Source organism: Daktulosphaira vitifoliae, unplaced genomic scaffold (assembly GCF_025091365.1).
Source record: "Daktulosphaira vitifoliae isolate Bord-2020 unplaced genomic scaffold, ASM2509136v1 Scaffold_2, whole genome shotgun sequence".
Classification (NCBI taxonomy): domain Eukaryota; kingdom Metazoa; phylum Arthropoda; class Insecta; order Hemiptera; family Phylloxeridae; genus Daktulosphaira; species Daktulosphaira vitifoliae.
This window is the reverse complement of record NW_026099573.1, coordinates 31,080,810-31,152,898: the sequence shown is the minus strand read 5'-3', so window position 1 is coordinate 31,152,898 and position 72,089 is coordinate 31,080,810. Positions and strand designations below refer to the sequence as shown.

Genomic DNA, 72,089 nt, shown 5'->3' with positions numbered 1-72,089 from the left:
AATTTTAAACATACTGGACAAGCACAAATCCAATTTTCTATCTCATTGTTTATACCTGGATAGTAAAATAATTGTTTTGCTCTAACTTTTGTTTTACTTATACCAAAATTTGGTTCATGAAGCTTTTTAATTATATATTGTCTTGTAACCTTAGGAATAACTAGTCGACTACCATAATAAATTAATCCATTCTCCAAGTATATTTAATTTCTCAATTTCCAATAATGTTTGAGTTCACCCTCACACTTAACCTTAAGCCAACCTTTTTTACAAAATTCCATAATTTGTTTTAACACCTCATCATTTCCAGTATTTCTCTTAAACTCATCCTCCTTATCATNATATTTCTCTTAAACTTGTCATAACACAGTAAAAAAGATAAAGGTAAAAGCGTAAATGTGCAACTATGTGTACGAAGATGAATATGAGGAGGTGGTGCCTGCTGTCTAGGTATTCACGTGCGTGTTGTCGTACAGCAGTCACCGTGCTCGGCTGACACTCCGGGTTAGCTGTGGGTGTCGAAAGGCTGTTGTTATAGGAAGGGAGAATAAGAGTAACACCTAGGTATGAGGTGCAGACGAAGTGCAAGACACAAATACCAGGTGTACGCAAAAGGAGCCCAAAGTATGAGGTGCAGACGAAGTGCAAGACACAAATACTTGGGGTATAGGAGAGGACAATGAAGTACGAGGTGCAGACGAAGTGCAAGACACAAGTACTTCAAAGAGAGAACGGGGTAGCCGAGTATAAGGTGCAGACGAAGTGCAAGACACAAATACTGGGCGTACCAGATAAGGAGTATAACAAAGTACGAGGTGCAGACGAAGTGCAAGACACAAGTACTTTAGTTATTAGGAGAGGATAATGAAGTACGAGGTGCAGACGAAGTGCAAGACACAAGTACTTCAAAGAGAGAACGGGGTAGCCGAGTATAAGGTGCAGACGAAGTGCAAGACACAAATACTGGGCGTACCAGATAAGGAGTATAACAAAGTACGAGGTGCAGACGAAGTGCAAGACACAAGTACTTTAGTTATTAGGAGAGGATAATGAAGTACGAGGTGCAGACGAAGTGCAAGACACAAGTACTTCAGAGAGAGAACGGGGTAGCCGAGTATAAGGTGCAGACGAAGTGCAAGACACAAATACTAGGCGTACCAGGTGAGGAAAGATAACAGAGTACGAGGTGCAGACGAAGTGCAAGACACAAGTACTCTGAAATGTCGAGGAAAAGAGTATATAGGTTAGAAAAGGAATAAACAAAAACTTTACTTTAAACAGTAAGCCGGACAGCGACAACCGAGTACTGAGACTGATGAATGACACAAGGCACTAGAGTCGACTGACCACAATGGTCAGGTCTATTGGGTTTTTATAATAATTACAACTATTGCCGATTTGGCAATAAATATTATTTGTTAATTCATCAGTCTCGGGCAGCGGATGTGCTGTCTGTATTTTATTAAAATAATTCTCACGATTATGAAAACGTGACACCATCACAAACTCATCCTCCTTATCATTTGAAAAATTAATTTGTATTTCACTAATTGCATGAACTACATCATTTACTATCGTTTCACCGGTTACATTTCTTTTAATATAATTCCTGCTTAACAAACCAGCTACATACATTTCTCTACCTGGGAGATATTTCACCTCAATATCATACAACATACATTTCATTCGTAATCTCCTTATTCGATTATTGGGAATTTTGTTCAGTTCTTTTAACATATTTGAAACAAGAGGTAGGTGATCAGTAAACACAGTCACTTTTCTTCCATAAATCAATGAAAGAAACTTAGTACATGCAAAAGAAATAGCAAGCATTTCTTTTTCTATTTGAGCATATGTTTTCTCAATTACACTCAGACATTTTGCCGCTTGTTTTGGAAAATACAACAGCCCAAAGCCCCCTCAGACGCATCACATTGTATTTCTAGGCTTGATTGTTATTAAAATTAGCTAATATTGTCACATTACATAGACTCTCCTTCAAATGACAAAATGCCCTTTCACATTCAACACTCAAATTCCACAAAACATTCTTTTTTAGAAGCTCTTTAAAAGGTTTTAATCGTTCCGATAAATTAGGTAAAAATGCTCTTAAATAATTTATCATTCCTAAGAATGATTGGAGTTGTTTTTTATTTATAGGAGTTGTTAACTCTTGTATAGACTGAATTTTATCACAATCAGGTTTTACTCCCTTTTTATTAAAAATAAATCCTAAAAATTTAACTTCATTAGTTATATATTGTAATTTTTTTGAATTAAACTTAATATTATATTTTCGAGCTCTTTCCAATACTCTACAAATAATTTTATCATGTTCCTCTCTAGAACTAGCACACACTAATAAATCATCAAAATATATTAATACTCCTGGAATATCACCAAAATATTTCATCATTAGTTTTTGAAAAATCTCTGGTGCCATTGACAAACCAAATGGTAAACGCTTAAAACTATATGATCCAAAAGGACTACTAAAAGTACACAACTTAANTAAGAACTACTAAAAGTACACAACTTAACAGATTCAGAATCTAATTCACAATGATAAAAACCCTCTTTTAAATCAAACAGACTATAAATACTTTTATTACTAAGGACAGATCTCATATCATCCAATAGGGGTATTTGATACATTTCCCTTACCACATATTTATTAATTTCTCTTGGATCTAAACATAATCTGAGAGATTTATCAGGCTTTTCAATAATTACTAAATTACTTTGCCACTCACTTGGTTCACTGCTTTCTTGAATAATATCTAGTTTAATCATTCTATCTAGTTGCTCTTTTAACTTAACCATTAATTTATTTGGAACTTTCCTAGGTGGATTACATTTGGGTATAACACTATCAACTAATTTAATATTTATTTTATCAGGAAATTTCTCTATACCTTCAAAAACATCCTTATTTTTAGAAATAAAATTTTCCTTTATATTATCCCTAATAATAGTTTCAATCTCATTCACATCTTTTAGCTTCGATGCGAAGCGGAGAAGGTATTAATTTTACTATGATGTGTTTTTTTGGGCACATTGAAAAGATACGGAGAAAAGTAGAAAGAGTGTTTATGCCAGATGAATATGAAAAAATGGTTTCAGAAACAAATAAAAAATTTAAAGTTGTTCATGTTGATCAAAGTATGATTTTTGATTTTACTAGTTATTTATCTCTATTAGCTAAAAAAATTGTAACCAATAAAGAGAAAATAAAATTTACTATTATGACTTACCGATATGTCGAATATACAATTAAAGGTATTTTTTGTAGTACATCTGGAAATTCTACTGTTAAAGAAAAATACACTTTAAATAAGACTGGTGAAGAACTAACTATAAATGAAAATGGACTATTAAGATTGTACAATGAACCTATTAAACTGAAACTGTCAAAATTCAATGATGTTACTCAGTTAGCAAACAAATATGTGCCTCAAGAATACCTATGGTTTTATATTGGACTTAGTGCTGCTGAAGAAGTGAATATCAATAATAATGATGGTTCTGATTATGAAAATTGAACACAATACCCAGTTAATCATATTTTGTAAGTTTTTATACCTACCTAACTAAATCAAATTTCATAAATGTTATTCATTTTTATATTTTACATTTTGAAATTAATTGTATATTTTTTATTTTCGTTTTTATTAGCCTAATATTCAACAATACTGTATACTTATTATACTATAATTAACTTATTAATATTAATACAAAGTATTACCTATTAATATTATGTTTTATTAAGTTTTTATTATTACTAAGAGTTGAAATATTATGTTTTAGCTTCGATGCGAAGCGGAGAAGGTATTAATTTTACTATGATGTGTTTTTTTTTTTTTTTTTTTTTTTTTNCGCAAATGGCTACCATATTGAAAAATATACTATTTTTGTATGATAATTATGGGTTTTGTATTTTATTTTAATAGAAGTTGATGTTGCTTTTGCAATTATCCATCAATTTTTTAAAATTAAACACTATCTACAGATTTGCATCGAATCGTTTCTTATGATAGTGATTTTAATCACTATCAGATTAAATCTATACTGGACCCTACTATGCAATGTCTCCACTATGCCGCGACCCCACTGTGCTATCGTTTTTTTTTTGTTTTTGGTTTGTCATATTGTTACTAAGAAAAGTAATATACTATTTTAAAAATGTTATAATATGTAATTCATTTTATTTTTTATTGTTAAATTTTTTAAAATATTATGTTTTTTTATGTATTTAGGAAAACAAAAAGTTATTATGTTATTTATTTTGATGTTTAAGATTAATGTTACAAGGTGATTTATATTTTTTTTTATTTTTTGTTAAAATGGTAATATAAATATTATAAAAAAAGTCTATGTTATTATTTAATACTCTTCTTAAAGTAATTAAAAAAGTTATAGGTACTTAATAAATTATAACTCTAGTAAAATATGTAATACAATATTTCAAAAAATAATAAATTGATAAATATAATATGGACAGTAATAATATAGAATATAAGTACATTAGTTGATGGTTAAACTTGGAAAACGATAATTATTATTTAGTTTTTGGAAAACCTTATAGCGTACCTTATTAAATACATGTTTACAAGCAAAAACCAGGTAAGTCCATATATTTTATACTTGAATACTAATTTTATCAAATTTAATTTGTTTACTTTATTGAATAGTATTATAATTATTTATAAAACTGTCAATAAAGCATATTTACTATAGTTTATAAGAAATTTAGTAAATTAGTTTATAGTATAATACAAAACACAATAAATTTTGGGAAAGTTTTTTACAACTAATGAGCAAAAAACCAGGTAAGTCCATATGTTACATACTTTCAAGCTATTTTAGAAGATCAAAAATTTATTTAAAATGAAATTTGACTTCACTCAACTATTTACAAGTCATTCAAGATACTTAAGTCGTATTAACAAATAAAAATATAAAATTTTAAAGTTTTGGTGAAATAAAACATGTCCCCTGAACAATTTTAAAAGGTGGACTTGTCTTGTTGTTGCACGGAGCCCTTCAATTGTTACTGATGGAGCTGTGAATATTAGTAAAGCTGTTGGCTTATTTTTTGAAAATCCAATTAACAAACATCACATACCATGCTTCGCACACAAACTAAATTTGGTAACTCAAAATGCCATTTCTAGTGTCACTGATTTAAGTATACTTATTAATAAAGTTAAATCTATTATTACATGGTTTAAACACTCAGCAGTAGCTGCTAGTGATGAACTAAGATAAGTTTCCAATAGTAAACTTATTCAAGAAGTTCCAACTAGATGGAATAGTGTTGCAGTGGTAACACTGCTATTATAATGTTCGTAGTGTGATTATAATATAAGCTGTTGTCGTTTTATAAAAATGATTACAAAGTGCTCTCTTGTATTTAAAATATATATAATTTCTATTTAATTTTAAATTAGTTTTTAATTATACATTGATATTAAAGACTAAAATAAAACATGGCGCAGTTGGTTCAAAAAAAAGAACATAACTAAATAAAAAATTTAAATATAAAGTTTTGTGGATTAAAGTGGATGCAAAATGGAATTCAACAAACCGGAACCGTTGAAATTAACTGGAAATTTGATTGAAAATTTCAAGATATTTAAATAGGAATTCCAAATATATTATAATGCAACTGAATGTTCCTCGAAAAAAGAAGAAACTCAGGCAGCGATTCTGTTGAACTTAATTGGAACAGACTGAATAAAAGTGTATAATACACTTAAAATTAAATCTGAAACAGGAAGTGAAATATTAAAAGCATTGGAAAATTATTGCATCCCAAGAAAAAAAGAAATCATGGAGCATTATAAATTTTTTTCGCGTAAGCAAGGAGCGTAAGAGCCATTTGACAATTTTTATACAGATTTAAGAAAATTGATCAAAACATGTGGTTTGGAGACTTGTGAAGATAAATTGTTACGAACACAAATTGTGTTAGGAATACTCAACAAAGACGTCCAGGCTAGTTTGTTGAGAGAGGACCTGTCACTCGATAAAGTAGTCAATCACTGCCGGGCAGCGGAACAGATGGAAATCAATAGAAAAACAATATAAGAAGAAAGCACCAGGTCATTATTCAACATTGAAACAAATCAAAAGGAGTGTCATGGAACAGTTTCATATGGTCAGTCAGCACAGGAATCAAATTCAAAATCAGGTTTTAAAAATAATAGTATGTTGTCTAAAAAAATTAGTAATANGTTTTAAAAATAATTTATAAAAAAAATAAAAAATTATTTATAGTAAAAAACAAGTAAATAGTTTTGTAAATAGTAAATAGTGGAGACATTGCATAGTAGGGTCCAGTATAGATTTAATCTGACAGTGATTAAAATCACTATCATAAGAAACGATTCGATGCAAATCTGTAGATAGTGTTTAATTTTAAAAAATTGATGGATAATTGCAAAAGCAACATCAACTTCTATTAAAATAAAATACAAAACCCATAATTATCATACAAAAATAGTATATTTTTCAATATGGTACCCATTTGCGTATAGAAGATAGATCGTCGGGACAAATTTTTTTTTTTCATTTTGTAGTACATAAAATAAGCTTTAATTTTATATATGTTTAAAGGACGCAGTATTTCCGGAACATTTTCAAAAATTAAGTTGAAAAAGTTATTTTTTGTAAAAAAGTTACTATTTTAAATCCTCCCAGTGAGCAGAATAAGTGTTAGATTTTCAAAAAAAATTATATCAAATGAAAGGGAAATATCTAAGGTTTCAATACAAAAAAATATTATTTTTATTTGTTCATTTTTGAAAAAGTTATGGCAGTTTTAAGTACAAAAAACATCCCGATAAAATGTAATTTTTATCGCAAACATTACATTTTTTTTTAAATTTTCGACAGCCATTTGCACATAGAAGATAAGATGTCGGGACAAATTTTTTTTTTCATTTGATAGTATATAACATGGGTAGCCACTAACCTTTACTCAGAGAGCCACAAATTTATGAAGCTGTTTTAAGGCGAGCCACATTGTTTGGAGATGAATTTATGGTTAATAACTTAAAGACACTTTTTAATTTTAAAAGAAGAAACATTTATTGTACTCTACTTATTTATAACATTCAATGTTAACTTAATGTTCAATTGCTTTTACGAGTGTTCATTTTAGCTGTGAGTTGTTTGAAGTTTGGTTTATAATTGGTAAGCGCAGTTCGCACGAGTTCACTCAAGTGTTCATCAGTTAGTTCAGATCGATATTTAGATTTAATGAACTTAAGTGTTGAGTACAGTGATTCACACACATATGTAGTGCCAAATATTGAGATTAGTCTCTTTGCACACAATTTTGTTAGAGGGTATTTTTCTTCTGGAACTTTCTTCCAAAAATCTATAGCTGAAATGCCACTTCGTTTTAGTCCTTTCAGCCCTTCATCCTCTTGTAATTCTAGTATCTCCAACTCTACAGCTGCTGTATCATTTGTAATTGGTGATGAAACAGGACAGCCGTCGTCCACATCATCAACACCAAATGGGTTTTCCAAGAATGAAAATGAAGGCTTGAGCATTCTCAAATCATTAAATCTGCCATTGATTTCTTCAGCAAGACCAGATAATTTACATAAATAATCTTCAGTTTCAACTTGAACATCAGGATTGCTTTCAATAATTTTCTTCAAACATTTGAAGTGAGCAAATGTCTTAGTCTCAAGATCTTTCCGAAAGAGCCTTAACTTGCTATGAAAGCTAAATACACTCTGCGCTAAGTCAGAAATAAGTTTTTCTCTTCCTTGTAGTGATATGTTTAGGGTTTGTAAATGCTGAACCACATCTGTAAAAAAAGCCAAATCTAACAACCACTGGGGGTCATCAAGTTCTGGGAAAGATTTTTCTTTTTCTCGCATAAACTGTTTTATTGGATCAAGTAATTGAAAAAATCGGTCAAGAACATTGCTTACTGATAGCCATCTAACTAAACAGTACCATGATACATCATCAGGAAGCTCGTCATTGTCCAAGCCCTCTAAGAAGGATTTGAACTGTCGGTGTGTCTTAGCACTTGATCGAATGTAGTTAACAATTTTTAAAACTACCTGCATAATCTGGGGATATTGAAAATACTTTGCAGCTAAATGTTCCCTGTGAATAATGCAATGTACAGGTAGGAAATCAGGGTATGATGTATCCTCATTTAAAAGCCCAATAAGCCCTTGTTTCTTACCTGCCATAGCTGGTCCACGTCGGTAGCAATGCTAACAATACTACCTTTAGGCACAGAGTTCTTCAATAAAACACCATCCAGGGCTTCTTTAATATCACAACCACGAGTAGTAACATTCAATGTAACCAGGTCTAACAGTTCTTCCTCAACCTCCAAGTCTTTTGTCACGTACCTTACAAATATGGCTAACTGGGATTTATCTTTGACATCTGTAGATTCGTCCAAAGCGAGACTAATTGCTGAGCACTCACTTAAATTTTGTTGTAAATTGCCAAGAATATCGCCACTAATAACAGAAATTCGCCTCTCTATTGTATGTCTAGCAGCAGGCATTTGGTCTATCAATTTCTGCAATTTTTTATTTTCAGGGTCTAAAATAGAAACAACTTGTGACATATTCTTTTTAATAAACTCTCCCTCTGTGTAAGGCTTCTTTGCTTTTGCAATATTAAAAGCCAAAACTAAGCCAGCCTCAGTTGTCAAATCTGCTTCTTTTGTAAACATTGACATAACCCTGCTCTGACAATCAAGTTTTTCCTTTAAGGATTTTAATTTAGTTTTCCTTAACTGAGAACCAATAGGNAGTTATGACAATCAAGTTTTTCCTTTAAGGATTTTAATTTAGTTTTCCTTAACTGAGAACCAATAGGAAAATCTTTACAGAAACCACCGTGGTTAGTATCATGATGGCGTTTTAAATTACTGGCTTTGAACTGTGACAAAGTGGTTTGACACAAGAGACACATTGGCTTACAGTTTCTTTCAACAAAAACGAATTCTTCCTCCTAGTCTGTATTAAAAACTCGATTCTCCTCTTCATATTTACGCTTCTTAGACAGCATTGTAATGTAACTATTTCAACACTAGCACTTACACAACTGAACTCAAAACAGCAACACAGCACAAACAAAAATAATGTTACTAGCTACAGCGTATGTAAGCAGCGGTAGTGCGACTGGCTACTGAGTACTGACTGACACTGATTGTCGTGACTCGTGATGCCACTACGTCAGAATGTACTCGTACACCGTTGCCATATCGACACATAGTTTGGTGTGTATGCAGTGTTGCCAAGTCTACAAAAAAGACTTGTCAAAACAAATGTTGAGTTTTGTAAAGCTTAAAAGACTTTCAACCTGTACATTGCATTATTATATTGTTTTAAATCAGTAATATTTTTACTCTGAACTCAGGTTCGAGAGCCGCACCAGATTAACTCAAGAGCCGCATGTGGCTCGCGAGCCTCGTTGTGGCCACCCCTGGTATATAACATAATCTTTGATTTGATATATGTTTAAAGGACGCAGTATTTCCGGAACATTTTCAAAAGTTCAGTTCAAAAAGATCTATGTTTTTTACAATATTTTAAGTTTTGAACGCCCCCTATATAAGGGGAAATTGTCCAATTTTAATAAAAAGTATGTCAAATGAAAGATGTACTTATAATGTATTTAGAAAAAAAAATTTGTGCTGATATATACATTTTTCAAAAAGTTATAGCATTTTTAAGTTGAAAATTTAAAATCGAAAATCGAAAATTTTAACACAAAAATAGTGTTTTTTTAACTACGGCAGCCGTTTAAATGTAGAAAAAAAAGTGTCGGGACAAATTTTTTTTTTTCATTTTGTAGTACATAAAATAAGCTTTAATTTGATATATGTTTAAAGGACGCAGTATTTCCGGAACATTTTCAAAAATTAAGTTGAAAAAGTTATTTTTTGTAAAAAAGTTACTATTTTAAATCCTCCCAGTGAGCAGAATAAGTGTTAGATTTTCAAAAAAAATTATATCAAATGAAAGGGAAATATCTAAGGTTTCAATACAAAAAAATATTATTTTTATTTGTTCATTTTTGAAAAAGTTATGGCAGTTTTAAGTACAAAAAACATCCCGATAAAATGTAATTTTTATCGCAAACATTACATTTTTTTTTAAATTTTCGACAGCCATTTGCACATAGAAGATAAGATGTCGGGACAAATTTTTTTTTTTCATTTGATAGTATATAACATAACCTTTGATTTGATATATGTTTAAAGGACGCAGTATTTCCGGAACATTTTCAAAAGTTCAGTTGAAAAAGATCTATGTTTTTTACAATATTTTAAGTTTTGAACGCCCCCTATATAAGGGGAAATTGTCCAATTTTAATAAAAAGTATGTCAAATGAAAGATGTACTTATAATGTATTTAGAAAAAAAAATTTGTGCTGATATATACATTTTTCACACTGGGATAATATTTAAACCACTTTTTATCTCATATTTTACAGAACATGTTTTACTTGGTCGACTACCATCTCTTTTCCTTTGACGAATAACAGGTTTGACCCTAATTAATCCACCCAAATATGTATCTTGTTTGTTCTTATCACTTATATTATTAAATGTTACAAGTAAATTTAATTTTTGGTCATCCAATACATTAGTAAAACATTTTTGACGACAGTGACAGTCGGGGCCTGTAGTTCTAGGAGGAACAATAATTGTTTTGTCACGCAGAGAATTATATCCAATACCTTCAGACCTACAATTTTTTATAATATTACGTTTNACCTACAATTTTTTATAATATTCGTTTCCAACATGATTTATTTTGTATTCTTTTCTTACCAATACGAATGGATGTAGGTTGATCATCTTCACTGGATTCTGATATAATATTGATTAATCCTAAGGGTGTCGTTGAAAGTGGCTCAAAATGATCATCTGGATCAGAATCTAAACACAGTATGCCACCGAGATCGTCATTTTCAAAAACTGTATAATCTGGATCTTGAATGTCATCATCAAAATTAAATTCAAATGATGACTCAGAGTTAGATTCATCATATTCAAGTTGTTTTGTTATATTATCACAGTTCATTTTAAAATATAATAAAACTAAATAACACTGCCTGTTACAGCAACTAAATAAAAGTAAAAACTATACATTAACATTAATATTTACAATCAGTCTTAATATTTACAACTATAAATGGAAACTAAATTCAAAATATTATCAGTAACATATTTTTACGAATATCTACAAATATATACTATCAATACTAATTTACAGTATAGCCAACAGTTCTGCGCAAAAACCAGACAAGTCCGGACTTACCTGGTTGTTGCTCATAATATCTTATACAAGACAAGTTACTTAATAACTCCGTAAATAATCATTGGACATGTCTCGTTGTTGCACACAATTATAAAGAAAAAGAATCTACATATGATAACATCAAAAAGTGACTTTTGAAAAAAAGTGGACTTGTCTCGTTTTTGCACGGAGCCCTTCAATTGCAGTTATGTTTTCTAAAGAAATGACCCATTGTTTACATATCTCATGTAACGTAAAGATAGCAATATAGTATTTATTTTCATCTTTTAATGATAATATTTTATATTATAAGCCCAATCAATATGTAAAACCAACAGAGTGCAAACCAAATGGATAAACAACCCAGGATTTATCATGGCAAGCCAGAAAATCATTGCACAACACCTCCTACTACCTGCGGTAGTTAAACCACCAAAACGACCAAACAACAGGCCAAACCCAAGCACTGCTCCTTCTGAGCTTCCTGGCCCCATTCATATATACTATATCTCGCATGTTAAACCTAATGAGACAAACCCATGAGATGCCTCTCTTTTAGCTAACATGTTCTTCAGAGAGACAGTACCGAGATAGATCTTCTCGCCGTCTATATTAGCTCTGATCGATTTTTCTCGCTAAACTTACGCTAAGATTACTGATGATGCTGTGTTAACCATAGTCTTATCATTAATAATTTCTTTTTAATTTTGGCAAATATTAGATACTTAGGTTACGAGTAAAGGTTTTATGTCCAGCTAAGCCAAAATCAATGAAAATTGCCAAACATATAAACAATCTAAAACTGCAAATACCTACCTACTCTAATCCTCAGAGTTTAAAAATAAGTTTTTTAAATAACAATTTATATGTACTAATTTATAAATAATAAAATAGGTAATTTATTAAATATATATTTTAATAAAAAAATTTTCGTGGTAATATCCAACAGTAGTCCTTTTTTTCTTTTTTGACAATTCTTATTGACTTTAAAAATATAGTAAAGTTTCATAATTGGAAAAAACATGTATTTTAAATATATAATACTTATTATATTTACCTACCTCTACTTGAAACAACAAACTATACATTCTAGTCAAAGCACCGGTGAAGACGACAAATTGTATTGCATCGAAAGCGAATTAAATCCTACATAAAAACATCCTACGATGGTGTTTGAGAGTTTCTGACGGACATACGAAGCGTGTCACGGGTATGGTGAAAAGCGAGTACAAGTCGCTGAGAGATCAAATCGGTGCCTAATTTTCGTTAATCGAATCAGAATGATTTTTAAATCATTCTAGTATCATCATCAATCTAGTATGTGGTTAGTACGAGCTGTAGGTTGCCAACCCTGGGCTAGGCGAACTACGGTGAAAATTATTGTGGACCTCTCGTAAATATATAGGCCTATACTCTATGATAGGCATAGTCACTTCTAGATAGTTATAATACTATAATAAAACAACTATTAATAATATATCAGCCACAAAACAATAGGTAACATTTTTACGCTAACACAACACTAAATTTCTTTTAAAAAAATGTTAGCACATTTTTGACGGACACATGGTGCAGAATCGCCATTCTGTACGTTCAGTTTCATTAATTTCATGTGAAGAGCTGGTTGATTTATGTACCAACTAATTACATAAGAAAAAAAAATCTACATGGGTACGATATTCAATGAATAAAAATTAATTTGGATCGTCCGAAACAATAATCAGAGAACTGTACGAAAATGACCCTTAGTTTAAAAATTTTAGAGTTGTGATAAGATTGACTCCAGATCAATTTCAAGAAGTGTTGATTTTGATATGCCCAAACGTTACCCGTCAGGATATATTTATGCGTGAAGTTCTACTATCCAACTTGAAGCTAGAGATAACCCTTACGTTTTTAGCTTCAAATACTGTTAAACGTCGGTAGTACTGTGACGTAGATACAAAAAAAAAGTACACAAATGAATCAGTACTTTTAACTTTAAGTTTATCGTTTTGGCTCCCGTTGGGTACACTGGTCAGTCTCAATTTCTCCTATTAGTGAACCACTAAAGGGGTAGTTTTTAATCCTGTAAGCACGGTCTAACTCAAAAGTAGCAGACTTTACCGATTCAAGAACGGTTAAGCCAAAAACTAACTAGCACAAACACTGACTGTTAATATCAACTAAAGCGGAGGTTCTCAAAGTAAATTAAATCACAGACCCTCACCTAAAGATCTACAGTCTTCGAGGACCCCCGGTTGGATTGGGTTGAAATCCAGGCGTAAATTTTTTTTTTTTGCTCATCATTATTTTTTGGAAAACAAGCATAAAAAAAAAAGTCTTCAAAAGAAATATACGCATGGAACACAACCCAACGCATTATGCTAACGATTCTTAGTTTTGCCATATAATGTTATGTGCAGAGACGTATTTAAAGTTTTGACGCTCCAAGTAAAGTTTTATTCCCGCCCTTACTTACTATTACCACAAAAAAATTTGAAAAAATTACATATTTAAAAAAAAATTTATATAATAAAATTATTTATCAAATAAATTCATATTATACACACAACATAACATTATAATTTACACATAGATTTCTTCTATAAAGAAATCTTGTATAATTTAGTTTCAGTCCACGGTGCTTACTCCGATGTCTTTTCTCCTTCATCAGGTGTCCCCCAAGGTGCTGTTCTCTCTCCCCTCCTTTTTGCCTTATTTGTAAATTCTTTCACTTCAATTCTTCATCACGCCAAACTATTGATTTCTGCTGATGATATGAAACTATATTATCGCATTAAATCATTGTCCGATTGTCTTATTCTCCAATCAGATCTTGAATGTTTAGTTATGTGGGGCGGGTCCTTAGGTCTTTCCCTTAACATTAACAAATGCTCCTCAATGACTTTCACGCCAAAGTGACCCTATTTATTTTTCTTATTCGATCCATGACATTCCTCTAAAATTTTCTGGAAATTCTATTCGTGACCTGGGTTTTACCCTTACTTGTACCCTGTGCCCTATAAAACACATAAAAAAAATTCTTGCAAAGTATTGAAAATCCTGGGTTCTGTTTTTCGCATAACCCAGGAGTTACACATGGTTTCTCCCCTTAAATCATTATATTGGGGCCTAGTTCGTCCGATTCTTGAATATGGCTGTGTCCTATGGGGCCCACCTTCTTCTGGTGCCAGTGATATGTTAGAACGTGTGCAGCGTAAGTTCCTACGTTTCGTTTCTTCCAAATTCTCTATCCAACATCCTCCTCATAATTATGCTCTTATTCTTCATTTCCTCAACCTCTTTATTCATGCTGATCAAAGGCATTCTTTCAACCTCTCATTTTTAACAGGTCTTCTCTCGGGTACTATTGATTCCCCAGATTTATTATCCCTCATAAACCTTAAGTTCCTCCTCGCTATACTCGTTCAAATATTGCCTTCCTTATCCCCTATTCTACCATAAACTATCTCCTCAATTCTCCTATAATCCGCATGATGAGAAAAGCTAACACTAACCCATCCTTTATAATGCCGTAGTTTAAGTTTGAGTTACTAGTTCAATATATTTTATAGTTACTCTTATATTTATTTGTCACTTTCAATTTAAATGATCTTTGTGTGATTACTTAAAACTTTCTGTAACTAAATATTCTTTTGTAAATACCTTTTTTCAATTGTTATGTACTACATATTTACAAATATTGTATTGGGCAAGTTTCGTTTAATAAATAAATAAATAAATTTATTTGTCATCCTAGACCTTAGATATGTTTTAACTCTTTTTAGAGCACTAAAAGATCTTTCTGAGGAATATTTTGAGTGCTATGTTGACGTAAGGGTATATATTTTGAATGTCAAAATATATACCCTTACGGCTACTGGAGTTCCGTAGAATTTTGACACAGGAATAAGATGACTTAGTTCAGAGACGAATGTTGATACGGATGTTTAAGTTGAGTAGAACTGAAAAAGGTTAAGCAAGTGTCATATATATAATTATTTATTACTACAAAAATAAATCTAATAAACGCCCCAATAATATTATGTTGTAAACATTACATTTATTCTTAATAAATTAAAAGTAGATTTCGTTATGATTGTAAGTGAATAACTTTCATATTTTTTAGGATAAATTATTTTTAAGCAATTTAAAAACTGGATATTAATTAAATGTTAAACAAAAATAAAGTTTTCGTAAATAAATATTATTCATGATCATTAACCATCATTATTTCTTGTTCATACATAAGTTGTAAATTGTCAGTTGTATTGCTTCCTAGGTCTGGAATAATATATTGTGACTTTTCTTCTAAATTTGTGTTCAGCTGTACTGGTGGAGTTAATTTTTTTGAATTATTATGACTAATATTTTCACTGTTATCATTCACTAATCGCTCGTTTATTACCAGTGGTTTATAATTTGCTATTGATTTTTTGCATTTATCATTGTTGATAGTATTGTTTTTAATTTTTAAATATTTCTCTACAAGTATTTTCATTTGCTTTTGCCTTAAAGCAATTATATTTTTTTGACCCTTAAATTAATAAATAATTTATTTATAATTTTTATAATTTATAATTTTAAAAAATTAAAGAAACGTCAACGTGAAAGTAATTTAATTGTATATCGCGATCCTTTTTTTAAATTACATTAAACTACGTTTATTTCTGAATAAATGAACCAGAATTCTATATTTATTTCTTTTGCAAAAATGTTAATTACAATCTGTTCAACACAAAAATTCCTAAATAGTAACCTTATTTGAATTGAGAGTTATACTTAAAAAATCTAAATTGAAAACCTTGTTGAAAGAATTACTTACGACGAGTTCCATTTGGAATTTTTTAACTAAATTTTTATTTTTTGATAGTTTTAGCACAGACCATTTTTTAAACATTCGAGCTTTCAATGCTATTTCCGTATCAATACAAGCTTGAAGACCTTCGTATAAAAAATATACTTAAATGTTATAATAATTCTATTATAAGTAGAACAAGTAATTAATAATTCACTTTTTTCTTCTAAGTTTTGATAGATTGGAAGGTTTTCATGTGCAATATTAAGAATGCTTTCATTTCGATGAGAAATATATATATTATGTTTTATTACCGAAATAAATTCACTGAAACATTGACTGAGTTCTTGTGTCATATTCCAATAGAGCTTTTGTTGTTCCCTAAATTATTTTACTTAACCTTATTAATAATGGACCAAAATCTAATTTCCTAAATTGTATTACTTTGAAAATGTTTGTTTTATGTAATCTAATTGTGGATTATCATTGAGATAACTTTCGAAATTATTTAGAGTTTTTATAAATTCTAGGCAGTTTGGTTTTAAATCGAAATTTCGTTTTTTATTCAGGTACAATTCTAAGTTTCTTATTTGTAAGCAAAACGCATGATATATAGGGGATTGAACACTATATTCTTTACGTGAGTTCCCTAATTGATTCTTGTCATTGTTATATTTTGATTTATTTTGTTTTTTGTTTTTTTTGAATATATTTTTCAAGAATGCGTAGCTCATCTTTTTGCTATTAAATATTATGATGATTTGTGGCGCAACTGCTATTTATAAAAGTGTAAAATTAAAAAAATTATTTGTTAAGTTAACAATGTTAATTCAATTAATTAACTTGTGATTTTTTTAAATAATGCTGTTATTTATCTTCATGAAGTTTTTGAACTTACTTAAACAATTGACTGACTAAAAATCGTAATTAATTATGAATAATTTCCATTATTATCCACTTACCACGATTGTACATAGTTTATCAATATTTTAATTAAATTATATAAAACACGTAACCACGGAAATTTTGCATTACAGTGACTATAAATAATTCATACTAAAAAAATTTTAATTTTTTCATAGAAATACAGGCGCTTGATAAGTATATTTTTCTGTAAATGTACGGCTAATTGTGGATTTGGCTATTGAATTTTACGTTCTGCTCTTAAATGAATAATAAGTTCATTTTATAATTATATATAATCAATTGAACTGTGTTAACTGATTTATGATATAAGATGATTTGATTATTACGAATCAAATAGTAACTAGAACTGCCATAGATAATAAATATCAATAGCAGTTTTGTCATTTGACTACAATATTGTAGTCTATTATGAATCTAATTAACACATTATTTATACAGAAATGAAAGGTATTTATTATTAATTAAATACATTTAATTCAAGCAATAATTAACTAATTTTGGGTATAGGTAGAAGATTTAACTTAACTGTCTTTCTAAGGATTTGATCATCTTGTAGGTCATATTTATATTATTTTTTGCTTTTATATAGTTGTCAACTTCATTAGCCTATTGAACAATAAATAATGGATGTTTTATTAAAATTCATAACTGTACTATTAAATATGTTTTTAAATGCATTACATATTAAAATAAGTATAAGAATAATCAAAACTTAAGTGTGATTATCTTGTATTATACAAAATTATCATACACTGAATACGATAATGTAATACAAGTTGTATTACATGATCGTTTTCACAATAACATTTTAATGATATTTTAAATTTTTTTATGATAAATTTAAATTCTAATAGATTATTAGTTGCTATTATTATTACATGTAAACCATAAAAAATTAATTATCCATCAATTTTTTAGATTTTCTTTTAATTTTAAATGAAATATTGCACAAATCGTGGTGAAACATAAATGTCTAATATTTTACAAAATAGTTTTGTCGTCACCCCAACGGTAAGCGCAAGCCATTTTGATCAAAAATCGTACTGTATACATATTTTATACATGTTACATAATTCCAGCACTTGGTGGGCGACTATTGTTGTTTACATTTTTTTGATACATTGGTATCATACTGTATGGTAGAGGGAAATGACGCGCCAGTAGAACAACTATTTGTTTTACTAGCACTGCCACTAACTAGCATACTGGGAGTGCCAGTGTCTGTCATGAACTATTCACACGATATCAGTTGCTGGTATACCATTACTGGTGACTTTTAATTAGTGAAAATTAGTGTAAATTAGTTTTAATATCTTTATAAAAAAATGGATTTCACAACAAATAACTGCATAGTAGAGTTATTGGGATTCAATAAACGAATGATTGAATGTGGTTTTGTACACGAGTTGGATAAAATTACTAACATTAATCCATTATCATGGATAAGAATAGAGTTTGATATTATACATGTCAAATTTGTGAACGGATGCGAGATGTATTCGATTCACGTGTTTTATCCTTTGTTATCACCTGGCTATAAAATTGAAGAATCACCTAATAATCTAATATATTAACCCGTATTGACTATTAAGTATAAAACGTGAAAATTAAAATTAAAGATCAGAATAGTGAACTTGTTGATTTCAGAGGTGAAAGTGTAACAGTTCGTATTCATATTGTTATGAACTATTTCACAAGTCGTGCTATTTCAGTATATAGCTAATCACTCGACTGGTGCATATTCAAGTCAAATATTTTTATGATTTAGTCGTAGTTTTGTCGCTGTACTATTAATTTTCTAGACAATTATTATGATTATTTTATGATTCATCTTTAATCCATCCCGCTAAGTTTAAGAACGAAACGACACTTAAGGTTAATTACGTTCAATAATAGTACCCGATACCGCTCGCACACGGTTAGACTAACTCAAGGAATCTATGTTTGTTTGTCATAACAATATTAAAAATCTATTTTATCATTTAAAATTTATAAAAATCTTTACTAGTTCCTTTTTAGGCTCGCCCAGATATTTTTCCTGAAGTACTTCAACTGCCATAGAAACCTAAAATTTTTAACCAAATTATTTAAATTAAGTTTTTGAAAATTTAATGAATTAATAAACTCACTTGTGGTATAATTTTTGAAAGCTGTAAAATTGTATTTTTTTTGTGTTTAATCAAAGTTAGACCATCATTAAAATTTCTTTCTTGTGTTTTTACTTTCAATCTTTCTACTAAAAACTTATGACGAGAATTTTCTGATTTTTTTTTAATTGATTACGTAACACATAAAAGTTATTCGTGTATGATTTTATACATTATCTTTAAATAATATACATTAAATAGAGTTCTACTAAGGCTATTTATAACTGCGAATTGATATATTTATTTATAATTTAATCATTAAAAATATTTAATTGTTTTTTGCAAGCGAACAAAAGAATAATGTACTAAACATTATAGTTAAATATTTTATCTAAAGTGCCACTTTACATCAATGGTGCAACATATTATCATATATAATATGATAATATGATATTGGTGGATATATTAACATATATCCACTAATTAATTTAACAAATGTATCAATGCCTTAAACATTATTTTATTAAATTTTTACTGTGCATTTTAAAATAACAATGCATGAAAGTTGAAATTTTAAGATAACAACAAATACTGCAATATTTAAAATCATAGAAAACTACGATTAAACATTTTTCAAACTAAACGATATTATTTCTTTACCATTCGGAATATTATTGAAAAATTATTAAAAAAATATATATTTTTAATATTTTGTTTACCCAAAAATCGCACAATAATATATTTTGTACTAAATATTTACTACTGTAATCTTTTATTTTGACTAACACCATATCAGCTTCTTCTAACTTGCTTAATAATCTTCTATTTGATGCTTCAAGTGCCATACAATCAGCTATAGATATATTATCTCTTATTTCTTGTAAAGTTGTATACTTGTAACGAAGTTCTGACAGTTTTGATATTGCAGTAGATTTTTGTACGCGAAATTTACTTAATTTCAACTCAGCTGTCATTAGTCGTTTTTTAGCAAACCGCAAATACTTTTCAGCTGGTATACGTTTAGAAAGTTTGTCATAACCTAGCAATACTATTGAGGACCTATATAAATGTTTAATCCCAAGAATTCGAAAAAAATTTTAATTATTAATTTTATAGCTACATAGATTAAAAATAAAAAATAATTGTATATTCAATTCTAGTATGATTTGGATTTTGGATTAGATTTTCATTTTACAATGAAAATCTTATAAATTAGTTGAGAAATTATTTATTTGTAAAAACAGAAAAAGGGAAACAATATAATTAATAAAATATTATCTTTATAAATTGCAAGTATGCATCAGGTAGAATCTAAAGAACGTAATAATCAAACAAAAAAAAATTGTTTTTTAAAACAATTTTTGTTGTATTTTAATTTTAAACAATGTAATTTTAGAGGTGCTTTAAAGAAACTTATAATTTCTAATTATAAGAGTTTTATCATTGTAAAATTTAATTCTAAAAAAACCTAAATAATTCATTTAATACATTCCTTTAACCCGTAACTAGTACAGTGCGGTGTCACATATTACTGCATTTTTTAGAAGCTGAAAAGGTATTAATTTTACTTAGATGTTTCTTTTTTTTTATTTATTTTTTTTTTGTGTCTGTTACCACTTTTTCTCTGCCCTCACCGAACCGATTTCTTTCAATGATATGTCAAAAGATCACAAATGGTATCTAGTCGAAGACATTTTCCTCAAAAATTGAAAAAATTTCCCTCGTTCCCCGTAAATGGGGGAAATCTCCAAAAAAATTACAAATTTAAAAATCGGTAATTTTCGAAATATTTTCAATTTTCTTTACCTTAAACTTCTATAACTTTTTCAAAATTGAACAAATCAATATAATTTTTTTTTAATAAATGCATAATGTCCATACCTATCATTTGATATATTTTTTTTATAAATTTGACCCTTTACCTGCCCACAGCGGGGATTTAAAATGACAACTTTTTCAACAGAACTTTTTTAAGTGTTCCGGAAATACTGACACTTTTATATATATATATCTTAAATTAAAGCTAATGTAATATACTTTATTATGGAAAAAAAAAAATTCATGGTAAAAACAGACTTCTTCTTCTATTGGCTTCGGCCCTTAAGACTATGCCACTAAATATAACTCTTACCATGTGTTCCTGTCCTCTGCAGCTTCTCTCTATCTGATTCCTGGTGCTATCTTTTTTATACATTCTTCCCACCTCTTCTTTTTGTGATCTCCTTAACCTATATCTAGTCTCTGAAACTGCATTTGGAGTTCATATGATTATGCAATTTTCTCCATTCATTTGTTTGGTTATCAAAGACTGGTCCATATATTTTTCTTAAAACTTTCCTCTCAAAAATCCCTAGTCTCAGTTCCTAGGCTATTCTCTGTGTCCACGTTTCAGTAACATACAGGACAATAGGTCGTAATAATGTCACATACATTCCTATTTTTTAATTTTTAGAGGGTCCTAGCTTTTAGTACTTTTTCTAATCCATAGTATCCCTTATTAGCTATTTGTATTCTCGATGACACCTCTATCTTAAGTTCATTATCTTGAGTAATAATCGATCACAGATATTTAAATTGTGATACTTTTCTAAATGTATGTCCTTCTAACTCAATATATTGTTCTAGTCCATAATTTCTGTTACTTCGGCTAACAATTAAGTATTCCGTCTTATCATCGTCAATGGTTAATTCCACTTTCTCCACTGCCTTTATAAGTTGTTTTCCCATACCTTTTATCATCTCCTAAGAGAGCGATATCGTCCGCGTATTCTAAGAGTCCAATTGTTATCTGTCCCTGAGCAATTCCTCTGAAACGTTCATTTCTCGTACTATTTTTGCAAAACCAGGTTAAACAACACTGGGGATAGTGCATCCTCTTGCCGGAGACCTGTTGTCACCCTTACAGGCTGCGATGTTGTGTTAGCTATTTTAACCTTTATATCTGTCTGGTTAATGCTGGCTCCAATGAGGTTTACAATTTTATTTGGGAATCTAAATTCTTTGAGTATATTTATTAGGCTTTCTCTATGGATAGTCATAAGCTTTTTTAAAATCTACAAACAATATCTGTACATCCTTATTGTATTCCCACCTTTTGGACGATTTGTCTTATTACGAAAATCTGATCGTTGTAAATCTATTGGGCCTAAATCCTCCCTGATAGTTCCCTAGTAACGCCTCTGCTATGGGCCTTACTCTATCCAGTATACAATATGCTAGGACTTTACACGTTCTATCTAGTAGTGCTATACCCCTATAATTATTACATACTTGAGGATCATTTTTTTTTGTGGATAGGACAAACTAATGCGGTGCTCCATTCCTTTGGAAGTCTTTCTTCATGGCAAATACTCTCTATAATACTATGTATCCTATTTTATTTTTCCTTCATCCAGGTTTTTTAGTACTTCTTCTTGGATTCCGTCATCCCCAAGAGTTTTATGGTTCTTTAGCCTGTAAAGTTGTTGTAATATTTCCTCTTTGCTTGTGGGCGGACAGTCAGTGTCATTAGGTTCCGTTGGTATCCATGATATTGTCTCGGCTGGGTTTACACAATTAAGTAATAATCCAAAATACTGTCTCCATTTTTCCAATACCTTATCTTGTTTTGTCACTAGGGAACCATCGTCATTTTTAAGGAACTTCTCATGTTTTTTGTACCACCTCTAATTGAATTTATCTTCTGGTATAATTGTCTAGTTCTATATACTCTATGATTAGACTCGGCTTCCTCTAATACTTCTTTTGTATACTTCCGTTTTTCATATCTAAATATTTTATTTGCTTCTTTTTGGCAATCTTTGTATGCCATCATTTTCTCTCTATTAGTAGGGTCGTCGAGTAACTGAGTCCTGACTTCTTTACTTCTATTAAATACTTCCTTGTAGTTGTTGAACCACGGTTTCCTTGTTCTCTTTTGTTTGCCTATTACTATGTCTGTGACCGTTTTTATTACACCTTTAAACACTTTCCATTTAGTATCAATTGTCTCTTCTTGATTTATAATTAAACTGTTCATTGTTTCATATAATTGTTGCTTGAAGCTCCCACATATATTGGTATCCTGTAACTTATTCATAACTGTCCACTAATGTTACTTTTCTAACAGTTTCTTGAGTTTTACCTTCGGCTTTCCTTTAACTAGGTAGTGGTCTGATTCACAGTCAGCTCCTCTGACTGTTTTGACATCTTGTACACAATTTCTGAACCTATTATTAATTAAGACATGGTCTATCTGACTGACATATCTACCATTCGGTAAAAACAAACATCAAAGTTAATAAAAAAAATACGATTTTTGTAAAAATTCTTTTTTATATTCTTAATTTTATAATGCTATAACTTTTTGAAAAATGTATGGATCGTTATATTTTTTTTGAGATAAGTATTATTTATATATTATTAACATATATATATATTTATTTATTCATATATTATGCTTCTAAATCATAAAACTTGTAATCAGAATATAAATAGTGAAATAGGAGACTCTGTAGCTTTTAGAATAATCCATAATTTTTTTTTAAATTAAACACTATATACAGATTTGCATCAAAGCGTTTTTTATGATAGTGATTTTAATCACTGTTAGACATCAACTATGCCACGACTCCATTTTGCCGCCACCCAACTGTGCTGGATTTTTTATCATACATATATATCTTTTACAATATTTATAATACAATTTGGAGGTAAAGTATACCTCTACATGGAGGTATTATTCATAAGATAAGTGGGTTTTTTGAAGTTATGTTCCGTTTTATAACTTGTTGTTATTAATATAAAATATTTGGCGGTATCTCACACAGCACTGTACTAGGTGCGTAATTTTTTTTATCATGAAAAAGTTTTTTTCTATAATCAATTTTTTGTTTTTTTTTGTATAATAAATGAACTTAGCTGGTACTTCTAACATTTCGGTTAATAACCCAAACTTTTAAAAAATAATATTAGAACTTTATTCTGATGATAATTCTGAGGTAAGTGATACTTATTATATATTATGATATGATAATTCCAACAATGGTGTTTGTATAGAAATTAATCTTGAGTCCGAACAGAATCTGAACAGAAAGATAATGATATAACCGAAAGTGATGATGAAGAGTCTGATAGTTCTGGTCATGATAATGATGAATCTACAAGAGTTTCTAAAAATTTTTAATGAAAAAATAAGTATAAATGGTCAGCAAATGAATTTGTATGTAAAATATTAGGAACTGCTCGTCATAATATTATTACTCAAATTCCCGTATTACGTGATCCTGTAAAAAACTTAGGTGATATTGCAAATCCTATGGATATTTGGAATATGTTTTTTACATGTTCTATTTTAATTGAAATTTTGATTTGGACCCATTTAAAACTTGATAGTGTTCATCAGTAATATAAAGAACAATTAAGTTTTACAAAAATTATAGACGAAATTACGCTACGTCACTTTTTGGCTTATTATTTTAATCAGCTGTTTTTAAGTCAAATTATGAATGCGCAAAACTCTTGAAAAAAAAAAAAAACAAAAAACAAAATTATCACTGATGGGACTGGACGCGAAATATTTCGTTTAGTTATGTGTCAAAAAAGGTTTTTATTTTTAATTAACTGTTTATATATTAATAATCCGGATACTAGAGATCAAAGAAAAGAAAATAATCTTACCGCTGTTATTTTCGAAATTTTTAGTTCATAAATAATTGTAAAAAAAATTATTCGTTAAGTTCATGTGCTATAATAGATGAAATACCTGTTAGTTTTCGTGGGAGGTGCAAATTTAAAAAAAGGAAAACGTCTTTTAAATGCTACCTTTATGGCAATCCAATATGTCTACAGTACTGTAAAAAAGTTATTCAAGATGAATGGGAAATTAAAAAATTAAATTCACTTTTTATAAAGTTTTTTACATTTATTTTTGTTTTCAAAGGTATTTAAATTTAATTGTAGTATATGTAAAGAGCAATTAAAATAAAAAGAACCTATCACTAGTTAAAATAATTACTCTTCTTTATTAATTACGACATACTCGCATTACACACTTTTTTTAATGATACCTTACATATCAAAAAAATGTATTATTTTATTTTTTGTTATATTATCAGTTATCAAATGCTGTTTATACAGTGCGGACGTATTTTTTACTTCTCTTCTTATCTTATACTAAATATTATAATTAGTTTAACTAATCTCCTATTTAAAGTTTTCTACTTAATTAAATATTTCAACCTTTAAATTGTTCGGCATGTTTGACTCACTTTGCGGAATTAAATGTACCTGTAAAATGTGATAGTTACTCTGAAGCTGTTCATAGTAAATGTTCGGGACATTCAACTGATGAGTTAAAATGTGTAACGATGAAAAATAAATCTAAAATATTTACTATATGTCTTGCGATCAATTACTTAAAGAAATAGCTAAATTAAAAATTCTTATAAAAAAATTACTAACGGAAGTTGATGCACTCAACGTCACAAGCACGTATTGCATTTGATCGCGTTCAGGTAAATGTCATTCTACACACTATAATCAACGAACCTAATGTTACAGTGCCGGTACCGATAAAAATATTTCGCCTTGGCCGTTATCAATCTAATAACCTAGATTTTTATTAATTAGCTCAGATCGTACTCAATATCAAAGAGAAAATTTAATAAAACTTCGGAGAGAATTATCGACGCGTATTTCAAATGATGAAATTGAATTGACTATTAAATTTGTTAAAGGAGTACCAAAAATTGTACAAACATCCGAAAAAAATTACTATAATTCACAAAAAGCTTTTAAACTTGCATGCTTTCTATCAAAATAAACGAGGTCTTAAGACAAAACTATTGCATTTTCGTGATTCTGTAAAAAACCTTGAGAGTGATTTTTTGTTTTTATCTGTAACGTGGCTTAATAATAATATTACTGATGCTGAACTAGCACTAGTTAATTATAACATTTTTAGATCTGATCGTGATAAAAGTCATGAAATAAGAGGGGGTGGCGTTTTAATAGCTATAATTAATAAATTTAATTTTGTTCTTTTACATTTAGAAAATATTAATAATATATATTATTTATTTGTTTTACTAAATTATAATAATAGAAAAGTTTTATTAATTTGTGTATATTTTCTACCTAATACTAGTAAAGAAAGTTACATTTTATTTTGTGACTTAGTTGAAGATCCTATATCTTTTTATTTCATCTTGGAAATAATAATCATAGGTGATTTTAATTCACCTGGTTTTGTATGGTCAATCAATAACCCTATGCTATATATTTCTGCTAATATTTTTTTAATAGTCTTACTGTTGAATGGAATAGGTTATGTAATTAAAAGATTTAGAAATTATTCGTAATATAATAGTATTTAATATAAAATGTCAAAACATATAATATAAGAGATGTACAACGGCAACGGGTCACTTTACTCGATAGACGGTGAAACTACGACTAAACTGTAAACATGTATACAATAGGCTGTGTTACGTCGCTATTTAGGGGTTTAGCCTAAATGCCCGTCGACAGTATTCTAAGGGACCAACGGGGGATAGCTGGCTAGGCTATATCTACCTTAGGTACTGAATATATATATATGTCTATTAAACGGTACAACGATGTTATGGGAGAAAGTGTCTCTTTGACCTTGTACTATACTAACATAAGTAAAAATACATTAAACTGTTATCTTAAATAATATTACTGTACCCAGTGTGTTGTTTAATAATATCAACACTTACAAATTATCTTAATTTAAAAGAGTGTAATAATATCACAAATTCTCATAACAATTTATTAAATCTAATTTTTACTGATTTTAATATATTGAACTTAACTAAAGGTCCATCTTTAATAACAATGTATGATGTCTATCACCCCCCTTCAGAGTTATTTTGCTCTCTGAATATATCTTTTAATACTCCTAGTGAAACGTCATTTCCTATTTTTTACAATTTTATCTTATGTAAACTAAGTGATATAGGTGAACAGTTTATATTGTACAGTCGTACCGTATGGTTGTGCTTATTTTTTGTTACTATTTTATTCTATTGTTATTATTCGTAACTTTTCTTATGGCTTCAAATAGTGTAAACTGTTATATTTGTAATCTTGGTTTTGCTGAGTTTGATCTTCCTATTAAGTGTGATGGCTGTAACGTTTTAACACATAACAAATGCTCAGGTCTTAATAATAGTGAAATAAAATGTCTTGGTTTGAAGAATCGAAATTTGAAATTTTTTTGCGAAGCATGCAATAAGGGTTTGCGTGATATTCCCGAACTTAAACTATTAATTAATGGTTTATTAGCTGAAGTTAATGAACTAAAGAGTCAGAAGCAAAATAACAACGCTCAAAATTTTTCTGAGGAGTTTATAATTGGTGAAGTCGGCGAACGCAATATCAGAGCATCTAATCTAATATTTTACAACGTTCCAGAGTCCAACCTTGATAATGCAGTCGACCGAGTTAATCATGACTCTAATCTTGTGAGTAATGTAATTGATTCGATTATTACTAGTGGGGATATTAGACCGTCTAAAGTTATTCGTCTTGGTATTCATGGTAAAAATAATCCCCGTCCAATTAAAGCTGTTTTTAGCACACCAGCTGATGTGTTTGAAATATTGAGGTCAAAAAAAAAGTTGTTATCATTACAAACACCTTCCACTATTGGTATCAGTTCGGATCGCACTCTTTATCAGAGAAACTATATGAAAAAACTTCGTGATGAACTAGAGTCTCGTAGATCAAATGGTGAAATTAATTTAATCATTAAATACATAAGAGGAACTCCTACCATCGTGACTAAAGATAACCGTTTTAATGCCCGTGCTGGAAATTTTTTATAATTAATATTTTCTACCAAAATGTCCGTGGTCTTTTAACAAAGATCCCCTTTTTACGCAATGCATTGTTGAATGTTAATTATAATATAATATGTTTAACTGAAACTTGGCTTAATGAAAATGTTTTTGATTCTGAACTTGGTTTCACTAATTATAATTTATATCGTAATGATCGTAATAATTTGTCCTATGGTAAAAAACGAGGTGGTGGTGTACTAATTGCAGTAAATAAAAAAATTAGTTGTGACGTATTAAATGTCTCTAGTGTTATGGGTATTGAACAAATTTTTTTGAAAATTAGTTTAAATAATGTTAATATAATTTTAGGTTGTATTTATATTCCACCAGGCAGTTCTTGTGATGTATATTCTAAGCACTGTGAGGTCATAGAGTCTATTTATTTAATGTACCCCAATTATAATTATGTTATAACTGGTGATTTTAATTTAAATCAGTTTGACTGGTCTATTGATCCAATCACTCAAGATCATATTACAGGTTCTCTAATTTTTAACTGTTATATAAATTTCTTAAATTTGAAACAAGTAAACCATATAATTAACTGTAGTGGTCGAACTCTTGATTGTATATTGATTAGTGCTGATATTGAACATACAAATAGTTTACATTCGTCAGAATCTCTTGTTCCAATAATTGATAATTATCATCCACCATTAGATTTTATAATACAATTTAATAATTCATTGGGTAATGAACATTTTGAATCTCCATTAGTTTATAACTTTAAAAACTGTAACTTTGATGATATTTCTCATTTTCTTCAGAGTATTGATTTTGATCTTAATCTGAATTATAATTTATCTTTTGAATTGCTTATTGAAAAATTTTATGAAATTATTTATCACTCTTTTGATTTATTTGTGCCAAAAACAAAAATATATAATAAATATACACTTATATGGGCAAATTCTGAACTCAGAGATTGTATAATTAAAAAAAAATGTGCCCATAAAAAATTTAAATTATTCCCTTCTGATATTAATTATTATGATTTCTCTATTTTAAGAAAAAAATGTAAACATCTTATTAATATATGCCATGCTCAATATATTTCCAATATTGAAAACAGTATTCAAACAAATATCAAACCTTTTTGGAATTATATTAACTCTCTAAAGAAGTCTAATAATTCTGTTCCGGACTTTGTAAATTACCATAACTCATCTTCTACTAATATTTTAGAAACAACTCAATTATTTGCAAACTATTTTTCAAGTGTCTATACCAAAGATCTTCCGCTCTTTAATGGACTTGATCCTCTCCCTTCTGGTGGATCTGATAATTATTTGAACTTACACTCCTGGACTATCTATCTGAATGAAATTGTTGATTATTTAAATTCTTTAAATGCTCATGCTGGTACTGGACCTGATGGTATTCCACCTATATTTTTAAAAAATTGTAGCTCGGTTCTTGCTCGTCCGCTTCATATGATTTTTAATAAATCATTAAGTTTGGGTTATTTCCCTAACATTTGGAAAAGGTCATTTGTAACACCAGTATATAAATCTGGAGATAAACATAATGTTACAAGTTATAGGCCGATTTCCAAAATGTCCATAATTCCGAAAATGTTTGAAGCACTAATTACAAAAAAATTGTCTTTAATTATGACTCCCCTCATTTCTAATAACCAACATGGTTTCAGACCCAAAATGTCAGTTTCTACAAATATTCTACTTTTTCAGGAGAAAATTCTTTCGGCTTTAAATCAACGTGTTCAATTGGACACTATTTATACAGACTTTCAGAAAGCGTTTGATAAAGTAAACCACAATATTCTATTACATAAATTATCTTGTGTTGGTATTCATGGTACATTTTTTAATTGGTTAAAATCTTACCTATATTCTCGTACCCAGGTGGTTAAAATTAATAGTTTTATTTCTAATGAATTTTTGGTTACTTCTGGTGTACCACAAGGGTCGCACTTAGGTCCCCTCTTATTCATACTATTTATAAATGATTTACCATCTATTTTTGATAGCTCAGTTAATATTCTATTATTTGCTGATGATGTCAAATTATTTTCAGTTATTAAATCACCAAAAGATGCAATAAAATTGCAGTCAAATTTAGATAAATTTGTTGAATGGAGTCGTGTTAATTACCTTCCATTAAATATAAATAAGTGTAGTGTGATTACGTTTTCCCGAATAAATAATATAATCACCTATAATTATTTGATTGATAGTAATATAGTTACAAGAGTTGCCTCTATCAGAGACTTAGGGATAATCTTAAATTTTAATTTGGATTTTTCCACCCATATTAACACCTTTATTAAAAAAGCTTTTAAGATGCTTGGTTTTATTAATAGAAGCACGATAAATTTTAAAAATATTAATGCCTTAAAAACTTTATATTTTTCCTTGGTTAGATCTCATTTTGAGTATGGATCAATTGTTTGGTCACCACACTATATATCATGTACCAGTCGAATTGAAAATGTTCAGTATAAGTTTTTAAAATTTTTATGTTTTAAATTAAATATACCCATCTCAAGAGAATCATACAAGTTGCAGATTTCCCAATTGGGGATCGTGTCTTGTGATTTGAGGAGAAATGTTGCGGATATAATGTTCCTGTATGACTTATTAAATGGTCTTATTTATTCTCCAGAATTATTATCTCACATTGGTTTTAATGTACATACTCACGTATTAAGAAAATCTAATTTTTTTCATATTTCTCTTCCTAAAAATATTTATACTTCCTCCTCGTTTTTCCCAAGAGCTCTATCTTTGGCTAACAAAATTATGGATCATATCGATTTTTTTTCTATGTCGCGTTTTGTATTTAGACAAAATGTTTATTTGGCTTTAAATTTAAATTCAAATTCTCTTGGATAATTTATTATTTTATATTTTATTATATTTTTATTCACTACAAACATATCATTATTATTTCTTTTTTTGTAACTGTTTATGTTATTATTGATTTTTACTGTACTTATTAATATTCTTATTGTAAAAGGGTTAACACCCGTATATTATACATAAATAAATAAATAAATAAATAAACACCTCTCAAAAATAGATATTATAAAACATTTCAATAACTTAAATTTAAACTCGTCAATCAATAAGTAATATGAAATTATTTTGCATAATTATGTGCCTAAATTTAAATTCAATTCTAACATAAATTGTAATATTACATGGTCAAATCCAGCCCTCAGAAAATTAATAAAATTAAAAATAGAAGCTCAAAAAATTAAAAATAACAAATTCTCAAAAGGATTATTGAACTTTTTCCGAAATTCGGAAAATATGCAAATCATTATATAGTCAAATTCATGCAAATTACATACAAAAAATTGAAAATGGTGTAAATTTAAATCCTAAATCATTTTGGCATTATTACCAGTCCTCGAGAACTAATAGATCAAATATACCTAATACACTTTGTCTTGATAAAGTTGTATCTAAAAATATCAATGAAACAACTGAATTATTTGCAAAATTTTTCTTTTCTGTTTATTCAGATTATACAGTTCATTAGTTGAGAGCAATCTTAATTTAAAATTTTTACATATTTCAGAATATGAAATTTATGATATGTTAGATTCATTAAGTGTTTATGCAGGTACTGGCCCTGATGTGATGGAATCCCTTCGTCATTTTTAAAGGCTTGTAAGTCAGTTTTAGTCAAACCACTACATTATTTATTTAATTTATCGCTTTCTAGTAGATATTTTCCGAATATTTGGAAAAGATCTTATATTACTTCTATTTATAAATNAGATATTTTCCGAATATTTGGAAAAGATCTTATATTACTTCTATTTATAAATCTGGTGATATTCGAAACTACAGCCCAATATCAAAATTATCACTCATTCCTAAATTATTTGAAGCCATTATTACTAAAAAGTTGACAAACATTTTAATTAATCATATAAATCCACACCAGCATAGTTTTTTTGTTAAATATTCTGTTTTAACAAATCTATTAACCTATCAAACGTATTTATTAAATTCAAATGATAAAAATTATAAAAATAAGAGCTCTTGGGGTTAATGGTACATTTCTTTCGTGAAATGCGTCATACTTAACAAATCGTTCTCGGGCATCTTTTCATATTTCAGCAGATTTTCACATATTATCAGGCGTCCCACAAGGATCACTTCTTTTCTTAATTTTTAATGATTTGCCACAGTTAATAGATAGCGACGTTAATATATTACTTTTTGCTCAATAAAGTCTTTTTAGATGTCGAAGTAAACATTGATAAGTGCAAAGTAGTTTCATTTACTCGTTCAAAAAACCCAATACTATTCATTTACAATTTAAATAATATTGAATTAAGTAGATCGGATTTATCTTATAAATTTCACCACAACTCACAAATAAATGCTATAAAATTCTAGGCTTTATTAAAAAAAATCCAGTTTGAAAACATTATACTGTTCCTTGTATGTATATATATATATATATATATATAAAGGTCTAATGCCCGTACAATTTTTTTTATAAATAAATTATTTAATCCTATTTTTTTAATCCTTTTTATTTGTTTTCAAATATCTAACATTTGTTTTTGTAATATTTAAAAAAAAACAATTTTATTATAACATTTTAATATTATTTTATTTATTAAAAAAATTACGTATTTTAAGTTAAAACTATGTTAACTATGTAGTTAATACTTTATAAAATTTAACAATTAATATACTTAAATTAATAAAATAAAAATGTTGTTGAAATAAACTATGATAATAAAACATTTTAACTGGAGTTTATTGGATTATTTTTATATAAAAAATGATATATATATGTATATATTTTTTTTTAATTTAGTTTTAGGTTGTGTCTAAAACCATTATACATAGGTTTTAGCTTTAATATCTAATTTTAAAAAATCCTAGAACGAAAAAAATGTTTAACAAATAATTCGATTTTAACGTTTTTGATATTATTTAAATTTCGATAAAATAATACGAAAAAATAATTTTTAAATAAAAAATAAGGTTCAAAATGGTTGTTTATATTATAATTATAATATATATGCAAGAACTTATTGAAATACTTGATCTTAAAAGACCGAAATATCGCTTTTTAAACGTAGCGGCGTGTCACATCACACTGTACCAGTAGTGTTATAATTTATACTGTACCAGTTACGGGTTAATCCTACATGGACGTATTGTTATTTATGATACATACTTGAAATTTTCAATAGCTTTTACGCTTTCACTACACTGAATTTCTAATTCTTCATATATATTATTAAATTTTTTAGATACTTTAAGTAATGCTTTGTAACGTTTATCATAATCCATATTCATTGTGTCAAGAACATTTTTTAATACTGGTGTCTTATGTTTTGTTGTTAGTCTAATATTATGAAAAATAATTATATTGAGTTTTATTTTTGTATGTTTGAAAGTGGTATAAAATGAATTTTTGATATAATGTTATATTATACGATGAAGAAATAATTAAAGGATAATACTTTATATTCAGTAAAAAAACCTTATATAATAAAAATTTATCACTTGTGGCTAATTAATTTTACTTACAAAAACCTTACTTAGTTAAGTGTACTCTTCTGACTACATGATACATGCTGCCTGATATATCTGATATTATTGACATTCGTTGTTTGAAATCCTTACGAATATATTTTGGTGCTTCTTGTACAACATGAATTTTTTTCTGTTCCAAATCAAAAGGTAACCAAGATGAATCTGTGAGAGCTATAATTAAGAATTAATAAGCTTAATATGATATTGATCATCTATTAATCATATTTTCAATAATACTTTCAGCAAATTCAGGACAAATTTTAACTATAAACATTTCTAAAGCTTCACATTCTGTTATTAAATCTATATTTATTTTTTCAAGAAATTTTTGTTTAGCTTTTAGTTGTTGTATTGTACATCCTGAAAAATAAAAATATTAAATACATGAATCAATATTACATAAACAAAACACGGCTTTTTAGATAAAATTCAGATCTTCATTTTGAAATAAATTTATTTTATAGTATTTCTATTTAAAGCATTATAAAACCAATCTGCATATTCTTTATGAATTGTGATATATTGTATGAATTATTTTTGATTGAGAGTGTTATAAGTTTAATAATTGTATAAACATTTAAAAACATGTATATAAAAAACATTTTTTTATTACCATAAAGAAACTCGAATTCTAAACAATAAGGTTTTTTGTTCAAATTACACTTATTATTCTATATTACCATATATTAAAAAACAAATTTTCTACATTTCAAAGTTGTAAGTTCAAGAAACTACTTAAATGAAATTACTTTCTAGTGGTATATCACTATATGGTTCGGGTTCACTTTTAATATTATCAAAAAATAACATAGATATCTTGCTTTTATTCATAATATTTATGATTGATATTTAATTATTATTATTATTTTTTAATTAATTAGTGAGCTTTAATAAGAAATGTTAATGTTATCTGAAATGATTTCTATAGTAATAACTATCACTTTAAAAATTTACCTAAAAATATTTAAATTATAGTAGTTTTTGCTCATCTCGAGTTCTTCTGTTGAATACACTGATCAGCTTCAAAATCTCTAGTTAGTGAACCAATAAAGTAGTTAGTCTAAACTAACTGTGTTTTAAACACAGTTTAGCTTAAAATTAATTGACTAAAGGGTGGCTCCTTGTCAGCCACCAGTACAAATACATTTTTACTAAGTCCACTAAAGGACTGATAAGTCCAACAGCTAGCCAGCATGCACACTAACTGTTAAAGTTGACCAAGCAGTTCAAACTTGACTTTAGTCGAACACACATGCTCAATTTTGAGGCAATATATGGCGTGGACTGGGTGTAGATGGCGTTGTCTGCAATAGTTAAGGGTAATGATAGTGTGGCTTTAGGTGGGAAGAGGCATGGTAAGTAAAGGGTCTTTACTAAGGGGGTTATTTGAAATGGAGGAGGAAGGCTACGAGCTTTAACCACTCCACTCTTTAACCAAAACAAAGTTTAAATGCGGCCCTTTTATAGGCTGGGAAACCCCCTTAAACCCAACTCCAATTTAAAGGTCCTCTGTCGTAAACCCAGTGTAACATCTTCCTACCCCGTTAGTCAGATTCCACAATGGGATTAAATATTATTAACACAGTGCGAATATTTTTTGATCACATCTCTACGATGTAGCTGTTAATAAATAAATATATACAGAGAGGACCAAAAGTTTGTTTACATTTCAAACGATAATTAAAAGAAACTAGGTATGTGAGATAAAAACTGTTTGTTTATTATAAAAGTACATAAATAGGGATTTTATTTTTTAAAAATTACATCATCCATATGTGATCCTTTACTATTTTGACACTGCTGCAATCTGGAGAAAAAATTTTCAATGACGGCCTCACAAATGTTTCGTGAAATGTTATGCAATTTCTCTCGGATATTTTTCTTTAATTCCTCTAGGGACACTGGGTTGTTGTTGAAAACTTTACTTTTAAGGTTTCCCCAAAGAAAGAAGTTCATTGGGGTATAGATCCGGACTACAAGATGACCAGTTAATGGCACCTATTTTGGATATCACTTTTTGTCAAAAAATTTCGCGAACAGCACTTAATGAGTCGTTGGAAGTGTGGCATATTGCCCCATCTTGCTGAAACTACTATCGTTGATTAAAATCATCAAAATCCTTTAGTGTTGGCGAAAACAAATTCTGTAATATGGCAACATACCGCTCTGTATTCACTGTAAAACTATTTCCTCGGCGATCTTCAAAAAAGTATGGATCAATAATGCCTATTGCAGCAAAACTGCCTATATAGTAACCTTGAGTGAATGCAGAGGTTTTTGATGCTTCAATTTAGGATTTATGTACTCCAATACCGCCAATATTGTCTATTCATATGTCCATTTAAAAGAAAGTGTGCCTCGTCTGAGAATAAAAGTTGGTAAAGCTAGTGAACCTCTGTAACATTTCGTTGGCAAATTGCGAATAGCCGCCGCTCTTACACACTCAATGTTTTCGGGATCTCTTGATGTTCTACGTCAGCCGGATCGTGGTTAATTCATTGTTGAATCTGTTTTCTCGAACTTTTATACCCATTTTCTAATTAAATGAATGATTGAGCTTTATTTTTACGCCATATATTGTAATGAATGAAAAATTTTCGTTGCGATATAGTAAAAGAATCGTTTCAATGAACTGAATGCATCTATGTGCGGCTGCACTCAACCGTTTAATAGTTCAATGAAGGCCGCCGAGCGCCTAAGGCGCGTAGTTATTGATCATGCTATGTGCTTTGTAATTCGCGTTAGAGGCAAGAGTGTAATTACCTCCCTATTGTCTACTGTTTATCCATTTAGATTTGGAAAATGAACAACGTCAATAAACGAAACAACAGGATTCGATGAACATGAATAGGTTGATAGAGGAGTTGTTGTTGCTCAAATCAAACTGAAAGATCTAATATAATTATTTTATAATAATTAAATATTAGAAAAATAAACGTCATTATCAGCCAATATAAGATGTAAAAATTACTTACATTATTACACGCGCAGAGTATTTTATTCACCGTCACAATAATATTTTAAAACCGAGGTTGTTTGCGCAGCTATAAACATCGAACGACGACTGAAATGCATTAATAACTATTACATATTAGATAAGGAAAGGTTAGATTATAGACAAAATTAAACAAGATAAACAAAATTATGGTATTCAAAGTACACCAGCACATGTAGTTATCGCGTAATCCAATAGTCCGGACGCACAAGTTGTTATAAATATATATTATATTTTTACAACTAAAAGAAACTAATAGTGGTGGTGTGAAACGTATAAGCAAATATCGTAAATAAATGTTATATTTGACACAGTTATATTTTTGGGCTGCCGTTTACCTATCCTAACGGATATATATAATGATGTTAAATTCTTTATGGATAATAATAAACACTTGGTTTCTCTGTAAAACAAAAGTTATTTATTATATATTATTTACAAGATTACCTGTAAAACAAAAGAAACAGCAATTTATGTTTACTATTACCACTCTTAACACTAACAATTTTAAAAAATGTTTAAGTTTTTTTCTATATCTTTATTTTGTGTTGTTTCTATCAGTTTTTCTAATATCTCTTTTAGATTATTATTATGTGTTTTGTTTGAATTCTCTTCATTTAATTCCTCTAAATATTGATCTTTAAATTGTAAATTTCCATCTTCATGTATGTATGTCGCTTCTAATTCTTCTGTCATCGCAATCCACACTTTTCTTACCTGATTTCTTTTCTTTAATGAATTAACTAGTTTTGTGTAATTGCTTATTTTTCTTAAATTTATACATGATCTCTCATATACCTAAATTCTTCTGGCAATATATATCTTTTTCCATCTTCTGTACAAATTGAAGTTATGGCAGTTTGTTGAATCAATATAATCTTTTTATAATCAACAATGAAGTTTGTTTTATTTAATTTAATTATAACATACAAAGCACAAATTAACTAAAAAAATTGCACATACAAAAAAAATTAAGATAATGTGTCTTAACTTGCATAATCGTACAAAAAAAATTAGATAATAATGATAATAATCAAATGATACAAGTATACAGTTTCAGTAACTTAAAATAATCATATCTCAACACTCCACCTTGATTATTTTATTACAAATATTTACAAAAGGTTTAGCAGTCAAAGGTTTGGTCAAAATGTCTGCTAATTGATCACAGCTTCTGACATGTTTCACTTCAATGGTTTGACCAATATGTTGTTGAATAAATTTTCTCTTTATTTCAATATGCTTTTTACCCTTAATTGATTTTCCTTCATGAACATTCTGTAGCATATGTATCAATGACTTGTTGTCGACAAACAATGTAGTAGACTCCTCTGGATTTACAAAACCTAGTTCATTTCCTATTCTACGAATCCAACAAATGTCATCAATAGACGAAATTGCACCTCGATATTCAGCCTCAGATGTTGACTTGGTTACAAGGCTTTGTTTTTGTGTAAACCAGACAATTGGACCTCCTCTTAAAATGAGTACACCACTGGTTAAAATATGTGTGACAGGTTCACCAGCACAATCAGCATCACTATAAGCAAAAATTTTATCATCCCGATTAAAGGAAATTTCATTCATAATTGTACCCTTTAGATATTGAAATACACGTTTGACTAATTTCCAATGACTTTGCATAGGTTTGTTGCAATAACGACTCAAATAATTTACAGCAATACTTATGTCTGGACGAGATATTGTAGATAAGTACAGCAGACTTCCAACGGCTTCACGATAGGGTATGAATTCTGTAAGAAGTTTATCATTCACCAAATGTTCTTCTTTAGTTTTCATTACATGGGTTTTCCATTCTCAAATTATTTGTCAAACAAAATTATATACGTCATAAATAAATAACAAAATTTAATATAATAAATATTCAATAAATAAAATTATGTAATAATTTCAAACATCGAAATTTTTACAAAAAAATCGTTGTCGCCCAGTAATTAAATATATCATCTACAAGGCAACAAAAAGTTTTCTCTGGACGACATTTCTGTCGCTCAATATATTAGTTAAAATATCCACTGTATAGGTCTGGCAAAATCTATACCGATCCGTATTGGGTTGGGTTATATTTCGCTGATCCATGAACTTATTTTAATAAAGATTTGTTTTCCAAAATTTGGCCATAAAATTCTTCACAAGATAAAATAAACAAAACGAGCGGAATTCGCACTTAAAACAAAATCAATATTCGCGCGGTCGATCGACGGTCTATCCCACTTCTGATATTTGTTAAGAACCACTTTTGATGATTGTTAAAAAAAAATAATAACATTAAAACTAAAAGAACAAAGAACTATATTATTAGAATATTTATTAAATAATATATAAGGCAAACACAGTCGCAGTACTCTCCGCTATACGACTGCTACTAAAGGCGAAGTGCAAACCAGCAACCACAATCACTAACAGTGTGAGACTTTATGAGGGTAATAGTAATAATATTAATACCTAGTGTGAATGATCTAATAAACAGTTCGGAGTTAAATAGGAAAAAGGATAAATGATTATAATAGTTAGCAAAAACAAATATACATTTGTGTATAAGTCTGATAACGGTATAAAAATGTTTATAAAAACAATAATTTTATATAGTATATATATAATTTTTTATATACTTATTACTATAGTACGTATAATATACACACAAATATATATTATATATTAGTATATACAATATCAACCCCTCCACTGTATACTATAAAGTAATTACATTATGCAAAAGATAAACTCTAAAGGTTTGAAGACTTTATTGTTATATTTACTTTAGATAATATTGGGTATGATGGACACGTGTACTTAAGATGACCTATGTTAATGAAGGGCAAGTTGACATAGATCATTATTTACATAACATATGTCAAGTTAATATAGGTTAAGATTTGCGCAATATAGTTCAAGTTGAGCTAGATCAAGGCGTGTCTCGCACATGATCCCTATCCCTTCCCCGAACCTACTATGGCGGGGTAAAGTCAAGCCGGGGGCTTGGTCACCATATTAAACTTGTCTACTCGCAGGTTAAGCAATTTAACAATGGTAGGAACAATAATATATAAAAGAAAACAAAAGGGCATTAAAGGATTTTAACTAGGAATTTTTTGTTTTCGTTGTTAATGATACAACGCGTGACATTCTGTAATTTGTACAAAATTGATTTTATATTGTGTCATATATTTATACTATAATTAATATTTCTTTTCTACATTTTGTCAATAAAATAAAACTGAAATTTACACTTGGGTTAAATACTTTATATTCGTTGTGTTTCTGGCTGGAGGGTGTGGGGAAACCAATCATCCCTTTTTTTACTTTACTTGGCAAAAATAAAATTATTTACTTAAATAATTTATTAGAACTTTCCATGTATACTAATTTAAGTATTATCTTAGAAAACGATAAAATCAGAATTAAAATATATTTTATATCATTTAATGGATTTTGAATGTTTTATTTGTTTTTTCATAATTTTATTTTTCAACATTATAGTTAATTAGTAAATATACAATAGTTCATTTATAGAACAGCATAATCATTATAAAAAAATCACGTAGTATTATTATTCATAAGATGAATTACATGAATTATGTGGATATTTTTTTGAACATCTTAGACAGCTACAGTAACGCATAACCACGTATAAAGAACCAATTAAATATGCTGAAATTTTCATTAAAACAGAAATATGTAAATATTTTTACTATTGCTTTTAAATATTAATTTTTTTACTTCCAACAAGAATAGAACACACGAAAGTCATCATCCATTTTGTCGCTAAATTTGATCCAATAGAAGATGCGACTCGTTCATCCATGAAATCTTTTGATGTATCTCTATTATCCCGAAATTTAAAAAAAAGTTCATCAATTGGAGGATGAGAATTGTGATAGTAATAATCGTAGTCACTCCCGTATATATCATTGTTGTACTTATTGTATGTTAACCACATGCTTTCCGGTCCACGAAATTTGACAACTAACATACTATGATATGGTTAAACATTTGACAACGAATATAATTATAGTTCAGTCGTTTAAAGATTTTTTGTGGAATTAAATCATAAAGTTTTGAAACATTGCAAAAAGTTTGGATATAGGCTCTTGATTAACCTAAAAAAAAGTCGTCATCCGAAGGATGGCTACTATCCGAAGTGTCCACCATCTTAGATTTTATGTGTGATTTTTCACGTTTATTAAATTATCTATGAAAATACTAAATTTATCTCAAAAGTACTACTATACAAAAATATAGCTGATAAAATTTTAAACAAATATGGTTCTTAAATGTTTTTTGTAGATTGAATAGATTAAGAGCAAAATTTAACCATGTGTTATAATATCATACGTGCCGCACTATAATACTGTATATAGGCTGTACGAAGGCACTTGTGTCCACGAGAAAACACAATATTTACGTTATATATATATATATATATATATACTAATATAATACAGATAAACATTTTAATTGATATACGCTATATTACAAATAATTTAATTATTATAATCATATATGTAAACTGCACATTATTTGGTAAAATATAAATATTATTTTATAACATGTGGCTGTTTGGTTGACACAACCTTTGTATCTTTTCATTTTTTACGTTTGAATGATGGACCATGTATTGTTTCGTCTTTATCCTCAATTGAGTTATCATCGGACTCATCTAAAAAAATTTACTGTTCACAATTTAAGTATGGAAGGCCAGAACATATTATGCACGCAGCAGAACACTTTAAACCTTGTTTTCTGCAGCCGCATGCTGCTTTACAAATTTTTATACACACACATGTAATTTTTTCTATTATACATTTTGGCGCTGGTTCATTTCATGAAAATATTGGTTCCAGTCCTGGTTGTTTGTCATCCCTAATCTTCTCCATTTTTTTCTTCTCCTTGCCACATTTGAACCTGGTGATATGTTCGATATACAGGGTTCATCCCAAAAGTAATGAGCCTTTGTTCAGAATCACACTTTTATTGCTTATAACGCTACAAGCCATCAAAATTCTTCGAAATACTCTCCTCTCGCGTCAATACACCGCTGGAGGCGGTTTTTCCATGCCTCGAACGCTCCCCGGTAGGCGTCTTCCGTAACTTCTGTCAGGACCTTCGTCACGGCTGCTTGGATGTCTTCGATGGACTGCCAGTGATATCCTTTCAGGGCTGTTTTCATTTTTGGAAATAAAAAGAAGTCCGGGGGAGACAGATCGGGACTGTAGGGAGGCTGAGGAACCACGGTGATGTGCTTTTGGGCCAGGAATTCGTTCACGATGAACGCGGTGTGAGAGGGCGCATTGTCGTGATGGAGCCTCCAGTCTTCCCGAATCGGCCACTTCCTCTCCCTCCGCAGGCGGTGGATCCTAAGCCTCAATCTCTTCAACACAGCCTTGTAGAACACTGCATTCACAGTCTGTCCTGGTGGGACAAACTCGTGGTGCACAATGCCCTGCACCCCAAAGAAGATAATGAGCATGGTCTTTGTTTTCGACTTGCTCATGCGCGCCTTTTTGGGGCGTGGTGACGAGGACGTGTGCCACTCAGAACTTTGTCGCTTCGATTCTGGGTCATACTCAAAACACCACGTTTCGTCACCAGTGATCACGTGGTCCATGAAGTTCGGATCGTCTTCACACAAGTCAAGGAATTCTTGGGATCGGAGCACTCGAATCGCTTTTTGTTCGTCAGTTAATTTTCGTGGCACAAGCTTAGCGCACACCTTGCGCATGGCCAATTCCTCAGTCACTATGCGATGTACTGTTGATTTTGGTAAGTTTAAGGCTTCTGACACTTGGTATACACTGAGCCGACGGTCGGTGTTCAAGCAATCGCGCACACGTTCCACATTGGCGTCTGTCCGCGAAGTTGACGGGCGGCCTGACCTTGGTTCGTCAGCGACGTCCTCTCTGCCCTCCTTGAACGCCTTGTGCCACTTCTTAGTTTGAGAACTGGACAGACAATTATCCGGGAAAGCCGTCTGAAGCATTGAGATTGTCTCAGTAGCGGTTTTCCCCAGCCGAAAATAAAACTTAATTGCGTAACGTTGTTCATCGTTTTTTCCATGACGACGCTTAGAAACTTCCTTCGGGGGAACTCACGTCCTGTCGCTTTCAGAGGTCAGAGTGAAATGAAGCCGGTCTGCAGTAGTTCGTTAGGGTTCCCCCCACTCTTCCTGACCGGTCGTAGCGCGCTGGATTGTTTAGTCGCGTCAGAAAAAGATGAGGCTCATTACTTTTGGGATGAACCCTGTATATGTTGATTTAAAGCTTCTTTTAACGGGGTAATTTTGCCAATTTGAATTTATTTCTATCCGTTTTTCGTGTGAATTCATTATTCATTATAATGAATAACATCGATATTCATTTATATTTGTTTGACTTTGTGATGCGCCATATAATTTTAATGTGTATTTTTCCCCGGCTTAAAAAATGTTTTCAGGTGTGGAGTTCGGGCAGTTAAATACATTTAGTATTTTTTGAAGTTCTGTATATTGGCTGAGAAGTTTGAAATGTTTTAATTTTCCAATATCATAGAAGCATGAAACAGTATCACATCCAATGATACCTTGTAAAAATAAAATAGACATTTTTATACCGTTAATCTTTTGAATATCTTGAATAGAGTATATATTTGTTTTAATTTCCTTCATTTCCTGATTTTAAAAATGCGATATAAAAATACGAAAAGTACGTGCAAGAGCTATTAATAAAAACAGTAAATCGATGTATTGACCAACTACAACAACAGACTGATTTTGTGCCATCTTTAAAGCTTCATTTATAATCAGGGTCGGCTTGGTAATTCGATTTTAAGCATACTGATGAATCTGAATCATTAGTTAAATACATTATTACATTTACATGAAATATATACCCATATGGCCTTATCGTTCAAGCCAAACATACTAAGTATAAAGTTGTAATTGTCCCAACCTACCACATGCAAATGTGATCCGTTAGCTGTAGTTAATGTAACATTATTTAGTGGATAAATAATATGATTACTGAGTAAAAAATTCTTATCTATAATGCTTGTACTCGCTCCTGTATTAACGACGAAAATAATATCTTTTTTATTTATATTGCCCATTATTAGTGGAGAATCGTTAGTTTTAATTGTATTCAAGAATTGATCGTTTAATTCATAACTAGCTATCCTATCATTAATATTGACTTTTTCATTAATTAAAAGTGTGTCAATTTTATTCACTTTTAATTTATAAGAATTGTGCGTGCTGTTAAATACTAATGGTGGTTGAAGAGAAAAATTGTAAGAAATAGAAGGTGGAACGTAATGTTGAATGGCTAACTGATGGGGTGGATTCTCTAAATTAGGATTATTTTGAAGATAATGTGATGATTTTCGTCTACAACCGTAGTTAACGCGCTGATTATTATGAGAAAAGTGCCTAATCATGTTGTTAAACCTATAAAAATGTCCACTATAATTTTTATTATTATAGTTCTTATTTACATTATTTCTAAAATTGTTATTTAATTTGTTCTTTCTATATTTATGAGTTCTATAATTCATTACTCTACGCTGATTATGGTTTGGATATGTCATTAAACTTTGATTACCTACATAACTTATGCTTCCATAATCATTAAATTTAGCATTATGTTTTTTTAAAAGAGAATCTAATTACATTTTCAAAATGCCTGCATCGCTATCGTCGTTTATCATATTTTTATTTCTTTCAATTCTTAAAATATTACAGAATATTATGTTGTTAGATATTAAATGTGTTGTTGATCAAAAAATATCATCGCATTATTTTCAATAAACGTACATTAAACGCCAAAATACCGAGTTAGTTGCCAAAATTTCAAAAATTGCCGACTGAAATGAACTGAATATTATCGGTGGGGGGGTGTTACCCCCCCCCACAACCCCCCCCTAATTCCGGCCCTGATCATCCCATTCATTTGCTTTTGCTACGCGATCGAAATACTTAAGATATTTATCTATATCTGTTTCCACATCTCCCGAATATGATAACGGTTCGATAAAATTTTGCATATTTTTATAAATTATACTTATAAAAAAAAAAAAAAACCAAAATGGTAGAAATTATTATTACGCCCAAACAGCAATTGACATTCAAGAATAAATTATAATATTAATAATAAAAAATTTCTCTTAAATAATCTAACTGTAACCCCCGTGTATACTTTAGGGGAATCGACTTCGTATATGAGTGCCTTAAAAAAAAATAGAAAGTATATCTCAGAACTCGATTAAAATACAAAGACCGGTGCCTCCACCATATGTTAGGGGCCTGTTTAATAGTTGATGATCTTGGTCAAAACCAAAAATCGGAAGCTACCCGACGTTTGCCCAAATATCGTCCCTATTTCCTTAAATGAGTTTTAATTGCCTGAAGGAGACTCAGGCAATCGTGTACCTCAGTTACAGGGGATAGATTATTAAATAAAATTAGACTATTGTTTTATGTCAATGATTGTTTGGGTGAACGTTCAAGTTGGTCATACTGATAGTGTCTCAGCTGGTGATAACACTCCACTCATCGGCCGTTATGGTTTTGTAATTTTTGCTCTATCGCTATCCGTCGCCTTAATACCATTGTTTTTTTAACGTTGTTTTCTCCTCTCGCTCTCGTTGTTAAACTATTGCTTTTCTCATAAGCTAAAACCTTATATCTTTTTTTGTTTTACTACTAAAATTGTTCGTCTGTTGTTAATTCGTAAGCACGATTGTTAGCCTATTTGAACCGGCAACGTAATACAAAACCAAATTTGTATAATATTAATTGGTAATAAGTTCAATAGTTTATTAACTTCGATGCGAAGCGGAGAAGGTATTAATTTTACTATGATGTGTTTTTTTTTTTATGTCTGTTGCCACTTTTTCTCAACTCTCACTGGACCGATTTCTTTCAAAAATACGTCAAAAGATGACAAATCGTATCTAGTTGGAGACATTACCCTTAAAAATTGAAAAAATTTCCCTCGTTCCCCGCAAATGGGGGAAATATCCAAAAAAATTACAAATTTAAAAAACGCAAATTTTCGAAATTTTTTCACTTTTTTTTCTTAAAACTTCCATAACTTTTTCAAAAATAAACAAATCAACATAATTTTTTTTTATACTAAAACCTTGGATATTTCCCTTTCATTTGATATCATTTTTTTGAAAATCTATCACTTAACCTGCTCATTAGGGGGGATTTAAAATAGCAACTTTTTTACAAAAATTAACTTTTTCAACTTAATTTTTGAAAATGTTCCGGAAATACTGCGTCCTTTAAACATATATCAAATTAAAGCTTATTTTATGTACTATAAAATGAAAAAAAAAAAATTTGTCCTGACGACCTATCTTCTATGCGCAAATGGCTACCATATTCAAAAATATGCTATTTTAACAAATTTTTTTTTTTAATTAAAAACTATCTACAGATTTGCATCGAAGCGTTTTTTATGATAGTGATTTTAATCACTGTCAGATATTATCTATACTGGACCCAACTATGCCACGACCCCACTGTGCCGCCACCCCACTGTGCTGGGTTTTATTTATTATTTGTTATTTATATACCTTGTGGTTCGCACATTAGCTTACATTGACCATAGTGCTCAGTGTTATTTGCATTAAAACTTTGGATATATTAACTCTATGCGTGTTTGTAATAATAAAATCATTTTAATTAAAACATTCTCAGGAAACTGTTAATGTGCGAACCACTTGTTTCAGTTGTCCAGTTAGATAAAATCTACAATTTATCTAAGGTAACATTGCAGTTAAATTTTTTTAAGTAATTTAATATTTACTTATAATAGTGTTTTGGCATATATTTGCTCATTGTTGTCACAAATGATTGTACAATCATTCATGTTGTTGTACACAGAAAATCCAGTCCATAAGTCCAATTAATTCTAAACTAATTAAATCGTTGAGCTGCTCACTCAATATTGTATCTTAACTGCCTGTCTATTGTTCAATGAAATTATATGCTTGTTCAGTTATTATTACACTTTATTTTAATCGACCACTGGTCATTGTAAGATTAAGATCAATTCTGTTCTCTTGTTTATTGAACTCTTGTTTTTGTTCTTAAAGTTCTTGTCCAGTTGTTGTTATTGACTCATAATTAGTTAAAAATTCTTTCATCTATTTTGTTTCAATTACCTTTCTTGAACAATTGTACTTCATGTCTCTTGTTTAATTTTTATTAACGTTAATTACATTAGTACATTCTTTGCCCAAACTCTACAAGCTACTTTATTTAATTTGTTATTATAATTGTACAATATAATTCAATCTGAATTTATACTAACTAGTACTTTTTTTTTGTTTATTGTAATTAATTGACTTTGTTCATTGAATCATTTGTTTTTCATTGAACATCCATCCTCTCTATACCTCTATATCACATATACAGTCCACTATCACAATCCATGTATAATAAAGTAACTAACAGAACAAAGGTTACAGGTAAGGTAGTTAATGCACTGGTGTTAGTCAGCCTGCACACTGTACAAAATTTATTTACTTTTTAATTGCATGGTACTTTGACTTAATGATTTTATTGTAGCTTATTTGTTCCTAATCCTCCCTCTCCCTTCACTTTTTGCTCCTTCCTCTACAAACAAATCGGATAATTATAATTAAAAAATCAACTGACCGAACGGCTTTCCTCTTATCGTTAATATTTAAGTCATGTTCCTTACAACGACAAAGTAAAGTTATATTTCAGATGTTCAGTAAATATAAGTTATATGTAATGTACAATACGTCTGACTTGAATTCTAGTACAGTTGTTTAGTAGGTATATCCAAGTGAGACGGAGTTGGTTGGCTATGATGACAATTGGCGATAGACGAGTCGTTGAATAACACAAGTTAAGTTATAAATAATTTAAATAAGACGAAAGTAATAATTGAGAGGTGACGACTTGGGCCACGCAATGGATTGTGGAGTCGCCACCCTCATGGCTCTCTTGCAAAAGGAAATCGGGTCGCCAACCACTTAGGCGAGGGTCTTAATCATAAAAAGAACAACACCCGGCTCTTTACACATTATACGGATTTGACCGTACGGCAAATTAAAAATTAATATTAATAATCAAACTAAATATGCTCAATTAAATCAGTTTTCGTTAGTCCTAACGTTAGTATACTTTAGCTTTAAGAACACTCAAGTCGTGAATTGTTATAATGAACCGTAAACAAATGATTGCAATATGGTTATACAATCGTCGCCGCAAAAGGCAACAGAAAAATCGTATTCTCTGGGTACATCCTATCAATGCTAGGAGAGATGAAGTGGGCTTATTTAATACATTATTTAATGATCTACGAAATGATGAAAATAAGTTTTTTAATTATTTCCGTATGTCAATTGCCTCTTTTGATGTATTACATTGTTATGAATACTTAACTTAGTTTTAATATTGTCCCACAATTGTAATAACAGATAATCATAAATTGAATTGTAATTGAGGTCGGCCTAAAACAATGTGTCTATAAAGTATTTTTCGGTGTTGCAAAACCGGGAAGTGGGCCGACTGCGACGATTGTAATGCAGAGCATCGTCAGTCATTTGACAATTATTGTATGAATACTATCACTTTTATTTTTAATAAACTAATTAATTATTCGGCAATACTATTTTATTTTATTCTATTTGTTACTCTCGTAACAACATGGAAAACTCCAACATACGCTTCAGCGAAAAAACACGCAGTTTAGAAACTGTATACAACCAGTTGAGGTGTTATCGATTACATTGAGGTAAGTAATAATATTAGTGTTATTTTAGTTTATTGATTATACTTAATATAAATTACGATAGAAAGAAAAATTACAAATTAAAAAAACTCGTACCTTTATTATTATATTAAACATTACAGTGTAAGCATTTTAAAAAAACTTGAAAAAAATCTTACTATGTGTTTTTACATGTTAATTTTATAATATTTTTACGTATCATATTATATTTGCTTTAAAAATATGTATAATTAGTTTGTTAAAAATAGTTAGATACTTGAACTAAAGTCGATGCTGTCAGAAATTGAGGATGCTATTGAACTTAGAGACGGGCTATCCTGTTCAAGTTCTGGATGGGTCACATCATGGAGGGTAGTCACTGAAGGTGGTTGCTTACTACATGATGGTATTTGTTGTGGTATGAGTACTTGTTGATTTCCAGATGTATATGGCTGAGATAAGCAAACATTGGACTGGGTAGGAGTGTTGTACAATTGTTTAGGATGATATTGAGTAGAATTTGATGTATTTACATAAAGTGGTTGAGACTGAGGTAAAAATTGTTCATAAGGTGCCAAATTGGATTGTGGAAAAAAATGTTGTTCTTTCTTGCTTTCATTGATATTTTCAATAACCTTTAAAACTCCCATTTGAAATTTTAAGTAGTCTTGATCATTAAAATTTTGTAAATGAGGCATGAGACTTTGTAAAAAGGCCATTTTATTGCAGGGTGGTTGCGGTTCTTCTAATAATTTTAAAATTCTCAAATCAATATCATTCTGGTTTTTATTTTTCCTATTTTTTTGTGAATTTCTCGGTTTTTCTATTAATGACTTAGAAACATCCGAAATATCATCAGAAGCTTGTTGTTCTTGCTCTATACCATCTTCTTCTTCATCTGCTTTATCATTTCTCGGTTCTAAGCTGTTTGAAGTCGGCCTTTTAACATAAAGCTTATGTAAAAACTTCAATTGATCAAAGTACACATATTTTTTAATTTTTTTTGCTCCTGAACCACTTTTCTTACTTTTTTATAGTATTTTGAAAACGAGTCACGAAGATTGGTCCATTTTTTTATAACTTCTTGACCTAAAAAAAAAACATTGTAAAAATTAGACAGGTTTAATATTTATAAACTAGTATTGTACTATGTTTATCTCCTGATAAAAATATAAAATACTTTTTTTTATAGGTATCTTGCAAGTGGTTGTACATTTACTGATTTACATTTCAATTATAGAGTCGGAATTTCAACGGCAAGTAAAATTGTAGAAGAAGTATGTATGGCTATTTGGTGCATAATGAGCGAGGATTTTATTCCAACACCAACGACAGAGATGTGGGAGTCAATTGCTTCTGGATTTGAAAATAGAGCTAATTTTCCGAATTGCATCGGAGCTGTCGATGGAAAACATATCCGTCTTACTTGTCCATTGAACAGTGGGTCAATGTATTTTAACTATAAGGGGTATAATTCTATAGTTTTAATGGCAATAGCAGATTCCAAATATCGATTTGTGTATGTTGATGTTGGAAGTTACGGTAAAGACTGTGATTCATCAATATTTAAGAGGTCCAGTCTGTGGAAGTCAATAGAAAATAATGAGCAACAATTACCCAAGGAAAAATTTTTGCCAGGTATAGACAGTTCAAAAATACCTTACTTCTTCATCGGAGACGAAGCTTTTGGAATACATAAACATTTATTAAGGCCATTTGGTGGAACACATCTAACAGTCGATAAAAGAATATTTAACTATCGACTGTCTAGAGCCAGAAGATATATTGAGTGTTCTTTTGGCATTCTCACAAATAAGTGGCGGATATTTCATAGGCCGATTAATGTACAACCAGACTTTGCTGTCAATATTGTGAATGCTTGTATTGTATTACATAATTTTGTACTTGAGAGAGATGGATATAACGACTTGGACACAATGTCAATAACAGGGTTGTCAGATATTACTCCAGAATTGAACATAAGAGGAGGCCTTACACCAAATAACGTAAGAAGTGCATTATGTAAATATTTTGTTTCTGACGTTGGAAGTTTACCATGGCAAATGTCAAAAATATAAGTTATAAATACCAGCGAATATTATTGATAAATCAATTAATTTTATAAAAGTATCAAGTTAAAAAAAGGTTTTGAAGGTTTCAATGTGTCAGGTTGATTAAATTTTAAAATTTATTAATTTTCTTTTTATAATAATTTCTCGTTTAATAAAATCAATAGAGTATGCAAAAATAAAAATTATATGTAAAAATAAATTTGAATTTAATCTTAAAATAATCTTAAAATTATACACATTATTACTATTAAATTAATAATGTTCCTATTAATTATGTATTACAATTATCAAATACCTATGTTCTATAAAAGTAATATAAATAAAAATCTTGCCTGGAATATTGTAGTTTTTAAATGTATTATTATTTTTTAATTTTTTATTTAATTTATATTTTATAAATAAAATCAATGGAGCCGATCACCTACATTATCTACGACAAATGTCATAGTAGAAAAAATAGGTGGGTGGGTGAGTGGTTGGATTTCGAGGAATATTAATTAATAATTAGTGAAATTTATAATTAGTACTAGTCGTTTTAATTTGATATAAATAACATAATAAAATACTATATGTAAATGGGAATGTAGGTATAGATTACTCTGTATTATTGTCGCTTCGAATTGTATTAATGTAGCTTATCAGCTATCACAAGATATGTCAGTGGCTTCAGATAAATATTATGTAACGGAAAAACAATTATATTTATAAACATTAGGTTCCTATAGGTTATAACCTTACTTACTGGTGCACTTTTCTGAAATTTATGTTATTTAAATAATATTATTTGTCATAGTATTTTTTTTTACACGTCGGCGCCACTGAATAAAATACCTATAGGTATTTAATACTATATTTTTTTAAATAATACTTCATTATTGTAATATTAATTAAAATTTACTTACCGAACAAATTTTTTTCTTTGTCGTCAAGAGCATCAAATTTTGGGTTTAATTCAATTAATATTTCCCGCCAAGCATTTTTTGTAGCATTCCTATCTTTATAGGAATCTAAAAATTTATCCCACAGCACCGGTCTACCTTGGACGAGGGTAATTAAAAATTCCACATCAATTTCTGCCATTATTTAAAAAATTTATAATTATTTTAATGCGCAGGATAGCAGTCGCATGCAAGTTCTACAGTACGAATAAAATCGTATAATGTGAAAACACGCGTTTGGTCACGTAGGCCACTAAGCTTATCGCGTCGTCCGGCTGCCGGATACCGTAGTGGCGGTAAACGGTTGCTACACGGCACGGCGCCGACATTTTGCCGTGGCCGTGTAATGTGAAAGATTATATACTCTTCTTCACTCCACTAAAATAATATCGCCGTACGGTTTTTTGCCGTACGGTCAAAAACGTATAATGTGTAAAGAGCCTAAGTGGATTTAAGAAAAAAAATAATAAGAAAACTAATAATATGCACTTTGATGAAACAAACAAAGTGGATTAAAAAATTATATATATATATATATACTAAAATATAAAGTGTTGTAGACTATAATAGACTATAATACGCTGATACCTTGTAAATATAACAATATGTTTGTTTGATGTCACCAGAGGTCGAAGACCGTTACCTTAAAACTAGAGAGAATTATTTAAAGGAAAAAAAAAATAAGATACACGTCAATATTGAAGATATTCACGCAATAAAAAGATTTTTGTTGATTAAGAAAATTAAGGGGATTTTATTAAATTATTACAATTAAGTTAATAGTGGACAAAACCCGAAGGCAAAAACCACTCTGCAAATAAAGGGACAAAAGAGAAAAAAAAACAATTATTAAGACAAAAAAAAAATTTTAACCTACAACTTTTAAATATTACACATGAAGTGTCTTCCGCATCGGAACAAGTCCGTGTACTCCGGACGCGGCGGATAATTTCTGTAATCTGGCCGGCCGGACCGAACTTGGGCACTGCGGGAATAATATATATATATATGTATTAAATATACATGACACACCACTGACCAATAACCTTATAAACAGCAATGCTAAAATTATATACAGCTCATAACAAAATAAATTTACAACAGAAAAAGGCTCAATACATTATACTAAATAAAAATAAAAAAAAACAATAAGACGATACCCAGTCCCGGATGGGACTCATCCTAAGATGGGGATCTCGGCCCCGGAAATGGCCGACGCCTGGTTAAATCAATACATGATTTTTACACAACGAACACGAAAAAAAACTATTATTGGCTGCACGCACACAGCAAAATATACCACGAGGTTGGTTCAAAGGGAAGAGACCACGAAAAATTCCTACACACCGGGCGAGACACAACGACGGCGACGATTACGTTTGGGAGAGGGTATCGGCTTAACAATTTACAAAATATAAAACTGATAAAAATATGAATAATATTAAAATTATACAGGTATTGACAGTGGTGGCCAGTGTATGTGTCATATAGGGAACGATTATTAAACTGATAAAGAATATTGTGTGTATAGCGTTCACCTTGACAGCAACAGTACAGTTTTCTGATTACACGGCCGGATATAACGTACGCGCGCCCATTAGCAAAGCAAAACAGTAAATCTATCTACATCATAAAATTTATATTTTGTCACGTTACATAATATTGAAAATTATGTCTATAACGGGCACTCAAACACAACTGCCCTTTGTTAGTTCGACGTCAGTAGCTCCGGGCTACAGACGAGTAGAATTGTCACATCAGCATCTCCCTCTATGCTAATTAATGTATTACGAATTAAATAAATAGCAATATAACGTGTTTAATATAAGTGGTAAGAACATAGTAATAAATGTTCTTACACAATGTACAAAGCATTATTTTCAGTTAAGCTTACTTCAACTAAAAATGAGAGTGTTTTCAATTTCAGGAAATGTAGTGAATAAGATAAGGAACCGGCTGTCTGATAAAGCTATAAATGCTCTAGTTTTTCCAAAGGCATATTTTATTAGGCAGAGGAAGCTGACCAAATTGTTACTCACCTTTATGTTCAGCTTTGGATGTTTCATTTATTTCTCAATTTTTTTTCTAATAAACATGCCAAAAATGGTGCTGTGAATTTTAAGTCAGTGTCAGACAAAATATTTTAATTTTTTTTTGTTTTCTTTAATAAACTTTTTTTGTTGTAAACTTTCAATAAAAGTTTTATAATTATTTTGATATTTTTATATATGCAGAAAACCGCTGAATTGGTTAATTAATCACATCATTGGAACTGAAAAAACATGCAAGAATGTACGTTAATGTAAATTTCTCGACAACCCGAGAAATTGATAAGCTCGAGAACTCATGAACCCTAGTTTAAAACTAATTGAAATGTGAATATGCAATAAGTAAAGCAATCATCAACTTTTATATCAAAATCTGTGGTAGTTGATAATTTTTCAGCAGATGAACTAGTAAATGATGTACTGTTTTCGGCAGAATGTTGATTCCCATGGTAAACATGCGATGTTTTCGTAATTTTTTTCTTGTGGGCTTTGCATTTTTACTACCATTTCTATATGATTTTCCCATTTTATCGATACAAAACTACTTTCGTAAAGGCGAATGAATACTAAACACTCGTGTCACAAATAAAAATAATCTGAGTATAAAAGGAAACCGGTATTTTAGAGTAGGGATATACAAACAACAACGTTAACGCGGCATCTGTGTAAATGCAAGGTCGCGTTTTCGCTTTAGCGTCAATTTATAAACATCGAATTTTTTCAAAAATTTTATTTTATGTGATTCTTAAGTATTAAAACTATAAAAAAAAAATCGATTTTTTGAAATTTCTAAAGTATAGTAGTACTATAATTTTAATTTAAATTAACAAAGTAACAAAATTATCGATAGTCTGCTCTTCTTTCCGTTTATGCATTAAAAAACAGTATCTTTTGTTAACTATGTTATTTTTATCCGTACAATGTTGTGTAAACTTCTGTATTATTTTATCATAATCAGTTTCCCCTTTATCATTGGTAATCGTTTCTTTCTTTTCGTGTAATACATGTTCATTCCATCAGATGATATCAATGTCAACAAAATAGCAATCTTCGTTTCATTACTTTTACTTGATTTTTCCGTTTTTAACATATAGTTAGTGAAATGCTAGTACAACGTTTTCCAGTTGGCATCCAAGTTACCTGATACATTCAGTTCCGGAGGTAATTTTCACAAAATTATTAATAAACTATAACAATATGTTTTAGAATAAAGAAGAGTTAAGGGTACAGGGGAACGGTGGTAGTCCATTTTTGTAAATTGTTCAGGAGAGCAAAATCAAAGTTTATAGACTTATACGCATCCAATATTAAACAAAAAATACGCTTTATGAACTATAATTTTATTAAAATGTATTAACTTTGAAAAGTTATTGAAATAAATTGAAAATTGTAATGATTATTAATGAAAAAAAATATATCAAAATAAAAAGCATGGACTTCAATCTTTTTTCACAGGTAAATCTAGTTTATTGTTAACAAGAAAAAAAATACACATTATTTTTCAAGTGATACAAAAACATTAAATTATTTAAACAATTTTCTTTTTTAATTTTCAGCTTCATCCAAAGGAATATTGTTGATATACTCGACTTCACTGTTTTGAATATCTTCATCTGCCTTGAGATTTTCATAGAACTTACGTGTTTCTTCTTTCATTAAAAATTGTTTTAAATTAAGCAAATCTTTATACTTTGCTTTTTTTCTGGCAAATTTCCCCTTATAAAATGGTTTCAATGTTTACCCTTGTGGGATTCTGGCGTGTCTTTTTTCAATTATTATTGAAGATTATAAACAAATAAATAGTTACTGTTAAACACCACTCATATTTGACAATTCAAATTAATTAAACACAACTACTACGTACGAAATTAATTAACAGCTATACGTATATTTCTCACCAAAACGCCATCGTCCAACGACCTCACGCAGGGAGCGTCGCCGAACAACAACAAATGTTCTATACTTAGTAGATAATCTTTGTAGAAGATAAGTGTACGGGACTCTTTACGAAATTCAATCACTATGATAGGTTTTGTTTTGAGGTTACTTTTTTTGGAATAGTGTGATTGCAAGTGCTCCGTCCAGTTTTGGAATATTATATCTTTTTCACAATCAATTACAGTGAAGGGTGAAAGTTTCAAAAAAGGTTAACAAAACCTCTCGCCAATTATCTGGTATTTCGGTGTAGGAGTTACAATTTACCAAGCTCAAATTTCTATCACACTCCAAGTAAGAGTGGCCTCGAATCGGAAAAACTTTTTTTACGAGATCAAAACGATCTTTTTGAGTAACAAGATAATGGAAAAATCTGAAAACTGTAATGTTTTTAATTTGTCTTGCGCAAGTATCGCAGAATATACATAACTGACAAACTTGTACCGGAAGAATTAAAAAATTATGTAGCATGGAGCAAACGTTACTTGCCCCTTTCTTTGCGATAGATTCGTCGTACGTATATGCTTTGTGAAAAATTGTTTTAGCCTCTACTTTTAATATTATCTTAGCTTTGTATATTTTAATTACCTGATTTGGACAATTACTTAATACCTGGGGATACCTTTTATTAATCATTTCCATAAAGCTATTTTTCTCTATTTCAGTATTTACTTTGTTACTTTCTAACATTTTTCTCCAGTTTGGGAATAAGACAAAATGAGAAAATCAGTGACAATAGGCGTGAGTGTGAATGGGAAGGTCGGAAGTTTTAAGTATTTAGGATCAGTAGTGCAAAAGAACGGTGGTATTGACGGGAATGTAAGACACAGGATTAAGTGCGGGTGGTTGAAGTAGAGAGAAGCAATGAGGCTAAAAGGTAAATTCTACACAATGTAGTGAGACCAGCTATGATGTATGTTTCAGAGTGTTGGGCGGTTGATAAGAAAGTAGAGCAGAGAATGAGTGTAGCAGAGATGAAAATGCTTAGTTGGATGAGTGGAGTGACTAGAATAGATAGAATAAGGAACGAGCATATAAGAGGGTGTATAAGTGTAGCGTCAATCGTGGATAAGATGAGAGTAAATAGACTTAGATGATTTAGTCATGTTAGGAGAGAAGAATCGGAAGCTGTAAGAATAGTTATAGAAATTAATGTTGAAGAAAGAAGAGGTGGAGGAAGACCAAAAAAGAGACTAGGGATGTTATTGAATGCGATATGAGGACAGCTGATGTGAGCATAGAAGATGTTTGAGATCGTGTCAAATGGAAGTTTAGGATGAGAGCAGCCAATCCCAAGTAGTTGGAGGTAATCAAGATTACCTCTAGAATCGCAGTCATCATTACCAAACTGTACGGTACGATCTGGTTGGTTTATAGAACGCAAATCAGTGCCAGTAAATCGTTCAGTGCGATAATGGGGCTGATAATTCTTAGAGTTATTACTATCCATTTGGTTATTTGGGTCCCAACCCGTGCTATTCAATAATGGACGTGTTTCCCCCGTTAAGTGACGTACAGTGTTACCGAGTGTCGTCAGCTGTGGATTTAATTCCTGCCTAATCTCATGTTCGGTTTGTGCTAACCTGTCATAAAGAGAAGTTTGCTGACGATCGGTAAATGGTCTGTTCGTATTACGGTTTGGATTGACAGCGTTATCATTAATTGGTGCCGGGTTTACAGGTCTAAACACAGATAATTTAATGGACTGAATGTCTTGCTCAATAGAAGAGATTCTATTGCTAATCTTATTTTGTTCCATTTGAAAACGTGACAGGGCTGTTTCGAAAGCGGTTACTCTCAGTTCGAGATTCCCTAATGCTGTTTGGGTGCGAATATTATCCCTAATAGCACCTATCTATTCATTTGCCGAATACATAGAAGCGTTGATGTCGGGTGCCTGGGTATTCGATACACCAAGGTTGTTTGTGGTAGGGTGTATGATTGTGAATGCACTATACTGATTGTGGGTGTCAGGTGTGGGTGAACTTTGTGAAGATAGTGCATTCATATGTGTGGGTGTGCGATAAGGGGTGAGTGGGCGCAGGTGGTCCTCATAGCCAACACCACCATAGGTTTGGTCTAAAGGATTCACTTGCGCTTCACTATCCCTATTTCGTGCCACCGTGTTATTCTGGGGCACATCTACTATATCAACTGGGTTTAAACTGTGAGTCTCTGATGCTATAATAGAAACATCTGCTGGAATAGGTGGCCGGGGTGGTAGGAGGGTGGTGGCTGGGTTGTTCCCTTCCGCCCTAATTAAAGCCTCAAGAATACAAAGTAGGTCGTTACGGCTAGCGGTGTGAGGAATATTCCTGAAAGCACATTCGCGTTTGATCACGGTGAGAGACATTTTGTCTAATGTTTTTGCCATTTCCGAATTTAGTGTAAATAAAAGTGATGAAAAGAAAGAGTAGAAAAGAAAAAAAGTATTTAAAAATTAAGAGAGAAAAAAAAAACTAAGTGAGTTAGTATGTATTTAATGGAGTGGGTATTGGTTATATTTATATATATCTATATATAAATTCAATACAATCACTATTCCTATTAAAGAAGAAGAAATGTTGAAAGAAAACAACAAAAAACTGAAACTAAAATATTTATTAAATAAACAAGAGGAAAAATAAAAACAGAAAATAATTTTTTGAAAAAGGGGGATGAATGAGAGAGGAAAAAAAAAAGTTTAAATAATGAACAAAATTAAATTTTCTAATAGTACAATGGATATGAGTGGTATTATTAGGTAAAGGGGAAAGAAAAAAAAAACTAAAAATTTTTTTTTAAAGGAAGCAATAGCTGATTTAGACTTGAAAAAGAAAAAAAATTGTGTGTGTATATGTTAAGTATTTATGTGTATGATGTGATTTTTTTTTTTTTAATAAGAATAATGAAATTTGAAGGGCAAAAAAAAAAAGTTTAAGCTAGTGGGTATTGACAATAAATAAATAATATAAATATTTTTATAAATTCAACACTGTCACTATCTTTTGATAACTTTTTTTTTTTTTTAATTTTGATTGTAAACTAAATTTATTTTATCGGAAATGGAGAAAAACTTTTTATTTGACAATCGCTATACGTTGCTGTAGTAATACTTAATCTATTAATTATACTTCTGTTGGCTTTAATTTCTTTTGAGAAAAAAAAAACAATAATATATATAGTAATGTTTAACCACAAAATGTAACTAATCGTACTATGTTAATCGAAAATTAGATGTATTTTTCTATAAAATATAGTATACGCTAATTACGTAAACAAACAGTACAGATTACTATGGCAAACGAACTTAAAATTANACTAATTACGTAAACAAACAGTACGGATGACTATGGTAAACGAGCTTAAAATTATAAAAATATTATTGGACTTATCGTTTTTGTTAACAATATTATTATTATTTTTTTTTAATTAAGCGTTCAGACACGGCGTTTTATTCGAACTTTTTCTTTTCTTAAATAATTATATATTGAAATATTAATTAATAATAAGCGAAATTCATAGAAATAAACGATCTGTGTCTGTTAGAAGCAAAGAAAGTTAGTTTAAATTACTGAGCTTATTGTATAGCGGAAATTTCGCCAGCGCGTAGGCCGTTTAAATAATAACAACAATGTGATGGTTGTNACTGACCATATTGTATAGCGGGAATTTCGCGAGCGCGTAGGCCGTTTTAATAACAATGTTATAGTTGTTATTATACGTAACCTTCAACTCTACACTTATGATTATGTAACGTGATGGCTAACTACAACTATAATACGCTACGCGTATATGTAGTGTGACAGTGGAATTCAACAATTACTCAAAATTTACTAAAGCGGTAGTATACTTCAAAAGCAATTTTTTTCAGTAAGCAGTAGTCAAATAAATCCTACCTGATTTTTTTTTGAAAACTGCACCGGGTTGATAACCTCTGCGGGGAGCCAAAGTTGACACGGTATTTTAAAGTTTAATAATAATAATAATAAACGTAACACCGTTATGGAGTCGATAAATTTTATTTTGAGCTAAAATAATATTATAAACACTGGTAAACAATAAGGTGCTGATGAAAGATCACACGGCACGTACGGCGGATGTAAGTCACAGATGAACTAGTTTACATAGTCGCCGACGTGTCTCGCGGTGCTGAACCCCCTGACCTGTCCTATCTACCGACCGCCGGATAAGACAAACTTGTGTTATCGTCAACACTAATGAGTGCGACGGTGGACAGCTGATAATCACGACCGGATAACGTGCTAATTCACGGTAAATGAATAGTGCGCTATTACGGGCCGTGTCACTATAAATAAATAATCTCACACATACACATATATGCATTTATAACATTGTGTCTAATGTAAGTATAACATGATAAAAAGTAACCGTAAAATAAAAAAAATTGGAAAATAAATTTTAGTGTTCATATTAAATGTAATGTAACTCAAAAAATATTTGTTTAAATGAAAAAATATAAGATACCTTTTTTGTTTATTATCTTTTAAACAACTTTTGTACGAAACTTTTTTTTGTAAGTTAAATATTTGTTGAGAAAATTAAAAAGCTCATATTTTTTAACTTTTGCGAGGTTGTAAAAAAGAAAGCTTAAGTCCAATCGATGAGGACTTTTAGTATGTCATTATACATATCTTAATTCAACTTAAAAAAAAAAATTTGGTTGGGAATTTTTTTCACCATTTTTACTTTGTTGACTGGCCTAAATCCCCTATACTTTTTTTTAAAATTTTACTTTAAACATACAAAGTTTTACGTATTTATATTACATCACCTAGTACATAACACAATATTATATTTAATAAACACAAAATATTTTTTAAAAATTATTATATTTTAATAATTACATCTTATAAAACCTTTGAATAAAATAATAAACTTATTAACTAATAAATCACTTATATATTAAATCAATTCTTCAATTTTTAGTAAGGAAAATTTCGATTACTTCATCATGAAATGTAGATTTTTTTTTCAATTTTACCAATAACTTTTTACTATTGACAACATTGATAATGATGAAAGACAATTTTGTTCTTGGGAATTTCTTGATAAATTCTTAATCCTTTTAAGGGCCAAGAATGATCGTTCTGATCGTTCGATGCACTAGTAGCTGGAATAGGTAATATCAACGAAATCAATTTTGTTGCTTGTGGTAAGTTTTCGTCTAAATTTGTTGTTTTTTAAGCTATGCTTCTTACGGCGGGCTCTGCGAACTAGGACCGAAAAAAAAAACGTTACGCGGCCGCCGTTATGCGAGCTGTTGTATGGCGGGCGAGGAGGGACCGTCGACATTGGACCTCCCCCCTCGACCGCACATGTGGGCAACCATCGATATAGTTATCGCGCGTTTTGCGTTATCATTCTTGCCCACGTTATCGATAATATCAAAATTATAATAACGATAACCAGTCGCGAGTAAAAGCAAGAAATGTTAATATTTTTTGTTATCATGTTATATATTAATTTTATGTGTTTAACCTACTTTATGTTATGGACGGTTCTAATAATCAAGAAATAAAACGAAATTTATCAATATTTGATAATTATTGATATGCTTAGTAACAATGGCAAGGCATTAAATGATGCCTTCTTGCAAGAATAGGTTAAAATATCGAAAAAAATTCAGAAATAATGGATCTAGTGAGTAATAACTGTGACGTATAATCATCAAATGAAGAATTGAATAAGTAAGTTTTTTTTAAATTGTAAATTCATATTATTATCATTTTATATGATTTTTACTTTTAGCCAAATACAAGAGATTAATGAGAAAAAAAAGAAAATAAAGTTCAGACTCAAAGAGGCATTTCATTTTATCCATAAAAAAAACATTTTTTTTTTTATTCTTATAATCGTGTTTTTGTCATTTAATGTCTTAATGTTCCAAATATTGTTTATTTTCTGTACATTATTTATACTGTTTTCTTTTTTGCTAAACATTTACAAAAGCATAGCTTCTTACGGTCAGTCCCGCGACTGCTAAATTTTTAAATAAATTAAAAGAGAGTGAATATTAGGTTTTTGAAATTCTTCCGTTGGGTAGACAATCAAAAGTTCACGTCTCAATTTGGGTAAATCAAAGTATTTATTTGTTATTATTGTTTAATTATAACAAATAATGTATAATTGTTTCAATGAACAATAAATGTTAATAATAAGTTTATAGTAAAATCATTAGCATACAGACTAAATTTTTTAAAGTCTAACAACGCAAACAATTGTAATTTATTAACATTTGAAAATAGTTCTTTTGTTTTATTATAATCAATAAATATTATAATATTATAATCAAACGTCAATTATTTCAAAAAATAGTTGTCTGGAATTGATTTTTTTATCTCCAGAAACAAATTATCTACGCACAAAAAAAAACACGTTAATTTAAAATGAAATAAAGGATGAGCAGATCGTAACTGTTCCTTTATAGGCTATTTAATCGGCACATCACGATTCTTAACATTCCCATCCAATTTTATAAGATCAATTTTCGCCTATTGTTTACGACAATTAATGTGTAAATAAATATAATCGAACCCATGTAAAGCAGTATCTATTCCATCATTAGGCACAACACTCGAGTTTATGAGAGATATTATGTTATAGGAAAGGACACAAAATTTTGATCAACCAAACGGCCACATACACCATGTTATAAAATAATACTTATATTTGACTAAATAACGTGCAGTTTAGATATATAATTATAATAATTAAATCATTTGTATTATAACGTATATCAATTAAAATGTTTATTTTTGTAATATGTTAATATATAAAAAAAAATGTTTATAAGATACCTCATAAATTTATTATATACTTTAAAATAAACATTTCATGAAAATTTGAGGTTTAAAATAGAATTTTTACAGGTCGCTCAACATGTTTTAAGGAAATTGACCAAAAATACTCAATAAAACATAAAATATCATTATTTATTCAATTTTTGTTCAAATTTCTTACTTAGTACATCTAAATTGTTCGTTTTTTAATGCCGAATAATAATAATTAGAAAAAAAATTGTAAGTCCAAAATTGACCGCGTAAAGTCCATAAAAAACTCAAAAATATGGTTAAGTTCTACAAAGACTTAAGTAAGTCAAACAATTTTTTTTTAATTTGATTAATATTTGTGTGTATTTTAAGAGGAAAAAATTTTTTCCACTAATGTTTAAAAATACTACCATTTTTTTTAGATTAGAACGTAGGCTATAATATACGATGTACATAAAAATATCGTCAAATTTTACTGTTTCCTTTTTACATTTTTTATTTTTAAATTTGGCATTAGCTATACATACATTTATAATTATAAAAATAATAATTATTTTTTATTTTTTTGTCACCAATGTTGATTTTTTACAATTTTATTTTATATTAATACTTATTGTAATATATATTAATACAATTAATACTCATTGCGGTGTCTTTCCACAACTTGTAATAAATATCGCCTTTACTCTTCGTCGTTTGTTTGACAGTAATTAAAACTCGTCATTAAGGCGACTCCTCGTTCTGCTGCGTCATTTATTACAAATAAGGATTCAACTATTTTTTAGCCTGATTGTGTTCGAATTTTGAGCCCAAATGTTTGGTTGATTGTTTCAAAATTCTTGGTTTATGCCAAGCGTAGAAAATAATTTTGTAGTATTTTCTGTTGTAAACTGATGTACTCCTTCATTTTCTTTTACTGTCTGAATTTCTATTCTTTTTTTTAAATTTATTTCAAAAAATGACAGTCCTGCAAGTATATCATTTTAAAAGATATAAAAGTGGTGAAGCTGGGGGGGCGAAGGGGGTCATCGTCCCGGGTCTAACTGCCTAGGGGTGGCAAAACACTTTCAACTAATTATAAAATTTTGTAAAAAATAATCCAAGTGTTTTACTTTTTGAAAATCATATTATTCAAAATATCCACTAATTTTACATTAATAAGCCCTTTATAATTACTATTTATATTGAAAATTGACATTTATTGAGACCATCGATATTTTAGTTTAAGAAAGCAATATGTATCTTATTACAAATACGTAAAAGAACCTCAATACTTGACTTTTCTTGTTTTCATTGCTGCAAAATCGTTTATGATATCCTCATAATCCAAAGTTGCAGCAATTTCACTTTTTATTGAAAGAATGGCAAAATTTGAAAGCCTATGCTGGCTCATAGTTAATCTCAAGTAGGATTTTATTAATTTTAATTTACTGAATGATCTTTCGCAGGATGCAACAGAAACAGGTATAGTCAGTAGTATCTTCAACGCTGTTGCTTAAGTCTTGTAGGCTTCTGTCCCATTGAAGAAATGTACAATAAAAGTTGTTCTAGTACTAATTCAAATTGTTCTCCATTTTTCTTTGCTCTTTTCAATAGAAGCAAGACGTCTCCAATATCACTGTACAATTCTTCGCTATCCAAATCATCAGGGTAGAATCCAGCAAGTTTCATACATCGATTTTTTGATTTCGATCGATTTATTTTTATATGAGGCAACAGGAAGCTCCATTATTGACCCGAATTTACACAGAAAACCAAATCGATCGTCCAGTTCTTTCAAATTTGTGAAAAGTGTAGATATTTCCATTGAAAGTTGATCCAATATTTCGATTAAAGAGTGTTGCATTTCTTCTTCATTCAGTCCAACGTCATCACATTTTTCTACTAGCATTTTTCGCTTTTTCCGAATTCTCTTCATGGTACTGAATTTTTACATTTTTGTTTTGCTTTGGAAATGACACGGTCGCATAAATCAGTTCTCCAATCATCATGTTTGCAAATGTAACAATACACAAGTGAAACTTATTCCCTTTTCATGAAATCATTTTTGAACTTTATAAAAAGATGAGAAGATTTCCGCCCAGAAAAACAGGAGATTAACGAAATTAAATGTTTCTATAGCATTGATATCCAATGCTGCATCTTGTCTTGTTTCGATATTTTCTCTGCTCGTGTCTCTTAATTTTTCCAGTGCAGAAATAACTTCGTCCAATTGTGTTAATACTGGTTTTACAGCTCCAGTTTCTGAACTCCATCGAATCTCACAAAGTCTCTTGATGGATATTTTTACAAATGATTTGAGAAATCCCATCTATGAGTTGATGAAGAGAAGAAAGTTAAGAGAAGAATACACGTTGTAGAGTTCCGAAAAATGTGATTGCTTGAACATTTACGTGCGCAGCATGATATCCAGCTAGATTGAGTGAATGATTATCACATGGAACAAATACAGCTTGCTTATTTAAGTCTTTTCTGAACCCTTGTATGAATATCAGCCATTGTTGCTGCATTGTCATATGACTGCCCTCTACAATTTTCTAGTCTCAATCCATCTTCTTCTAATATTTTTTTTTTTTTATGACGTCAGTGAATCCTGCTGTTTTCACTTTCAAAGTGAATATATGACAAACATACAGACTTAGAGAATATTGATTCGAAATGAGATTTCATGACACGATCGAATTTAGCCAGATATTTCAATAATGCGATCAAATTTACAGGATTTTGAACATCATCTGTGGATTCGCGATGACCTCTCAATGCCAAATTCAGTTGAGCCTGCATTTGTATTGTTGCTATGATTCTTTTGACAATATTTCTTCACAGTCTCCGTTCTTCAGTAGCTTGCTTTTGGAAATGATCATCAATAACACTTCCTTGATTCAAATTTCGTTCCAATTCTTTCCATTCCATAAAAGCTGTACGATGAGTAGGACTGTTCTCATGATCTTGGACACGAGGATTCAATTTACGCCATAATGAAAAACCCGAATCATCGTTGAAACTATTCTTGAAGTTTTTATTCAGAAACAAGGTACAACAAAAACAAAACAAAGACTTTTTGTTTGGGGAAATTTTTCACCATTTATCAAAGTTTTCTTGAACTAATTTTTATTCAAAGAACGTCCAGTATCATCACGTAAGAATTTTGCATCGACATTTTGAAGTTCGATTGAGCATCGTTCAACCATTAAATCACGAAAAGACTGAGTGATTTTTATTTGGCCAAACTCCTATATATCGTGGGAAAAAATACAATGCACACCACTAGTGTCATGACTTTTTTCATTTTCTTCAATGTTGGGTAAAGGAACATTACTCTCACAACTGGTATCAATTATGTCTGATATCTGCTCATTCAATTTTTCATTTTTATCACAAAGTTGGACAATGTTCTCTGTGTTATCGATTTAAGATTCGTTTTCTGAAGTAGAGACTTCGTCTATACTTCTAGAATTTTCCGTAATTTTCTCACCCCAAATGAATGCTTCCATCAAATTCTTATATTTAGTTTCACTCTCTAGTTTTTTCTTTTTCATTTTCCGAAATTGTGCACCACTGGGTTTGTTTCGTTTTATTTTGTTTTATTAATGTCAATTCGGGTTAGGTTTTTTATCTGAAAAAACGAATGTGTGAATGAATACCACAAATATGTGACAAGTCAAAATTTGCGTTGCATATTTTATACATGAAAATTGTAATTGGATTCAAAGGAATGAAGTAATTATATTTTATACTTTCGAAAAAAAGCATGAAATAACCTCAACAACTTATCTTATATAAACCTTCTCTAGACTCTTTTCGAAGTAATCAAAATAATTAACACTCACAAAGGTGCTACACTATTTTTGATGACTTGATTTTGAAAAATTAAACGACCAGTTTTAAATTCCCTTTTAATATTATAAGGCGACCTTTCTTTGTCAACATATCAACAAACATGTGTACCAACCTAATGTCACTAATGTTAAGGTACAATGATATCGATTAAGCTGGCATGGTTCGAAACAACGCGAAAATTAAATCGAGTACAAGTATATTATCTTCTAGAGCTAATATTGGGTATTGGAATAAAAATTCGTCACATCTTTGAAATCTTTAAAATTTGAAATCGACATGTAATAATTAAAATCACTTATTGCTGAAAAAGGGAGGGAGGGCGTCAAATTGTTCTGAGCCCCAGGCGGAAAATTTTCTAGCTACGCCACTGATCATTTAGATACCATAAATGTCCAGAAAAGACTTTTATAACAACTTCACTTACAGATTTATTTATATAACTGTAATTTTTCAACTCTTTTTTTATTAAATTTTAATAATTATTTTAAGCTTTTGTTGCATAAGAGCTCTCAAACTAATACTTAATATAAACTTTTAAAACAAATACATTAAACAGCTGAATATTATTTAATTCCGAAGATATCCATTTAAATTGAAAACGGAACATATAAATTTTAAAACAATATATTATTTTAGCTATCCATATCGCTCTGTGAAGTGCTCCTGGTGGATGGATTTATATTTTTTCATTCTCTTTTCCGATGAATTGCAAACAAAGTTCCAAAAACTCTTTATAGTCATTGTTAGGGCGCGGGCAGATAATTATATTGCGCTTACGCGACACCTTTCTTTTTCTTTTTTTTTTATATAGTGGACTGTATATTTTTTATGACTAGAGAAGGAAGAAAGTGAACATATAATAAATGAGTCCGATTCAATTTTGAACAATAACAATAAATATAATAATTTATAAATGCAAAAAAAACAATAATAATAATAGGAACAAATAAATTTTTATAATGCAATGTATTAACTAATTGTTGACTTATTCAATGCTTTACTATTTGCTTGGACAACAACACAATTGTTTGCCTGGACGGTTTACAAAAAAGACTTTGTCTGGACGACGTTGAACACAATTTGCCTTGATGGCTTATAAAAAGATTAAACACAATTTGCTTGGACGGCTTACAAAATAATTATAAAACAACACAAACAAAATTGAATAGGACCAACAGAACGAAAAAATGAAAAAAAGCAGAGCGACTATTATATTTAATTTATCAACAACGATAACAACAGAAAAATTTAACCTCATATGATAGGAAGGCATGAGCATGGCTGCCCACAGGTCCCACCGTTGCGCATAGAGCGCAGCACTATCTGCCCGCGCCCTAACAGTCATCCTGAGGATGACTTAAATTTAATTTTTTTTCACAAAATTTAGAAATTATGTCTTTATCTGGGTGCTAATATCTTTAAAACAAATATTAGTCGGATACCATCAGAAAGATAGTGATTGTATAACAAACAGTACAAATACATACAAGAAAAGTACTGGATATAAATATAATGCCAAAACACAGTTTATGGTATCTTATCGTCGTGATCGCGATTATTGTCATAATTAAACTTGGTTTTGTTGTAATACATATGAAATATACGTATTTGACCCTAAATTTATAACTTTGTGTACACAAAATTTTATATTAGCAAAAAAATGTTTAACATTATATTTTTACGTTTTTAATTCTTAAGACTATAATCAAAGAAACAATAATGAAACTTAAATATAATGGTATATTAAAAATTGCCACAAAAAAATGTAAAAAGGAAACAGTAAAATTTGACGATATTTTTATGTACATCGTATATTATAGCGTACGTTCTAATGGGTCCATTTCTCCAGCCCCCCCTTTTTTATTTTCGTAGTTTTTACTTTCCCATTTGTTTGTGCAGAAATGTGCACAAGGTCCCGTCGTTTGTGCACAATTACTTTCCGAGATATCGTAAAAACATATTTGAGGAGCTGCAGAAACGGCAGCCCCCCTTTTTTTAATTTCGTAGTTTTTAATACCTCATTCGTTTGTGCATTGTTTTAAATTACATTGAACTAAAAAGTTAAAAATAATTTTTAAAATAAGCTTAAAACAATAATGAACGAAAAATACTAGTATTATTGTGAAAAAAAGCATTAGGAACTCAATATACGAAAAATATTTTACTCCAGTCGATAAGCCTTTGTACCTTAACAAACAAGCAGAGGTACTCTAATTAGACTGAGCATGCAAAATGACTAGGCAGATGATGAAGAAGACGGGTGGCCGTGTATCCAACGTATCGCTAAACATAAGGCAACATGACAATTGTTAACCATACACTCTAACATCGCATTTGACACACACCTCTGTATCTCATTCCGCTGCCCCAATAACTGATTTTTCCTCTATATCGCATAAAGATCTTAAATTCTAAAATAGCTGGCTATCGTTTTCTCAGTGACATCTTTGCCACCCGGGTCACGTCTACACAGTGTCTTCCCTAAATGCGACTCAGTATATTTATATTAAGTTAATGTCGAGTATGCTAAGATTTCATTTGTTCTAAATAATAATAATTTCAATATTTATTATTAATGTTGCCAAAGGTGGAAGAATGATAAATTATATTTAAATTTAGTATTTAAGTAGAAATTCGTTATCGCAAGTTAACGCGACACCGTACGTCTGAACCGATAATGTACATGCAAAATGACTTTAAATGTCTGAGGTCTTGAATATTAAATACTCTAATATTATAAAAGTATAATATGATAATAGAAAGGTCCCCGAATGAATTTGCCATAGATCCCAAAAATCCTCAGTACGGCTCTGTTCTTAGTATGGAACTATTCTGAGAGTTAATTGTATTATAATATTATTTTATAATTTGTCGTTTTTTCGCAACTGACTTTTGAATATTTTTTTGTGATTCAGTTATTTGAAAAAAAGGTAAGTTGCTTAAGTAATTTACTCTATAAAAGATATAGAAAATAGTTTTTTAGCTTCGATGCGAAGCTGAGAAGGTATTGGTTTTACTATGATGTGTTTTTTTTTTTGTGTCTGTTACCATTTTTTCTCAGCTCTCACCGAACGGATTTCTTTCAACGATACGTCAAAAGATCACAAATCGTATCTAGTCGAAGGCATTACCCTCAAAAATTGAAAAAATTTCCCTCGTTCCCCGTAAAGGGGAAAATCTCCAAAAAAATTACAAATTTTAAAATCGTTAATTTTCAATTTTTTTTATTTAAAACTACCATAACTTTTTTAAAAATAATTAAATTAATATAATTTTTTTTTTTATAGACACGTGAGGTATCTCCCTATTATTATTTTTTATAAATTTGACCCTTTACCTGCCCACAGGGGGGGAATCAAAATGACAACTTTTTCACAAAAAATTAACTTTTTCAATTTAACTTTTGAAAGTGTTAAGAAAACTCTAACATTTCTATATATATCTTAAATTAAAGGTTATGTAATATACTTTAATATTAAAAAAATAGGTTCAGACTTATTTTGTCTTTACGATAAAAATGGTTACCGAATGCAAACATCAAATTTAATAAAAAAAATACGATTTTTGTGAAAAAATTCTTTTTTATATTTTTAATTTTATAATGATATAACTTTTTGAAATATGTATGGATCATTGTATACATGGAAGCCAGGAGATCATCAAAAAAATATTTTTATCCATATCACCTCAATATTTAATTTGTATTTATTTATAATTTGTATAATAATACATAACAAAAATTAAAGTATTTTGTGTATATAATTTTTAAGGTTTTTTTTTCAAATTTCATGTGTGTGATCTGATTTTATGTCGAGTAGTATGGCATCAATCGATGGACTGAAAAATTATCTTTAATATTTGATGAAAACCTAATTTTTTTGTAGGTCCATGTATTAATATTTATAAATTAGAATAGTAGGGTATACTATTTTTAAATGAAGTATATACATTTTTTAAAGGTAATTACAATGTTTTATTGAACAAAATAAATATTTTCAAAATAGAAATATATTTATAAATAAAATTATATTAATTAAATATGAATACATTTTATTTACAAACTAAAGTAAAAAAAACGGTAGCACACTGTGCTAATAATCTTATCTATAATAGTCTTATCTATTCTTAAATTTATTTTAACTGACATTTATATAATTAAAAACCCAGCACAGGGGAGTCGCGGCATAGTTAGATCAAGTATAATGATATGTCAGTGATTAAAATCATTAACAAAAAAAACGTTTGGATGCGAATGTAAATAGATTATATATAATCTATTTACACTATAGTGTAAAACTATATATTTAATATGATTTTAAGGTACAAATAATAAATAATATGTATTTTTGATTATTTTCAAATTTCAGAAGTTATTGATATATTTGAGAGTATATCATGTGTATCGTTATATCAAGATTTTTTTATTACCATATATTTATATATTTTTCAAAACAATATATTTTGAGAATTATTTTCAATTCTTATCTGACTAAGATTTAAGATAAAAACTAGCAGTTGATTCTCTAAATTAACATTTTTTTAAAATTAAACGTCAATAAAAATGTAAAATATTTCTCAGTTTAATGAAATAAATAATTTTTAATTGAGCAATAGTTATTCATATAGATAGCCATGAAATAAAATCAATTTGTTTAAAAATTAATTATAATTCTATTTTTAACATACATTTTTATTTTATTTTATTTCGTATAGACGATAAATAACTGTGGTCTACATTGCTATCATAATAAACGTTTTAATGAATTTATATATTGTAATTTACAAACGTTATGTTTTAAAATTCTACTCGAATATAAGTATTGTATGGTCCGATATAAAAAAAAAAGTATGTCGACTGAATGAAATATAAAATTTTAATTCTCATAAAAAAATTGTATTGTTCCGTACATTTTTCATTAAGTAATAGCATTATAAAGTTAAAAATGTAAAAAATATAATCCAGAATTTTCACACAAATATAGCATTTGGTAGCCATTTTCACCGTGAAGACAAAATAAAGTCCGAAATTTTTTTTCCATAATAAAGTATTAACTTTAATTTAAAATATATATAAAAGTGTCAGACTTTCTGAAACATTTTCAAAAGTTAGGTTAAAAAAGTTGTCATTTGAATTCCGCCTTGTGGGCAGGTAAAGGGTCAGATTTATAAAAAAATATACCAAATGATAGGTAAAGACATCAAACATCTACAAAAAAAAAAATTATATTGGTGTGTTCATTTTTAAAAAAGTTACGGCAGTTTTAAGTAAAAAAAATTGAAAAAATTTCGAAAATTAGCGATTTTTAAATTTGTAATTTTTTTGGAGGTTTCCCCCATTTATGGTGAACGAGGGAAATTTTTTCAATTTTTGAGGGCAATGTTTTTGACTAGATACGATTTGTGATCTTTTGGCGTATCGTTCAAAGAAATCCGTTCGGTGAGAGCTGAGAAAAAATGGTAACAGACACAAAAAAAAACACATCATAGTAAAACCAATACCTTCTCAGCTTCGCATCGAAACTAAAAAAAACATAGAATGATGTTCAAAAATTTATACAAATTATTATTTTGCAAATTTCAGCAAAATATTAATATTTGCAATGCCTAGAAAAAGGTTAGTTCCCATCGAACTGATAGCAGTTGAAATTGAAAAATTTAAGAATATTATTTTAACGGTACTGATGTTATTGTTGGACCAAGCCATAATGTATGGAGTAATATCAGTAAAAATTTGAACGGTAAAATATCTGCTAAGTCATTATACACCACAGTAAAATGTTTAAGGAATAACATTTTAAGTCATTTAAATATTGAGGCTAAACAAGTATCGTCAGATCTAGAAAAGTCTTTCGAAGCTGAATCAACATCATCAATAACTTTAGATGAAATTGCCTTTAAAATTACACTTAGTGTTCAAGAATGTCCTAGTATTGACTATCAAAAAAAAGATTCAAAAACTCGCTATTTGTCTAGGACTTTTGAAATTTTAAAGCCAGGAATTTGGACAAGTGTTATTCAAAGTCATTTTTGGGAGCAAACTAAGATTCGCTGTTGCATAATTTATAAAAGGGCAAAAATATACCCATCAGGTACGAATTATTGTGTATTTTTTGGAAAATGTAAGATTTGTCAAAGTACGCTTAAGGGTACTTTAGAAAATAAACCGAAACCTAATAAACGAGCTATATTTAACTGCGTTTTTAAAGGCAATTTTGTAAATTGCAATTCATGTGAAAATAGAAGAATGACAAATGGGGAAAAACTATGTTA

The 72,089-nt window shown here is 29.7% G+C and overlaps 8 protein-coding genes and 3 long non-coding RNA genes across 11 annotated transcripts; 3 read left to right on the top strand and 8 right to left on the bottom strand.

Annotated features, from left to right (window-relative positions):
• Window positions 1-389: 389 nt before the first annotated feature.
• On the top strand, window positions 390-1,412 carry LOC126897661 (uncharacterized). Its single transcript, XR_007702159.1, has 3 exons — window positions 390-571; window positions 632-691; window positions 752-1,412. It is a non-coding gene; the product is annotated as an uncharacterized LOC126897661 (long non-coding RNA).
• A 5,680-nt stretch (window positions 1,413-7,092) lies between these two features.
• LOC126897649 (general transcription factor II-I repeat domain-containing protein 2-like) lies at window positions 7,093-7,955 on the bottom strand. Its single transcript, XM_050671416.1, has one exon. The coding sequence runs from the start codon at window positions 7,896-7,898 to the stop codon at window positions 7,137-7,139; it is 762 nt and encodes a 253-aa protein (XP_050527373.1). The 5' UTR covers window positions 7,899-7,955; the 3' UTR covers window positions 7,093-7,136.
• Window positions 7,956-10,172: 2,217 nt separating this feature from the next.
• On the bottom strand, window positions 10,173-11,188 carry LOC126897656 (uncharacterized). Its single transcript, XM_050671424.1, has 2 exons — window positions 10,829-11,188; window positions 10,173-10,742 (listed from the first exon to the last, which is right to left on the bottom strand). Exons 1-2 carry the CDS (start codon window positions 11,079-11,081, stop codon window positions 10,618-10,620), a joined length of 378 nt encoding a protein of 125 aa, XP_050527381.1. The 5' UTR covers window positions 11,082-11,188; the 3' UTR covers window positions 10,173-10,617.
• Window positions 11,189-15,486: 4,298 nt separating this feature from the next.
• On the bottom strand, window positions 15,487-17,065 carry LOC126898134 (uncharacterized). The gene is made up of 4 exons (XM_050672083.1): window positions 16,522-17,065; window positions 16,295-16,458; window positions 16,105-16,223; window positions 15,487-15,816 (listed from the first exon to the last, which is right to left on the bottom strand). Exons 1-4 carry the CDS (start codon window positions 16,809-16,811, stop codon window positions 15,487-15,489), a joined length of 903 nt encoding a protein of 300 aa, XP_050528040.1. The 5' UTR covers window positions 16,812-17,065.
• A 437-nt stretch (window positions 17,066-17,502) lies between these two features.
• LOC126897663 (uncharacterized) lies at window positions 17,503-19,257 on the bottom strand. Its single transcript, XR_007702163.1, has 3 exons — window positions 19,134-19,257; window positions 19,010-19,069; window positions 17,503-17,610 (listed from the first exon to the last, which is right to left on the bottom strand). It is a non-coding gene; the product is annotated as an uncharacterized LOC126897663 (long non-coding RNA).
• A 3,447-nt stretch (window positions 19,258-22,704) lies between these two features.
• On the bottom strand, window positions 22,705-23,365 carry LOC126898133 (uncharacterized). The gene has a single exon (XM_050672082.1). It carries the CDS (start codon window positions 23,167-23,169, stop codon window positions 22,705-22,707), a length of 465 nt encoding a protein of 154 aa, XP_050528039.1. The 5' UTR covers window positions 23,170-23,365.
• Window positions 23,366-23,791: 426 nt separating this feature from the next.
• On the top strand, window positions 23,792-24,878 carry LOC126897664 (uncharacterized). Its single transcript, XR_007702164.1, has 2 exons — window positions 23,792-24,070; window positions 24,129-24,878. It is a non-coding gene; the product is annotated as an uncharacterized LOC126897664 (long non-coding RNA).
• Window positions 24,879-33,096: 8,218 nt separating this feature from the next.
• On the bottom strand, window positions 33,097-34,302 carry LOC126898132 (uncharacterized). Its single transcript, XM_050672081.1, has 4 exons — window positions 34,221-34,302; window positions 33,709-33,831; window positions 33,477-33,642; window positions 33,097-33,280 (listed from the first exon to the last, which is right to left on the bottom strand). Exons 1-4 carry the CDS (start codon window positions 34,300-34,302, stop codon window positions 33,097-33,099), a joined length of 555 nt encoding a protein of 184 aa, XP_050528038.1.
• Window positions 34,303-37,546: 3,244 nt separating this feature from the next.
• LOC126898131 (uncharacterized) lies at window positions 37,547-38,266 on the bottom strand. Its single transcript, XM_050672079.1, has one exon. The coding sequence runs from the start codon at window positions 38,264-38,266 to the stop codon at window positions 37,547-37,549; it is 720 nt and encodes a 239-aa protein (XP_050528036.1).
• A 9,307-nt stretch (window positions 38,267-47,573) lies between these two features.
• LOC126898130 (uncharacterized) lies at window positions 47,574-50,300 on the top strand. The gene is made up of 2 exons (XM_050672078.1): window positions 47,574-47,869; window positions 49,399-50,300. Exons 1-2 carry the CDS (start codon window positions 47,662-47,664, stop codon window positions 50,289-50,291), a joined length of 1,101 nt encoding a protein of 366 aa, XP_050528035.1. The 5' UTR covers window positions 47,574-47,661; the 3' UTR covers window positions 50,292-50,300.
• On the bottom strand, window positions 47,868-53,443 carry LOC126897655 (uncharacterized). The gene is made up of 2 exons (XM_050671423.1): window positions 53,263-53,443; window positions 47,868-49,302 (listed from the first exon to the last, which is right to left on the bottom strand). Exon 2 carries the CDS (start codon window positions 48,930-48,932, stop codon window positions 48,483-48,485), a length of 450 nt encoding a protein of 149 aa, XP_050527380.1. The 5' UTR covers window positions 48,933-49,302; window positions 53,263-53,443; the 3' UTR covers window positions 47,868-48,482.
• Window positions 53,444-72,089: the final 18,646 nt, after the last annotated feature.

Bases quoted from the DNA above. Each gene is read 5' to 3' on its own strand.
- LOC126898132 (XM_050672081.1), bottom strand. From the start codon at position 34,302: ATGAATAAAAGCAAGATATCTATGTTATTTTTTGATAATATTAAAAGT. The intron at 33,832-34,220 runs GTAATTTCATTT...TTTATTTTTCAG, and splicing joins TAGTGATATACCACTAGAAA to GATGTACAATACAACAACTA. The intron at 33,643-33,708 runs GTATTATTGAAA...TCTTAATTATAG, and splicing joins TTGTCCTGAATTTGCTGAAA to CTCTCACAGATTCATCTTGG.
- LOC126898131 (XM_050672079.1), bottom strand. From the start codon at position 38,266: ATGAAAACTAAAGAAGAACATTTGGTGAATGATAAACTTCTTACAGAA.
- LOC126898130 (XM_050672078.1), top strand. From the start codon at position 47,662: ATGAACCGTAAACAAATGATTGCAATATGGTTATACAATCGTCGCCGC. The intron at 47,870-49,398 runs GTTATGAATACT...AAAATACTTTTT, and splicing joins CTCTTTTGATGTATTACATT to TTTATAGGTATCTTGCAAGT.
- LOC126898134 (XM_050672083.1), bottom strand. From the start codon at position 16,811: ATGAGCTACGCATTCTTGAAAAATATATTCAAAAAAAACAAAAAACAA. The intron at 16,459-16,521 runs GTAATACAATTT...AAAATAATTTAG, and splicing joins ATAAAACAAACATTTTCAAA to GGAACAACAAAAGCTCTATT. The intron at 16,224-16,294 runs GTGAATTATTAA...TTTTATACGAAG, and splicing joins TCAAAACTTAGAAGAAAAAA to GTCTTCAAGCTTGTATTGAT.
- LOC126897649 (XM_050671416.1), bottom strand. From the start codon at position 7,898: ATGCGAGAAAAAGAAAAATCTTTCCCAGAACTTGATGACCCCCAGTGG.
- LOC126897656 (XM_050671424.1), bottom strand. From the start codon at position 11,081: ATGAACTGTGATAATATAACAAAACAACTTGAATATGATGAATCTAAC. The intron at 10,743-10,828 runs GTAAGAAAAGAA...AAAAAATTGTAG, and splicing joins ACCTACATCCATTCGTATTG to GTCTGAAGGTATTGGATATA.
- LOC126897655 (XM_050671423.1), bottom strand. From the start codon at position 48,932: ATGGCCTTTTTACAAAGTCTCATGCCTCATTTACAAAATTTTAATGAT.
- LOC126898133 (XM_050672082.1), bottom strand. From the start codon at position 23,169: ATGAATAAGTTACAGGATACCAATATATGTGGGAGCTTCAAGCAACAA.